The sequence below is a fragment of the Triticum aestivum genome, chromosome 3A (genome assembly GCF_018294505.1).
Source record: "Triticum aestivum cultivar Chinese Spring chromosome 3A, IWGSC CS RefSeq v2.1, whole genome shotgun sequence".
Lineage (NCBI taxonomy): Eukaryota > Viridiplantae > Streptophyta > Magnoliopsida > Poales > Poaceae > Triticum > Triticum aestivum.
Genome location: NC_057800.1, coordinates 464,535,254 through 464,607,342, shown reverse-complemented (window position 1 = coordinate 464,607,342; position 72,089 = coordinate 464,535,254).

The window sequence follows — 72,089 nt, the reverse complement described above, 5'->3', positions numbered from 1 at the left end:
TCTCTTCCATTCTGGTTAAATGAATTTACTAACTCTAACATTAGGATCCCGTGACCACATTCACCCCAAAGTTGGATAAGCCATAGTTCTTAGAATAGTATTCTGAATAGTACACACACTGTCGTGTTGACTACGAAGTGGTATCCATCGTACCTCTTTCGTTATGCATGTTTCATCATGATGATCCTTGTCTTTACAAATGCTCAATGCTGAATTACCCCCTGTTACATGTTAGCAGGATGGTTAGACCTGCTGGTTGTGGCCGTGGTGGCAAGACTCCACCACCGCCCGAATTCTTTGCCGAAATGATGCAACAATTTGAGCTGAACCGCCAGTTCATGGAAGGAATGATGGCTCAGTTTCCTTGTCCGAACATGAATCAACAACCACCCCAGTAACTCTGCAGGACTTCTTGCGCCTCAACCCAACTATCTACCACAGCTCAACTCAACCCCTTGATGCTGACGACTGGCTCCGCGACAGCACGTATGAAATGGAGTCTGCTACTGTGGCCCCTGCTAACTATGTCACCTTTGCATCATTCTTTCTGAAGGGTCCCGCTGCTCAATGGTGGGACAGCCACAGGCGTACCCTACCTACTGGGATGATCATCTCTTGGCCTGATTTCCAAGTTGCCTTCCGTGCCTGCTTCATTCCTTAGGGAATCATGGACAGGAAGAAGCGAGATTTCCACAACCTCACCCAAGGCAACAAGTCTGTAGATGCTTATCAACGGGAATTTCTAGATTTGTCATGTTATGCTGAAGAAGACATTGCAACTGATGCTCTTAAGCAAGATAAGTTTTGTGATGGACTTCACCCTGATATCAAGCTAGCACTACTCGTTCATGACTTTGCCGACTTTGCCACCTTAGTGAACAAGGCTATTCAGGTTGAGGCTGGTCTTCAGGAACACCAGGGATCCCTCAGGCGCAGCCGTGATGCTGGCTCATCTTCGGGCCCATCAGCGTAGAAGCATCGGATATGGATCCCCCACAACATGTACCGCCCAACTGCACCTGCACCAAGACAGTCTTATGCTGCACCTCGTCTTCCCCCTCCACCGCAGAGGCAGCCCCTTCGGGCTGTACCACCCCAAGCTTCTGCTCCCAATCCCAATGATAGTTTGTGCTTCAAGTGTGGCCTTCCGGGTCACTACTCCAGGAACTGTCCTTAGAATCAGAATCAACTGGCTCTTCCTACTGCTAGTCGTGGTAACAATCAACCCCGCAACAACAATGCCCGACCTTATGGTCATGGGCAGGCTAACAACATTGATCTGAATGAAGCTCAAGACCAGCCTGCTACTGTGATGGGTACTCTCCTTGTTAATTTAGTGCCAACTTCTATTTTGTTCGATTCAGGAGCATCGCATTCATTCATGTCAGAAAATTTTGCATACACACATGACATTCAATGCGAGCCCATGAACACTCCGATAGTGGTACGCACCCCTGCGGGTCAATGTCGAACTACCATGATTGGTCGTGAAGTCCCCGTTGAAATTGAAGGGTTGGAATTTCATGTTTCTCCCATTATTCTAGAGTCTTCCAATATTGATCTCATTCTGGGAATGGAATGGTTGAAAGCACATACTGCCTCTATCGTTTGCGCCACCAAAGTCATTCATCTCCTACATCCTTCCGATGAGATAGTAAGCTACCATGCTCAGATTGTTCAAAACGCTAAAGCACGACTTTATGCTTTGAATGCGTTGAACGCAACACCTCTTGAGGGAATTGAAAAGATTCCAGTCATTCGCGACTTCCTAGACATCTCTCAAGAAGAACATCCAGGAATACCTCCTACTCGGGCTGTCGAGTTCATCATCAACTTGAAACCAGGCACCGTTCCTATTGCCAAACGACCCTACAAGATGCCGCCTCATGAACTCCTTGAACTTAAGGAGGAAATCAACAAATCTCTTCGTAGTGGTTTCATTCGTCCAAGTTCCTCTGCTTGGGTAGCACCTTCTCTCTTTGTCAAGAAGAAGGACAGAACAAACCGTTTGGTCCAAGACTATCGTCCTATCAACCAAGCTACAATTCAGAACAAATATCCCCTTTCTCGGATCAATGATCTGTATGATCAACTGGCTGGTTCATCGATATTCTCTAAACTATACTTGAGGTTGGGTTACCACTATATCCGTATTTGTGAAGAGGATATTCCAAAGACCGCATTCGTTACTTGTTATGGTTCTTACGAGTACACCGTTATGTCTTTCGGCTTAACCAATGCTTGAGCTACATTCTCTCGTCTGATGAACTATATATATTCATGGATTACCTCGACAAGTTCGTCGTAGTCTATCTGGATGATATACTGGTATATTCGAAGAATAAAGAAGAATATGCTGAACATCTTCGTCCTGTTCTGGAGAAGTTTCGAGAACATCAACTTTATGCTAAGTATTCCAAGTGTGAATTCTGGTTACCCGAAGTCACCTACCTTGGTCATGTCATCTCCAAGGATGGTATTGCCGTCAACCCAGAGCGCGTTAAGGCTATTCTTGACTGGACCCCTCCGAAGACTATCAAGCAAGTCAGAAGCTTTCTCGGACTTGCCAGCTATTGTCATCACTTTGTCGAGAACTTCTCCAAGATCGCCAAGCCACTGACCAATCTGCTACACAAAGGCATTAAGTTTGATTGGACTGAGAAGTGTCAGGAAAGTTTCCAGGCACTCAAGGACAAGCTGACATCTGCCCCAGTGCTTGCTCCCCCTGATTCTCGCAAGGACTTTGTCATCTATTGCGATGCTTCACGTCAAGGATTAGGTTGTGTCCTAATGCAAGAGCGCAAAGTGATTGCTTATGCCTCCCGCCAAGTGCGTCCTCATGAAGAGAACTACCTAGTTCACTACCTCGAGCTTGCTGCGGTTATCTATGCACTGAAGCTATGGCGACAGTACCTTCTCGATAATCGTTGCGAGATCTTCACTGATCATCAGAGTCTGAAGTATTTGTTTACTCAGCCAGATCTGAACCTCTGTCAGCAGCGATGGATGGAAGCTATTGCTGACTACAACTGCGGTATATCCTATACCTCTGGTAAGGATAATGTAATGGCTGATGCCCTGAGTCGTAAGTCTTATTGCAATAATTACATGGTCTACAAAGCTCAGCCCTGCCTTTATGAAGAGCTATGCAAGCTGAACCTTCAACTAGTTCCACAGGGTTCTTTGAATAACCTTGTCTTGGAACCAACTCTTCTAAAAGCAATTAAGTCTGCACAAGCCAAAGATGCTCATGTTGATTTGATGAAAAAGGATCTTGCCTTAGAGAAATCCAGAGATTTCTCGCTTGGTGAAGATGGAACCTTATACTTCAGACATCGTATTGTAGTATCCCGGTTCGAGTTTATGACAGAGAAGGTGATGAAAGAAGCACATGACACCCCTCTCTCTATTCATCCAGGAAGTACCAAGATGTACTTAGACATTTGTCAGAAGTCTTGGTGGTCCAAGATGAACAAGACATTGCTCGATATATTGAAGAATGTGATGTTTGGCATCGCGTCAAAGCAGAACAGCAGAAACCGGCTGGACTTCTACAACCACTTCCGATTCCTGAATGGAAGTGGGATAAGATCCAAATGGACTTCGTCACTGGCCTTCCCAAGTCTTAGAAAGGTAACGATGCTATCTTCGTCGTTATCGACCAATTCTCGAAGGTTGCTCACTTTCTACCAGTCAAGGAGACAATCACTTCTAGTCAATTAGCAAACTTGTACATCTCCCGAATTGTGTCACTCCACGGCATTCCGAAGGAGATCAGTTCAGACCGTGGCAGTATATTCACTTCAAAGTTCTGGGATAGTTTCCAAGAGGCAATGGGAACTCATATTACCTAGAGCACTGCTTATCATCCCCAATCCAAAGGCCAAGTCGAGCGAGTCAATCAAATTCTTGAAGACATGCTTCGGGCTTGTGTTATTTCTTTCGACAAGAAGTGGGAAGAATCTCTCCCTTATGCGGAGTTCTCTTATAACAACATCTATCAAGCCAGCTTGAAGATGGCACCCTTCGAAGTGCTTTATGGACGTAAGTGTCGAACCCCTCTGAATTGGTCAGAAACTGGGGAACGGCCGCTCATTGGTCCAGACATTATTCAACAAGCTGAAGAGCAGGTTCGCATTGTCCGGGATAATCTCAAGGCGGCCCAGTCCCGCCAGAAGAGCAACTATGACCGGAAACACTGGGGTTCAACTTATCAACCTGGTGAACAAGCTTATCTGCGTGTCACTCCTTTAAGAGGCACTCATCGGTTCAAAGTCAAGGGCAAGCTAGATCCGCGCTACATTGGTCCCTTCCACATCCTCGCCCGTCGTGGACTGGTGGCTTATCAATTGGAGTTGCCACCTCAGTTCTCTAACGTCCATGACGTCTTCCATGTGTCGCAACTTCGTCGATGCTTCAAGGATCCGGAACATGAAGTGGATCCGGAATTGATTGAAGTTCAATATGATCTCACATACAAGGAGCATCCGATCTGCATTCTTGAAGAAGCTGAACGTCGAACATGCCAGAAGGTTACCAAGTTCCTCAAGGTGCAATGGTCGAATCATACTAAAGAGGAAGCCACTTGGGAACGCGAAGATAACCTCCGGGTTGAATACCTCGACCTGTTCCCTCCTACCTCTTAATTCTCGGGATGAGAATTTCTTTTAGAGGAGGAGAGTTGTAACACCCGGTGTAATGATGCTACAATAACCCCTTGGGTTAAGTTAATCATTTTGCTAAACAAGTGTTTGATCATCCTTGGTTCTCTCTCATTTCAAATTCTAGTTGAATTCAATTTCAAATTCTGAGTGAAATTCAAAATTGCTCTAACATGAAAACTAAAATGTTCATCATGTGCCAAATAATCCACATCTGATATTGGTGGTGGACCAACATTTTTGCAAAGGGTTTAAGTGGCCTAAGATGCTTAAAACAGTGACCTAAGCAATATATTAAATGCCTTTTTATTTTATAAAATTGGCATACTTTTTCAAAAAGGTCTGACAATATTTTGTGGTAGTGCACTTTAATTCATTGGAATTGTTTTGGCCACTAGCATATTTTTGAAAAGTCAACTGTGGCTAAAAGAAAAGGCAAAAGCTGCTAGAAAACAGAAAAGAAATTTAAAAAGGAAAGGCAGAGGAAAGAGAGAGAAGTGCCCCAGCCCCCTGGGGCCAAGCCCACCTGGGCCGGCCCAACGCCCCCTCACCCAGGCCGGCCCACCTATCTCTCCCCGGTCCTGTTTCCCCTCCCCCTGTTCAATCGACCAAGGGCGCACCCGCGCGTCGCCGCCGGACCACCTCGCCGGCTCCGGCGAGGGGATAAGGCCCCCCACGCCTCCCTGCCACCTCGGGCGCCTCTCCCACTCACCTCACCACTTGCCCCGCTCCGCCTCTCCCTCTCGCCATCAGATTCCTCCTCGCCTCCCCCTTGCTCCCCGTCCACCTCCGAGCGCAGTCGCCGCCACACTCCGTCGTTGTTGCGGCCACCGGCGGCCCCATGTCCGCTGACCCTGTCGGTGAGCTCCGCCGGGGTCGGCTCCTTCGACTGGTGGCCTCGGCTAGAGTTGGGGAGCACCGAAGCACGGGATCCCTTTCGTCCACGTCTTCGGTCGTCGCCGCCCTTCTTCGTCTCTGGCGCCGTCTCTGCTGCTACTAAACCTCCGAGGGCGACCGTGCGTGCCGTAAGGTGAGCCCCTATTCTTCTCCCATCTCTCTATTCCCTCTGGCGCACCCTCTAGCTCCCCCTACTGCTACGGCCGAACCCACTGCCGCGTGAGCTCGTTGCCGGCATGGCCGCTGTGACCTTTTGGTCCCGTGCGTGCCCCCGTTGCATTCACTGCATGGTGTAGACGCCGTAGACGCCTCATGCTGCTCGTTTAGCGCACTGTAAATCCAAACCCGGCGATGACCGAACTCCGGCGTCCGCCTCGCTGCTCGCCGGCGTCATTGTAGTCCATCTCCGGTCGTGCTCTTGCCACCACTGGATGCGCCGTCTCGTGCGCGTTCGAACGCGGCCATCCGCATCCAAAATGATGGCCTATGGACATTTTCCGGTGGATCATGAGCCGCGCCGCCGTAGGAAATGGCCGCCGGTGTTGCTCGGGCCGCCACGCTAACCTGGCACCGGTGGGTCCCACCCAGTGCCGCTGACAATGGGCCACCTACGCCTCTGTTTGACCGTGTTGACCATGGTCAACACGGGGTACTATTCCCCAGCCACTGACTAATGGGGCCCACACCCCTAATTAGGTTAGTCAAACGTTTTTAAAAATAAACTTAATTAATTAAACCTAATCAGTCACTGACGTGTGGGGCCCAGCTTCTAATTAGCCTCAGTTTAGTTAAATTTAAACTTCTGTTAGTCCACTGTCTATGATAGGTGGGACCCACTGGTCAGTTTGACCTGGTCAGCCGTCCTGCTGACTGCTGACATCACAGTGATGTCATGCTAACATAGTAATTCTTTTCTGATAATTTATTTAATTCCAAAAAATGTTTAAACCTTTAGAAATTCATAGAAATTAAACCGTAGCTCGGATGAAAATGCTTTCTACATGAAAGTTTCTCAGAAAAATCCAACGAATCCGAATGCGTGGTCCATTCATCTGTCACATGCCCCTAGCATGCTGAACATAGAACATTCCCCCTCCGGTCATTTGTCTGACACAGGTCCGGAAACGGGAATTCATTCCCGGCTGAATTCCCCCTTCGCCTTTATCGTGTAGCCATACGTTAGGTCACACCCGGTGCAGCATTTTGCCATGTTATGCTTTGTGATGCTTTTTTTTGCTTTATATTAATTGTTTCTTCCCCCTCTTCTCTTCGGTAGACCCTGAGACCGATGCTGCCCCTGTGATCGACTACGTCGATGATGACCCCTCCTTGCCCGAGAAACCAGGCAAGCAAACCCCCCTTGTGCATTCCGATATCGCCCATTTCTTTCCCTCTCATGCTTGCATTAGAACTGCTACTGCTTTCTGTATGATCCTACTCTGATGCATAGCCTGTCTTTCTTACCTGCTTTCATATGTTACCTGCTTATTCTAAACTGCTTAGTATAGGTTGGTTAGTGATCCATCAGTGACCCCCACCTTGTCCTAGTTGCCTCGCTTTATGTTCGATGACACGATCAATGTGATCGATGTCCAGGCCCCGACACTTCACATCACCCCCTAGTGTACGACTCTGCAGAGTTACCATCGAGTGCCGAGGGTGGAACCTCTTACATCACTCCTGATGAGATCTCTGTAGTGTACCTATTCGGTCGTGGCCATCAAGGGTGATTTCCTCCTTAACCACTTCCGATACGGCTCTGTCGTGCAATCCCTCAAGTGTGAACCTCGAGGGTGGATCCTCTTATGTTTACTTTGATGATTACATTGAGTGGAATTCATCGGGGGTGATTCCTTGTGTTTTCCCCTTGGTGTTAGACACACAGTTACTATGGTTACTATGACTTTACACTGAACCATGATACTAAAGACGGGTCGGCCCTGAGGGGTACCCACGCGAGCTTAATAGTGAGTGATGTGGACTCGGGTTGACCTGGAAGGTGCCCGCGAGATACTTACGAGGCGTGGCCGGGCATTCTTAGCCCTTGCCGCAAGTACTCGAGACGGGGCGACGATGTCACTCGTGAGTCTCTGCTTGTTACCGCGCATTGCTAATCCACTATGATTTGGATATTTGATCTGAGGGGCCTCTGGCCTGATAGCACTAACCATCACGTGGGCATAGTATGGGCGTTCTGCATCGTATACATCAGCCGAAGCTTAATAGACATCAGCGACTAAGCGGCGGGCGCCGGGTTGGACTGCATAAGCACCTACCTTTTTGAAGGAGGTAGCTAGGTCTGCTCATCGGCCACCCACACAACATGCAGGAGATCCTGGGGCGATGACCCATGACCCCTAGGGGCATAGGTTTAGTCCGGTGTGCTGACCTCTCTATTAAGCCCAGGTCGGGTTGCGGAGTATTGTTTGGCCGAGGCCGGGCATGACCTAGTAAAGTATTTTCGGCCGGAGTTAATAGAGCGTGGTGGGTAAGTTGGTGCACCCCTGCAGGGAAGAAAACATCTATCAATAGCCTGTCCTACGGTAACAGACACTTGGAGTTGTATCCCGATCGATACAACTCGAACTGGATACTTGAGATAAGAAATGGTTATGAGAAATGCATAGTATGGCTGTGGGATTGCTTTCTCGCAGGGAGTTGAGAAAGGATCTCTGACCGAGGTTGATAACACTATTACTACTTCACATTATGTTGATCTGTACCCTTCTATATGCTACAAGATGCTTGAAGATGCTAGTCTTTGATAGGCTAGGCTTTCCCCTTCTCTTCTGGCATTCTGCAGTTTAGTCCACATATACAAACCATTCATTTGATACAGATGCATACTTAGTTTAGATCTGATGTAAGTATTGCGAGTACTTTGGATGAGTACTGACGGTTGCTTTGCTACCTCTTTTTCCCCCATACCCGATTGTTGCGACCAGATGACGGATCCCAGGAGCCAGACGACACCACTGATGATTACTACTACCCCGAGGGTGCCTACTACTACGTGACGGCCGCTGACGACTTGGAGTAATTAGGAGGCTCCCAGGCAGGAGGCCTTGCCTTTTCGATCGTTGTTGTTTTTGTGCTAGCCTTCTTAAGGAAAACTTGTTTAACTCATGTCTGTACTCAGATAATGTTTCTTCCGCTGACTCTTTTGTTTTTGAGCTTATGTATTCGACCCCTCGAGGCCCCTGGCTTGTAATATAAAGCTTGTATTATTTTAATTTGTGTCTAGAGTTGTGTTGTGATGTCTTCCCGTGAGTCCTTGATCTTGATCGTACACATTTGCGTGTATGATTAGTGTACAATTGAATCGGGGGCGTCACAGTATTAATATGCATAAAGGATCTGAACATATGATCTTCCACCGAATAAACCAGCTAGCATCAAGTACAAAGAGTAATCAACACTACTAGCAACCCACAAGTACCAATCTGAGGTTTTGGGACAAAGATTGGATACAAGAGATGAACTAGGGTTTGAGATGAGATTGTGATGGTGAAGATATTGATGGATATTGACCCCCTCTCGATGAGAGGATCGACGGTGATGAAGGTGGTGATGATTTCCCCCTCCTGGAGGGAAGTTTCCCCGGCAGAACAGCTCCACCGGAGCCCTATATTGGTTCCGCCTCATGGCGGCGGAGCTTCGTCCCGTGAGCTAGCTTATGATTTTTTCCAGGGCAAAAGACCTCATATAGCAGAAGATGGCACTGGAGGCCTGTCGGTGTCAAAACCGGTGGATCTCGGGTAGGGGGTCCCGAACTGTGCGTCTAGGCGGATGGTAACAGGACGCAGGGGACACGAAGTTTTACCCAGGTTCGGGCCCTCTTGATGGAGGTAAAACCCTACGTCCTGCTTGACTAATATTGATGATATGGGTAGTACAAGAGTAGATCTACCACGAGATCAGAGAGGCTAAACCCTAGAAGCTAGCCTATGGTATGATTGTATGTTGTCCTACGGACTAAAACCCTCCGGTTTATATAGACACCGGAAAGGGCTAGGGTTACACAAGGTCGGTTACAAAGGAGGAGATATACATATCCGTATTGCCTAGCTTGCCTTCCATGCCAAGTAGAGTCCCATCCGGACACGAGACAAAGTCTTCAATCTTGTATCTTCATAGTCTAACAGTCCGGCCAAAGGATATAGTCCGGCTATCCGGAGACCCCCCAATCCAGGACTCCCTCAGTAGCCCCTGAACCAGGCTTCAATGACGATGAGTCCGGCGTGCAGTATTGTCTTCAGCATTGCAAGGCGGGTTCCTCCTCCGAATACACCACGGAAGAATTTGAATACAAGGATAGTGTCCGACCCTGCAAAATAAGTTCCACATACCACCGCAAAGAGAATAATATTTTCGCAAATCTAATTTGCTGACTTGTTTTGGCAACATGACATTATGTCATGGCCCGACGATTATTCGAACCATTTCCTCTAACTAGCCCCGCACATAACGCGAGGCAGTTTTTTGACATGTCTCGTCAAAGCAGAGATCATGTCCCCTTATCACGGGATTCTCATCAATACGGGTGTGGGTAACCCAACCGCGCCATCGACTACGGCGCTTGGGGGATAAGCGAGTTTTACCAGGCTAGTGGGGACGCATAGTTTCGTCCGCCCATATAAAGGGATAAGGATTTACCTTTTCATCCACGCCTTCTTCCTCCTTTGCTCATCCATTTTCGCACCCTCGAGCTCCAGCGCCCAAGTCCGCATTTTCCACCTCAACCCTCTTCAACCATGTCCGGAGCGGGAGGCAGGTGGATGGTCTCCTCCGTCACGGAGGGACACATCAAGAAGCTGAGAAGAGCCGGATACCTGCCCGATGACATCGCACACCGGCTCCTAGAAGAGGGGCAGCTCATCCCCACCCCCAGGCCCCATGAGAGGGTAGAGTTCCTTACCCATTTCCTCTGCGGACTGGGATTACCTCTCCACCCATTCGTCCGGGGGCTCATGTTCTACTATGGCCTGGATTTCCACGATCTGGCCCCGAACTTGATCCTCAACATCTCGGCGTTTATCGTCGTGTGCGAGGCCTTCCTCCGCATCAAGCCCCACTCCGGCTTATGGCTGAAGACCTTCAATGTCAAGCCGAAGGTAGTGAGCGGCCGCTAGGTAGAGTGCGGAGGCGCCATGGTGGGCAAGATGCCCAACGTCACATGGCTCGAGGGCTCCTTCGTGGAGACCATAAATGGGTGGCAATCGGGGTGGTTCTACATCACCGAGCCACGTGACCCTAAATGGGCAGCGGCCCCCGAGTTCTGATCTGGCATCCCCACGCGGCTCACCTCCTGGCAAGAGAAGGGCCGGTCCTGGGGTAGTTCGGGAGAGCTGACCGGACTCCAAACATGTATTCAAAACATGGTGAACAAGAAGCTCAAACTTGTCAACGTAGTCCAGGTCATGCTCATCCGCCGGATCCTCCCGTACCAACAACGGGCTTTCAACTTGTGGGAGTTCGACCCGGCCCAGCACCGAACTCTGAACAGGCTCTTCGACACAACTCACGAAGATGCCTGGTAGGTGCTATTTAAGAGCGCCGAGGTTCCCCCTCCCACTACCGAGGACCGCGGATTCTGCGCGAAGCGCCAAGCCAGCGCGGTAAGCTATTTTACCTCTCATAGGATACTTGTTTTCCATAGTTTGATTCTATACGGGATCTAAGCTCCTGTACCTTTGACAGGACTGGCAAGAGACGGCCGGACAGATCGACTGTCCGGCTCCTTTGCCCGAAGGCCCATCAGACGCTCTCCTGGCGAAGATGCTGAGTCCGGCTCCTTATACAGTGTCGGAGAAGACCAAGACGGCCAAGGGAACCCGAAAGAGTTCCCGACGCCAGGCGTCATCGGACTCACCGTCTGATGACTCTACGACACACTCCTCCCCCGAAGACGAGGAGGCAGAAGAAGATGCTCCCCCTCCAGATGGGGGAGACAAGAAGAGGAAGGCCGCCCCAACTGGGGAGGCCGAAGGGTCCAAGAAGGGAAGGACTCTCCTTCCAAACAGTTCTACCACCACCGCCGACTGCGAAGACGAGTGGCTGCCCAGGGCCAAGCCCCTGGGGAAGTCGTAAGTATTCGGATACTAGAGTGACTCATAGCATTCCTCTGTTGCACTGCTTCCCCTAACGCCGAGTATGATTATGCAGGCCGCCACGAGCCCGTATCGATGTATCGTCGGATGGCTCCCTGGGCTCGTCGGATATGGATAGCGACCCACTTCCGACTGCCACCTCCCCTTACCCTGCGGACGACGCCGAGGTATTGTCTCACGAGGCATCGGGTCGAGGGGAGACAATTCTGGAGGAGCCTCAAGGCGACCTTCCGGACTCCGGGAGCAGAGGGGACAGGGCCCCCGAGGGCTCCGAGTTCAGCCCTCAGCCGAACACCGCACCGGAACCTCTAGTGGTTTCGGACTCGGGCAGGCGTCCTTCTTCCAAGAGGGGCAAGATGCCTGTACTGGTGACCTTTGCCCATCCAGAGGCGCCAGACAATCTACTGGAAGCGCTTCGCAGCGCTTCCATTAACGAGGAGCACCGTACTATTATGAGTGCGGTGGTCTAGAAGGTTCAGTCTGCCAAGAGCAGACTGACTGAAGCCTGTGCCAGCCTTCTAATAGGCTTTGAGGTAAGTGTTTAAAATATAGGAAAAATATTACCGCATAGACAGTAGCCCCTGATGCTTTGTTCGGTGTTCACAAAGAAAAGCTGAATAGAGGATCAAACAATATCGCAGGAGTCTAATATAAGTATGTCAATATGCGTATGCAGGCTTCGCTGCTGGCATCTGCCGCACTGACTGCGGAGGTCACCATACTGAAGCAGGACCTTAAAGGGTCCTAGGATGAGCCCAGCCTTGCCAAGAGGCAGCTCGAGGAGAACAAAGGTAAGTAATACCTAGTTTATGGATATGTATAAAAAGAATGCGATTGCAAAATGAAAGGATCATCATGAATTTGCCAGGGGCCACGACCGAAGTGGCGACCCTAAGGCAAGCGATGTCTGAGGCTGAAGATAAAGCGGCCAAGGAGCACGCCGAGCGGGAAAGGCAAGAGGCTCGGGTGGGCGAGGTGCAGCAAGAGCTCCAGAATCTCGTGACGAAGCACGAGGCGTTGGAGCTTGACTCAAAGACGCGAGAGTCCGAGCTTGCTGCGGCCCTCAAGAGCGCGAAAAGTGCCAATGCCGAAGCCCAAAAGGCCCTCCAGGAGATTGATGCGATGAAGAAAATAGCGGCAGGTAAGGCATTCTATATGCAAAGCAAGCGTGTGAAAGTAAATTACCTATTACTTACCCGAATCCAGAGCTCTCCAGGAGCATTCGCAGATTTGCCCCACAGCGTGTCGGATGCTGCACAGTTTTACCAGGCCGAGGAGGGAAGCTCAACGGAGAAGCTGTTCTGGTCTCAGTATACTGGGACCGAACACCCGGTGCCTATGAGCGACCAGCTGAAGCAGCTGGTCAAGCTACACAAAGTGGCCAAACAGGCCATGAAGGGCTTTATAGTCCGGTTGTGGCCTGGCGACGCCCTTCCGAACAGCTACTTCGGCCTGGTGAGGTGGCTTGTGGACGCCTGCCCACGGCTGGAGGTCGTCAAGCGGTCTGTCTGCATCGAAGGTGCACGCCGGGCTTTCGCCCACGTGAAGGTGCAATGGGCCAAGCTAGACGCCGTGAAGCTGATCAAGGAGGGACCGCCGCAGGGCAAGGAGCATCGCACCCCCAAAATTTATTATGAGGGTGTCCTGAAGGGTGCCCGTCTTGTAGCAGATGAATGTTCAAAGGATGTAATATTTGAGTAAACTTGCTCGTGTGATCCTGTATGATGAAAACTTGTTTCATATGCGCTATGCAACACTTGTTTGAATTTAAAATATTACCTTCTGTTTGGCTATTTATCCAATCTGAGAGATGGCTAGTCCTCGACTTCTGCCCCCATGCCGCGAGTGCTAGGGTGTTCGGGATAAACCTGAGCACTCTTGTTCCCATTTTTGGGTCCTTCGAGGGAGGTGCTCAGCACAGCGAACAAGGCAACCAGACTAATAATGCTTTATCACTCTCACTTAGCCATAGAATTCTATAATTTTAAATTTCGGCGAAGCCCCTGGTATTCGGAAGGCCGAATTCGGGGCGCGATACACGCCTTTAAGCCGGACAGGACCGGCTCCTCACTCTAAGCGGCAAAAGTCTTTCGGGACTCGAAACCTCGCCGAACAGCGACCAGTCTCTCGCCTTATCATGACAGTCCGTTTTAGCTTTCTCTACTGAGGTGCTTAGCCCAGTAGAACCGGGGCACAATCGCAGTAGTTCTCCTAGTGCTACCTTAGCCAATAGAGCGGAACGTAAGGTACCAAAACATAGGAGCCAGGCAAACCCAACATTTGACCAAAGACATGATTCGGAGCTGATGCATATAATGCTATAAGTTTGGGGTGCCGCACTTGTGAAAGTGTTCGGACTTATCACACCATATTGTGGGGTACTTAAGCCCCTAGTGTGTTGGCCGTACCAAAGTGTACGGTTGCAAGGTGTCATTAATGAACACATATATAAAAACAAGAATGCAATAATAGTCGTAATGTTATGCGTTGTTTAATCAAAGAGGTGTGTTAAAGCAGAATGATACAGATAGTGCGATAAGCAAAAGTAGGACTATGTCCCTTCCAAGGGCAAGCTGAGGAATAGTATTAAAGCAAATATTTCACTCGTTATCATAATCCACCTGGGAGTTCCGTGGTGTGACCTAGCTTCCTGCTTCTCTTGCTTGCTGCATCATGTGTTCGGCAATCATGCTGCTAGACAAGGTTTCCAGAGATTAAAGTCCTGAAAGAGAAAAACAACAAAGCGGGAAGCCCCTAGTGCGGTTTTGGCCGCGTCTTGGAGCGTGCCGTAGTTGTGCCCCCCTCCCCACCTGTGCCCATGGTATTTTTAATGCATAATTATGTACGCGTGGCACGGATTTCGCCGTTTGGCTGGGACTGGGGTGGGGGCCGCATTGCTACGCGCGCTCAGATCGTGCCAGGTGGTCTAGTTGCCGATTACTCCGAGCGCGCTTGAAGGTGTCCGGGTCTTGAAACGCCGAACTGGTGGATTGCCTTGAGAGGCTGCTTTGCGCTTCTGCTGCGAGGGCCGCAGTATGCTCGTCCGTTTAGAGAGAGCGCTCTGTGTTTCCATTAACTGTAATAACCCCACGAGGTCCTGGCATCTTGAGCTTGAGGTATTCATAATGCGGTACCGCATTGAATCTCGCAAATGCGGTTCGCCCGAGCAGTGCATGATAACCACTGCGGAACGGGACTATATCGAAGATTAATTCTTCGCTTTGGAAGTTATCCGGGGATCCGAAGACCACTTCCAGTGTAATTGAGCCTGTGCAATGGGCCTCTACACCTGGAATGACGCCTTTAAAGGTCGTTTTGTGGGTTTGATCCTTGAGGGGTCTATACCCATTTTGTGCACTATGTCATGATAAAGCAGGTTCAGGCTGCTGCCGCCGTCCATAAGAACTCGAGTGAGGTGAAATCCGTAAATGATTGGGTCTAGGACCAGTGCGGTGAATTCGCCATGATGGATACTAGTGGGGTGGTCCCTGTGATCGAAGTTGATCGGACAGGAGGACCATGGGTTGAACTTTGGGGCGACTGGCTCCAACGCATATACGTCCCTGAGCGCATGCTTCCGCTCCCTCTTGGGGATGTGGGTTGCGTATATCATGTTCACCGTCCGCACTTGTGGGGGCAACCTCTTCTGTCCTTCGGTGTTCGGCTGCCCGGGCTCTTCCTCGTCATTGCTATGTGGGCCCTTATCTTTGTCTTCGACAATTAACTTGCCGGCCTGCTTGAACACCCAACAATCCCTGTTGGTGTGGTTGGCTGGCTTGTCGAGGGTGCCGTATATTTGACACGAGCGATCGAGTATACGGTCCAAACTGGACGGGCCTGGAGTGCTTCTTTTGAATGGCTTTTTCTGCTGACCGGGTTTAGAGCCTTTAAATCCGGCATTGGCTGCCGTATCTTCAGTGTTATCGTTGTTAATGCGGCGCTTATGTTTGTTGCGACGTGACCTGCTATTGCCGTCCTGGGTATCCGAAGTACCATGGTTCTTTGACATATTGTTACTGCGAGCCAGCCAGCTGTCTTCTCCCGCACAAAAGTGGGTCATGAGTGTCATGAGGGCTGCCATAGATTTCGGCTTTTCCTGACCAAGGTGCCAGGCTAGCCACTCATCGCGGATGTTGTGTTTGAAAGCTGCTAGGGCCTCTGCATCCGGACAGTCGACGATTTGATTTTTCTTTGTTAGGAACCGAGTCCAGAATTGCCTGGATGATTCTTCTGGCTGCTGAATTATGTGGCTCAAGTCATCGACATCTGGTGGTCCCACATAAGTGCCTTGAAAGTTGTCGAGGAATGCGGCTTCCAGATCTTCCCAACAGCTAATGGACTCTGCTGGCAGGCTGTTAAGCCAATGCCGCGCTGGTCCTTTGAGCTTTAGTGGGAGGTATTTGATGGCGTGTAACTCATCACCGCGGGCCATGTGGATGTGGAGGTGGCAATCCTCGATCCATACCGCAGGATCTGTTGTGCCGTCGTATGATTCAATATTTACAGGTTTGAAACCTTATGGGATTTGAGGATCCATTACTTCGTCTGTGAAGCATAAGGGGTGTGCGGCGCCTTTGTATTGGGCTATATCGCGACGCAACTCGAATGGGTCTTGCCCACTGTGTTTGTCCCGGCAGGATTTACTTTTACTGTATCCGGCGTGACGTTTGTCATCTCGCATAGTGGCGTGCCCTTGTGATCCATAGATCAATCTTGCATGTTTTGCTTTGTCCCCCAATACGTCTCACAGGTCTGGTGTGTTTCCCCATGCTTTTTTATTTGAATGGGGTCGGGGTGCCGTCTGAGCTTTTGGCTAGAATGCCTCTCTATCACGGCCACGAGGTGGCCGATCAGCCGCGTCATACGCTTCTTCCTCCAGTCGAGGTAGCAACCTGCATTTTGGGTAACTCTTGGAGGGGGGCTCGAGTTTATATTCCTCGGCCGCGAGGACTTCAGTCCATCTGTTAGCTAGCAGATCTTGATCAGCTTGAAGCTATTGCTGCTTTTTCTTAAGGCTATTTGCCGTGGCCATAAGCCGGTGCTTGAAGCGCTCTTGTTCGACGAGATCCTCTGGCACGGCGAATTCGTCATCGCCAAGACTTGCCTCGTCTTCGGAGGGGGGCATGTAATTATCATCCTCTGCTTCTCCATCTGCCGCTCTCTCAGGAGGGCTGGCTCCTCCATCCTCCTGCTCTAACTCTTGCTGGAGGGGGTTATTGTTGTCTTCGGCACTATCCGGAGTGTTATTACCTCCTGTGCCGGTATCACCACTTTTGCTTTGGCGGGACTTAGAGCGGCACCGCTGGCGTCAGCGCTTGGGTTGCTTCTTGGAGGGGTCATCCTCCGCTGTCTCGTCGCCATTGCCTTCTTTGGGTGTATCCACCATGTATATATCGTATGATGAGGTGGCTGTCCAGTGCTCTGTGGGTAGTGGTTCCTCTTCGTCTCCCGCATCGTCGTCCATACCGTCGATGTCTTCGGAGTTGAAGTCGAGCATGTCGGTTAAGTCATCAACAGTGGCTACTAAGTGGGTGGTGGGTGGGCCGCGAATTTCTTCGTCGTCCGCATCCCAGTCCTGCCGGACATAGTTTGGCCAGGATCCTCCTAACAAGGAGAGAGACCTTAATGAGTTCAGTATATCACCGAAGGGCGAGTGCTGAAAGATATCCGCGGAGGTAAACTCCATGATCGGCGCCCAATCGGATTCGATAGGAACAGGCGCAGACGGTTCGGAGTCCGTGGCCGGAGAAAGATCCGACAGTTTAACGATATGGCTCTCGTGCAAGGTAAGGTCAATGTTCGCTTGATCGCCGCTGAGAGTAAGGCCTCCGTGGCGGGGTCCATCCACCCGTCCATGGACGGCGCAACTGGCTCCAAATTGAGGGTCGGAGCGGCTGCCAGCGTGATCTCCTGAACACGGTCTGATGGTAGAGCTAAATCGTACTCATCGTGACCACGTGACGCACAAGGCAGAGGCTCGAATCCATCGAAGATCAAGTCTCCGCGGACATCGGCCGTGTAGTTTAAGCTTCCAATCCTGACCTGGTGGCGAGGGGCGTAGCTTTCAATCTGCTCCAGATGGCCAAGCGAATTGGACCGCAGTGCAAAGCCGCCGAACACAAAGATCTGTCCGGGGTGGAAAGTCTCACCCTAGACTGCATCGCTATCGATGATAGTAGGAGTCATCAAGCCTAACAGCGATGACATAGAGGAACTCTCAATGAAAGCACCAATGTCGGTGTCAAAACCGGCGGATCTCGGGTAGGGGGTCCCGAACTGTGCGTCTAGGCGGATGGTAACAGGAGGCAGGGGACACGAAGTTTTACCCAGGTTCGGGCCCTCTTGATGGAGGTAAAACCCTACGTCCTTCTTGATTAATATTGATGATATGGGTAGTACAAGAGTAGATCTACCACGAGATCACAGAGGCTAAACCCTAGAAGCTAGCCTATGGTATGATTGTATGTTGTCCTACGGACTAAAACCCTCCGGTTTATATAGACACCGGAAAGGGCTAGGGTTACACAAGGTCGGTTACAAAGGAGGAGATATACATATCCGTATTGCCTAGCTTGCCTTCCACGCCAAGTAGAGTCCCATCCGGACACGAGACGAAGTCTTCAATCTTGTATTTTCATAGTCTAACAGTCCGGCCAAAGGATATAGTCCGGTTGTTCGGAGACCCCCAATCCAGGACTCCCTCAGGGCCCACGAGGCAGGGGGCGCGCCCAGGGGGTAGGGCGTGCCCCACCCTTGTGGATGGTGGGTACCCCCCTCTGGTACTTCCTTCACCCAATATTTTTTATATATTCTTAAACATGCTCCCGTGAAGTTTCAGGACTTTTAGAGTTGTGCATAATAGGTCTCTAATATTCGCTCCCTTTCCAGCCCAGAATTCCAGTTGCCGGCATTCCCCCTCTTCATGTAAACCTTGTAAAACAAGAGAGAATAGGCATAAGTATTGGTACATAACGTGTAATAACAGTCCATAATGCAATAAATATCGATATAAGAACATGATGCAAACATGATGGTGGGTGGGGCGCGCCCTACCACCTGGGCGCGCCCCCCTGCCTCGTGGGCCCCCTGCTGGCCCTCCGGTGCCCATCTTCTGCCATATGATGTCTTTCGTCTAAGAAAAAAATTAGAAGCAAGCTTTCGGGACGAGACTCCGCTGCCACGAGGCGGAACCTTGGCGAAACCAATCTAGGGCTCTAGCGGAGCTGTTCTACCGAGGACACTTCCCTCCGGGAGGGGGAAATCATCGCCATCATCATCACCAACGGTCCTCTCATCGGGAGGGGGTCAATGTCCATCAACATCTTCACGAGCACCATCTCATCTCAAACCCTAGTTCATCTCTTGTATCCAATCTTCGTATCCAAAACTCAGATTGGTACCTGCGGGTTGCTAGTAGTGTTGATTACTCCTTGTAGTTGATGATAGTTGGTTTACTTGGTGGAAGATCATATGTTCAGATCCATTATGCATATTAATACCCCTCTGATTATGAACATGAATATGCTTTGTGAGTAGTTACATTCGTTCCTGAGGACATGGGAGAAGTCTTCCTATTAGTAGTCATGTGAATTTGGTATTCGTTCGATATTTTGATGAGATGTATGTTGTCATCCCTCTAGTGGTGTCATGTGAACGTCCACTACATGACACTTCACCATTGCTTGGACCTAGAGGGAGGCATTGGGAAGTAATAAGTAGATGATGGGTTGCTAGAGTGACAGAAGCTTAAACCCTAGTTTATGCGTTGCTTCGTAAGGGGCTGATTTGGATCCATATGTTTCATGCTATGGTTAGGTTTACCTTAATACTTCTGTTGTAGTTGCGGATGCTTGCAATAGGGGTTAATCATAAGTGGGATGCTTGTCCAAGTAAGGGCAGTACCCAAGCACCGGTCCACCCACATATCAAATTATCAAAGTACCAAACACGAATCATATGATCGTGATGAAAACTAGCTTGACGATAATTCCCATGTGTCCCCGGGAGCACTTTCTCTATATAAGAGTTTGTCCAGGCTTGTTCTTTGCTACAAAAAGGATTGGGCCATCTTGATGCACTTTATTTACTTTTATTACTTGCTACCCGTTACAAATTACCTTATCACAAAACTATATGTTACCGATAATTTCAGTGCTTGCAGAGAATACCTTGCTGAAAACAGCTTATCATTTCCTTCTGCTCCTCGTTGGGTTCGACACTCTTACTTATCGAAAGGACTACGATAGATCCCCTATACTTGTGGGTCATCAAGACTCTATTCTGGCGCCGTTTCTGGGGAGTGAAGTGCCTTTGGTAAGGAAAAATTTATATAGTGTGCTAAAATTTACTGCCACTTGTTACTATGGAAAGTAATCCTTTGAGAGGCTTGTTCGGGGTATCTTCACCCCGACCGGTAGAGCAAATAGTTGCTCCTCAACCTATTGAACCTACTGAAAATTTTTACTTTGAAATTCCTTCAGGTATGATAGAGAAACTGCTAGCTAATCCTTTTGTAGGAGATGGAACATTACATCCCGATTTACACTTAATCTATGTGGATGAAGTTTGTGGATTATTTAAGCTTGTAGGTATGCCCGATGATGTTATCAAGAAGAAGGTCTTCCCTTTATCTTTGAAGGGAGATGCATTGACATGGTATAGGCTATGTGATGATATGGGATCATGGGACTACAAACGGTTGAAATTGGAATTCCATCAGAAGTTTTATCCTATGCATCTTGTTCATCGTGATCGGAATTATATATATAAATTTTGGCCTCATGAAGGAGAAAGCATCTCTCAAGCTTGGGGGAGGCTTAAGTCAATGTTATATTCATGCCCCAATCATGAGCTCTCAAGAGAAATGATTATTCAAAATTTTTATGCTCGGCTTTCTGAAAACAATCGCTCCATGCTCGATACTTCTTGTACTGGTTCCTTTATGATGAAGACTATTGAATTCAAATGGAATTTATTGGAGAGAATTAAATGCAACTCTGAAGATTGGGATCTCGACGAAGGTAAGGAGTCAGGTATAACACCTAAGTTCGATTGTGTTAAATCTTTTATGGATACCGATGTTTTCCGTAAATTTAGCACTAAATATGGACTTAACTCTGAGATAGTAGCTTCTTTCTGTGAATCCTTTGCTACTCATGTTGATCTCCTTAAGGATAAGTGGTTTAAATATAATCCTCCCATTGACGTAAAAGTAGTTGCACCTATTAAAGTTGAAGAAAAAACTATCACTTATGATGATCCTGTTGTTCCCACTTCTTATGTTGAGAAACCACCTTTCCCTGTTAGAATTAAGTATCATGCTAAATCTTCAACTGTAGTCAACAAGAGCAAATTAAAGTTGAACCTAATATTGCTATGGTTAAAGATCAATTGGCCAATAATATTGATGGGCATGTTATTTACTTCTGTGATGAGACTGCTAGAATTGCTAAACCTGGTGCTAAAGATAAACATAGACCTATGGTAGGCATGCCTGTTATTTCTGTTAAAATAGGAGATCATTGTTATCATGGCTTGTGTGATAAGGGTGCTAGTGCTAGTGAATACCTATTTCCTTATACAAAGAAATTATGCATGACATTGCACCAGCTGAGATAGAAGGTATCGATGTTACCATTAAGCTTGCTAATAGAGATACTATTTCACCAATTGGGATTGTTAGAGACGTTGAAGTCTTGTGTGGGAAGGCTATCCAGCTGATTTCCTTGTTCTTGGTTCCCCACAAGATAGCTTTTGTCCCATTATATTTGGTAGACCCTTCTTGAATATTGTTAATGCTAAGATAGATTGCAAGAAGGATGTTGTTACTATTGGTTTGGATGATATGTCTCACGAGTTTAATTTTTCTAAATTTTGTAGACAACCCCGTGATGAAGAATTGCCTAGTAAATATGAAATTATTGGTCTTGCTTCTATTGCCGTGCCTCCTAATGATCCTTTAGAACAATATTTGCTAGACCATGAGAATGATATGTTTATGAATGAAAGAAGGGAAATAGATGAAGTATTCTTTAAAGAAGGACCCATTCTGAAACACAATTTGCCTGTTGAAATCCTAGGGGATCCTCCTCCACCGAAGGGTGATCCCGTGTTTGAGCTTAAACCATTGCCTGATACTCTTAAATATGCTTATCTTGATGAAAAGAAGATATATCATGTTATTATTAGTGCTAACCTTTCAGAGAAGGAGGAAGAAAAATTATTGAAAACTCTGAAGAAGCACCGTGCTGCTATTGGATATACTCTTGATGATCTTAAGGACATTAGTCCCACTCTATGTCAACACAAAATAAACTTAGAGAAAGATGCCAAACCAGTTATTGATCACCAACGACGGCTGAATCCTAAGAAGAAAGAAGTGGTAAGAAAAGAAATACTAAAGCTCCTTGAGGCAGATATAATTTATCCCGTTGCAGATAGTCAGTGGGTAAATCCTGTCCATTGTGTCCCTAAGAAGGGAGGTATCATTGTCGTTCCTAATGATAAAGATGAATTGATTCCGCAAAGAATTATTATAGGTTATAGGATGGTAATTTATTTCCGCAAATTAAATAAGGCTACTAAAAAAGATCATTACCCCTTACCTTTTATTGATCAAATGCTAGAAAGATTATCCAAACATACTCATTTTTGCTTTCTAGATGGTTACTATGGTTTCTCTCAAATACCTGTGTCAACTTATGATCAAGCAAAGACCATTTTACTTGCCCTTTCGATACTTTAGCTTATAGACGTATGCCTTTTGGTTTATGCAATGCACCTGCTACCTTTCAAAGATGCATGCTAGCTATATTTTCTAACTTTTGTGAAAAGATATGTGAGGTTTTCATGGACGATTTCTCCATTTATGGATCCTTTTTTGATGATTGCTTGAGCAACCTTGATCGAGTTTTGCAGAGATGTGAAGAAACTAATCTTGTCTTGAATTGGGAGAAGTGCCACTTTATGGTTAATGAAGGAATTGTCTTGGGGCATAAAATTTCTGAAAGAGGTATTGAAGTGGATAAAGCTAAAGTTGATGCTATCGAAAAGATGTCGTGTCCCAAGGACATCAAAGGTATAAGAAGTTTCCTGGTCATGCCGGTTTTAATAGGAGGTTCATTAAGGACTTCTCAAAAATTTCTCGGCCTCTGACTAATCTATTACAAAAAGATATCCTTTTGTCTTTGATGATGATTGTGTAGAAGCATTTGAAATACTTAAGAAAGCATTGATTTCTGCACCTATTGTTCAGCCACCTGATCGGAATTTACCCTTTGAAATTATGTGTGATGCTAGCGATTATGCTGTAGGTGTTGTTCTAGGGCAAAGAGTTGATAAGAAATTAAATGTTATTCAATATGCTAGTAAAACTCTAGACAATGCCCAGAGAAATTATGCTACCACTGAAAAAGAATTTTTAGCAGTTGTTTTTGCTTGTGATAAGTTCAGAACTTATATTGTTGATTCTAAAGTAACTATTCGCACTGATCATGCTGCTATTAAATACCTTATGGAAAAGAAAGATGCTAAACCTAGACTTATTAGATGGATTCTCTTGCTACAAGAATTTGATTTGCATATTATTGATAGAAAGTGTCGGGGAAAACTGATCCACGCACACCTATGGGGCCGGCGGACCGGGCCCCTTTCGGTTCGGCGAGGGGCGGAGGTCGCACGAAGAGCAGATCGAGGCGAGGCACACGAGCAATTTACCCAGCTTCAGAGCTCTCCGGAGAGATAACACTCCTACTGCTACTTGTCTGGTTGTATTATCTGGTATTCTTGCTCTCGAGTGAGAGAGTGTGATGTTTTCTGGGCTACGAATGAATCGAAGCAAACTGTCCGAACCTCCCGAACCCCCCCTACGTTGCGCATGGGCCTCTTTTTATACGCTAAAGGGGTCACCGACAGGTGGCAACACAGAGGAGGGTAAAAACGTAAAAAGCGAGGTAGTTGATACAGTTGCTTGTATAGTGCACCCTACCTAACCCTGACGGCAGGGGACAAGGGCATTAAATGCCCGTCTGAGTCGCCCGAACAGTGCAGAAAAGGACCGTTAGGGGCGCCACCGTTCGCCACGATGGCGATCTTGTCAGCTTCGCATGCCACTGCGCACCGCTGGCTGCACAGCCTCCCGCCACGCGCGCCCGGAGAGGCCCCCAGAGCGACACGTTGGTGGATGCGTTGGAGCATGGGCGCAGAGTGGCCGCCTGCCGTGGCAAGCGCCTTGCCGCTGTTGTTATCTCGCCGGGTCCAGAAGCTCGTCGCTCACCGGGCCTCGGGGTACCTTATTTAGTCTTCCCGGCAAGCTCCTCTTGCCGGGGCCTTGTTGCCTGGCCGGAGCGCGTGGCGCGTCGCGGCAAGTTCCTTGGAGCGCCTTGGCTGGCCTTCCCGGCAAGCTCCTCTTGCCGGGGTCTTGTCTCCTTAGCTTAAATACTTTGTTCTTGGATGGCTCCAAGGGAACCTTGGGGGATCTTGGCGTTCGCCCGGCAAGCCTTTGCCGCGGGGTGCTGCAACTGCCCGTGCACAAGTTCGGGGTAGTAGGGTACCCCTATTCTAGTACACCGACAGGAGCCCCCGGGCCTGGGCCAGACACGGTGCCGAACGCTGTTGGGCCAGGCCCAAGACAGGGCACGGGCACACGCGGGCTGGGCCACGCCAAATCTTGCTCCGTATCCACCGCGCTCTCCCATAACGGCACGCGTTGAATGCGGCATCATGGGAGAGATCGTGGGTGGTTGTTTATTTGGAAGGCCGAAATGTCCGCCCCGTCCCTCTTTATAAGCAGAGGAAACAGAGGCAGTTCGTTCCCCCTCGCTGGTTGCTGCTACTCCTTCTTCACAAACTCCGCCGCTCCCCCCTCTTCTCGTAGCCGAGAGAGCTGCGCTCTGCCCCCCCATTGCCATCAGCATCACCATGCTGTCGACCTTCCCCACCACCTCCGCCATGGCCCCGACAGCCGACAAGGGAAAGGGCGTGAAGTCGGCCGAGGCGCAGCGGCTCGCGGCGCTGCGGAAGGAGCGGGCGATCTTCACCCCCCAGCTCGGCGTGCAGGAGCTGAGGGAGTACTTCTACCTCTTTTGGGCGACGGAGATGCGTGCGCATCCGCGCACGAGGGTACTCCCAGCCACTGCCTCAGAGTTGGCTCCAAACGGGTACCCGTTCTTCCCGCTATTCTTCTATTGTGCGCTCTGCCCGCCCTTCTCGGAGTTCTTCTGTGATATTACGAACACATATGGCTTCCGCCTCCTTGACTTCACCCCCAACGCTGTCCTGACCATGGCAGTTTTTGCACACTTGTGCGAAAACTTTGTCGGAGTCCACCCTAATGTTGCCCTTTTCCGCCACTTCTTCATACCTCGGGTAGAGAGAGGAGAGCCACTTGCCGGAGGGATTGCCTGGGTCTCGAGAGTCGGCAAGAAAGAGGCGTACTTGGAGGGTGAGCTCCGCAGCAAGTGGGAGGAGTGGAGAGCGGAGTGGTGCTGGATCGTTGAGGAGGATCCACAGCCCTTCACCGCCGTGTGCCAAACTCCAATAGTGCACGGCAATGACTGGAGCAACGTGGCCCCGGAAGACGAGAGGCTGAAGATCGCCATCACTAGGATTCTTCGCCTCAGGCTTGCCGGGCTCACCGTAAGTGCTGTCGGGGCAGATTTCCTCCGCCGCCGCATTACCCCCCTGCAGGAGAGGGGGAGGCCCGCTTGGGAATTCAAGAATTCGGCGAACATCATGAGGCTGCGGCCGGGCCTCAACTACAACTTCACCGTCTTGGAGTTGGACGCAATGCTCTTGGAATTATTCAAACACGACCCTCAGCACCCATTCACACTGCCGAGGGGCGTAGTTCCTTTGTGCAATAACTCTTCGCTTGACCGGATCCGCGCCATGATGCCGTTCTGCGATTCACACGGCATCGTCCCAACTTGGCAAGAGCCTGCGGACGACGTTGTGCGAGCGTTCTTCGACACCTTGGAGGAAGTGCCGGTCCGCGCTGACGAGCAGAAGAGCCTCACCCGTGACACCACCGACGAGGAGCTGCAGCTCATCGCTACTAGGGCGGAAGAGGCTGCGGCTGCAGCTGCTGCGGGTGTGTTTGGGTTTACTGTGGAGGAGGCGGAGGCTGCAGAGGCGGCAAACCTTGCCAAACGCGCGGAGTTCATGGGCGAGGAGGAGCCTGCCGGTTCCGAAGCCGAGTCGAGCGAGGCCGGCGAGGAGGAGGTTGAGCCTTCAAAGAACTTGCCGCAGGCGGAGCCCCCAGCCCCGCCAAGGAGGCACCTTCGTAGGGCCGGGGACGCAGTGGGGCGGCAGCCGGCTCCACAGCGACCGAGCCGCGCGACGCGCTCTACCGCGGCAAGCAATGTTGCCGCGGGAGTGCCTCACGCAACAGCGGCAACTGGAGCGGGATCTTCCCGGGCCACTGCCACTGCCCCCGCCAAGCGGGCAAGGGATCCTACTCCTCCACCTCGCTGCACCGGAGGAGGGCCGGACTTCGATCTTTCCGCGCTCAGCTCCGAGGAGGAGGAAGAAGAGTGAGTTTCTTTGGTGCTCTTATAATCCTTCAATCTTGCTGTTTATATCTTGTATCTGACTTGCTCCAATCTGGACTCCTTTCTTTTCAGAACACTGGCCCAGAGAGCGGCGAAGAGGGCCAAGGCCACGGTGATCGTCATCGAGGATGACCCCATCGTGTCGGCAGGAGGTGGGCCCGAGACCACCTTGACGGACCCGGCAATCACCCCTCAGAGCAGCCCCCAGCGCAGCCCCCAGCGTAAGTTCATAGTTTAGCCTTCTGCTGCCGAGCACGCTTGAGTGCTTTTTCCTTTGTTGATATCTTGCTTATTGACTTGTGCAGGAGCAGAGCAGCCTCATTAGGAGCGCCCGGAGGCCGGTCCCGAAGTGCCACCTGCTTCGACTGCGCCGCCAAGGGAGGAGGCCCCGGCAAGGGAGCGCTCTCCGGCAAGGGGGGACTCTCCGGCAAGGGACGGCACTGCTGATCCTGCGGCGACCGAGGCCGCAACTGAAGATCTTGGCGCAGGTAATCCACTTGCCCAAAAACTTTCCCTTGGGTTCTGCTTCTTCCGTTTTTCCTTTCTTGGATTTTTTATTGATTTTCTTCCCTTCTTCGTTCTTCAGACCCATCTTCGGCTGAGCCAATGGAGACAGAGGGCGCCGGCGAGGAAGGTGCCGGTGCTAATGAGACCGCCGGCGAGGAGGCCGCCGGGGCTGCTGCTGCGGAAGCCGGCGAGGGTTCGGGCGATCGCACTGACGACCCTGAGGCCGCAGGAGCGCCGGGCGCTGCGCCGACCGCCGAACCCTCTGCCGCTTCTGCGGAGCCGGGCTCCGAGGAGCCCCAGCCCGGCGCCTACTTGAAGGCCGGTGACAATATCTTCATCAAGCTACCCTGGGCGTCGATCGAGGGGGAGACTTTTGACGGGGAGGTGCTTGCCTCTGCTGGACTGTCATTGGTTGACGCGCCCGGCAGCAGCAGCGGCGAGCCTGAGGAAGAGCAGCTGCTGCGGAAGCTGCTGTCACTCTACCGCACGCGGCAAGCCAAGCTGGCTTCCCGGGAAGCGCTTGTCGCGAAGGTGGGAGTTGACATGGAAAAGCGCGCGGAGGAGCTCCGGGGCCAAAATCAAGAAGCTCTCCGGTCCCTGGCGCAGGAGCGGGATCAAGTCGACGAGGAGCGCACGGCCTTTCTTCTCGAGAGGGCCGAGGCTGAGGAGGAACAAAGGCTAGCTGCCGAGAAGCAGTCCGCGCGGGAAGGTGAACTAGTGCAGCGGAAGGCCAACCTCGACAGCTACGAGGAAGAGCTCGCCGAGCGTGAGCGAGCACTTGGCGGGGCGCTCAAGGAGGCAAAGGACGCCGCGACAACTACAGAGGCCGCCAAGAAAGAGCTAGAGGAGAAGGTGGCGCAGCTGGAGGCCGATATTGGGAAGAGCGGCGAGGAGCTTGCCGCGCTCAAGCGTGAGCGCGAGAAGGATGCTGCCGCCCACGGTGAGCTGCAAGGCCTTCTCGCTGAGAGGGGCAAGGAGCTCAGCGCCGCCAAGGATTCCAAAGCAGACCTGGAGCTGAAGCTGGCCACGCTGACGCAGACGCTGGAGGCCGCCAAGGAGCGGGAGAAGACCTTGTCGGAGAAGGTCAAGGCCGACGCGGCGCTGCTGGAGAGCATTGCAGTTACCCAGAACTCGTTCAGAGACACTGTGGAGCACTGGACCGAGGGTCTGGTGAACATTGCCGCAGTCATCAACGAGGAGCTGGTGCAGCTGGGGATGGAGGACTTTGGGTATCCTTCCGACGAGAGTCTTCAACCTAGCGCCAAGCTCAGCCTATTCTTCAAGGGCGTGGCGACGGCACTCCAGCGGCTCCGGGAGAGGATCCCGAAGCAGCTGGCCGACGAGTCGCGCAAAATCTGCGCCGGGGTTCTCCAGAAGGTGCTCATGAAGGTAGCCTTCCGCAATCCAGGCCTCAGCTTCACCAACGTCCTCAGGTCCTTGCCGCCTGACGCCGATCTGGATGCACACAAGGCCCTTATCGCACCCATTGTGGACAAGGTGAGCGAGATCAAGAGAGTCGAGGGCGGACGCATAGATTAGGCCGCCCATTTCTTCTTTTCCCTTGTCGCTGCTAATCATGTTATGAAAACAGTCTGTTAGAGCTGCGACAAGTTATCTTGTAATATAACTTTATTTCTGTTATCAATTGCAATGTTATTTCCTCTACTAGATTCCTTCCTTTGTATGTTTTTACCCTACGCTTCTAGGGAACTTGTCGGCGCAGGCGCCCGAGCCGCGAGCGCTGAGTGCGGAACTTCAGCAGCCTGCTGGCGGCGCTGCTTCCGACAAGAAACCTTGTCGTGACTAGATGCAGCACGCTTAAGCTGTTGAGCGGACTCGAAACAAAGTAAGGGCGCAACTAGCCACGAGTTGGTTCCTCCACGCACAGGTTTTCCATACAAAGCAGGGTCGTTCGAGGAAGATAACTCAAAAATTTAAAAAGTGATTGCTCAAACTTTGGCAACTTAGCTTTTTTGTCATTTGCTTCCCGGTAAGGCAAGTCTTTGCTTGAACGACGCCTGGCCCATACCACAATCTTCTCCTTCCCCCCCGGCAAACTTGTGTGCGAGAGAACCTTCTTTTCCTTTAAAAGAAAAAGAAAGAAGAGAAAATAATAATATGGAGCTCTTCGGCTCGTTACTGCTTACCGGATGTAGGTGCTGCACAAAGTGTCAGATAATCACATGCAAGAAAGGAACTAATGCATGAAATGGACAAGCTGTGCGGAGCACATGGGGTTTTACTTATGCACGGGATCTGCGCCCGGCTTTGTACAAAGGATTACATGCAACAGCGGCAAGACTTGTACAAAAGGTGGTTGCCGGAACGGGTTCCGGCAACCGCGCCTTATGGGAAAAACTTACGAAGATGTTCTATGTTCCAGGAGTTGCTCACCGGAATGCCATCTTCGGTCTCAAGGCGGACAGCGCCAGGCCTTGTGACTCGTCTCACCCGATAAGGGCCTTCCCACTTCGGCGTCAACTTGTTGGAATTCTTGGCGGACTAAACGCGCCGAAGAACAAGGTCGCCTTCCTCGAAGCTTCTGGCTTTAACTTTGCGGCTATGATAGCGGCGCAAAGCTTGCTGGTATCGACCAGCTCGTACAGCAGCCTGAAGACGATCTTCCTCAAGGAGCAGCGCGTCATCTTGCCGCAGCTGTTCTTGCTCAAGCTCATCATAAGCGAGCACTCGAGGTGATCCGTATACGAGTTCCGTGGGGAGAACTGCCTCTGCTCCATAGACTAGAGCGAAAGGTGTCTGGCCAGTGGCTCGATTTGGTGCCATTCTGATCGACCAAAGAACCACCGGCAGCTCCTCGATCCAGTTCCTTCCGCACCTGTGCAGCCTGTCGAAAGTTCTGGTCTTGAGCCCGTGCAGCACTTCAGCATTTGCCCTCTCTGCTTGACCGTTGCTTCTTGGATGAGCAACATAAGCGAAGCAGACCTTGGCGCCAAGGTCTTGGACGTACTGCATGAAGGTGCGGCTCGTGAATTGCGTGCCGTTGTCGGTGATGATCCTGTTAGGGACCCCGAAACGGCAAACAATTGACCTGAAGAACTTGACTGCTGACTGTGCTGTCACCTTCCTCACTGGCTGCACTTCCGGCCACTTTGTGAACTTGTCGATTGCGATGTACAAGTACTCAAAGCCCCCGACAACTCGGGGGAAAGGGTCGAGGATATCGAGCCCCCAGATCGAAAACGGCCAGGATAAAGGGATTGTCTGGAGAGCTTGAGCTGGCTGGTGTATCTGTTTGGAGTGGAACTGGCACGCTTCACACTTGGTTACTTGTGCAGTTGCATCCTGGAGGGCTATCGGCCAAAAGAAACCTTGCCGGAAAGCTTTGCCGGCAAGTGCTCTTGCGCCAATGTGGTGGCCACATATGCCTCCATGTATCTCCGCCAACAGCTTTTGTCCATCTTCCCGGCGAATACACTTCAATTTCACACCGTTGAGTCTTCTTCTGTACAGTATGCTATCGACAAACTGGTACATACTTGACTGCCGGGCTACTCTTTCCGCTTCTTCTTGTTCTTCGGGAAGTTCTCTTGTCTGAAGGAAGTGGACAATCTGTTGTGCCCATGCTGGAGCTTGTGGCTCGACAACAAGGACTAAAGGCGCATCTGCTGCTGCGGGAACATCCGCTTCCACGGCAAGGACTTGTGGTCCTGCCGGAGCTTGATGTTCCCCGGCAAGCTTGCCGGAGCAAAACTTGTCGGGAGCGTCTGCTTCAACGGAACCAACCATAAGGCTTGCCGGAGCAGACTGCCCCTCAGCTTCCTTGGTGTTGATCTTGGGGACTTTCTTGGCGGCGGCTTCGGGGAGCTCTGCCGGAAAGTAGTCGCCAGAAACCAACTTCCTATTCTTGCTTTGTCGAGTTGATGGTGTTACGGATGGTTGAGTCAACTTAAGAACAAAGATCCCTGGTTCCACAGGTAACTTTAGTGCGGCGCACTTTGACAGGCCATCAACAATATCGTTCTGAGCTCTTGGGATATGCTCCATTTGTAGGCCGTCAAAGTGCTCTTCTAGCTTCCTCACTTCATCAACATACGCTTCCATCAATGGACTCTGGTAGTTCTTGTTCACTTGTCGGACGACAAGCTGTGAGTCACCCCTGACAATGAGTTTCTTGATCCCAAGGTCTGCTACGATTCTGAGACCGGCAAGCAATCCTTCATACTCTGCAGTATTGTTGGTTGCTTGCTCTTTGGGAAAGTGCATCTGGACTACGTACTTGAGGTGCTCTCCGGTGGGTGCGACAAGCAGCACGCCTGCACCGGCGCCTTGCAGCGACAAGGCACCATCAAAGTACATCAGCCACTCTTTGTTTCCCTCTTTGACAGGGATGCTTGTTTCTGAAATTTCTTCATCTGGGGTTGGCGTCCACTCTGCTATGAACTCTGCCAATGCTCTGCTTTGGATAGTTGAAGTGCTCTCAAACTTGAGGCCAAAGCTTGACAGTTCCAGCGCCCACTCGACAATCCTGCCCGTTGCTTCTGGATTTTGTAGTATCCTCTTCAGCGGAAAGCGAGTGACGACTGTGATCTCATGTGCTTGGAAGTAATGGCGCAGCTTTCTCGAGGCCATGAGGAGGCCGAAAAGCAACTTCTGCACACCAGAGTACCTTGATCTAGCCCCCTGCAGAAGAGAACTGACAAAGTAAACTGGGCGCTGCACCATTCTCCTTGGCATCTTATCATGTTCCTGCGCAAACCCATGTTTGTCGGGACCAGAGCTTGTCGGCGAAGCCCCCTGCTTGTCGCTGGATGGATCTGCCGTGGTTGCTGGCTCATCATCCGCCTCCCTCTCTGCCACTAACGCAGCACTAACCACTTGATTGGTTGCTGCTATATACAGCAGCAACTTCTCTTGCGGCTTAGGTGCGACAAGCGTTGGAGTGGAGGACAGGTATCTCTTCAAGTCTTGCAGCGCAGCCTCCGCTTCCGGAGTCCATTTCATTGGACCTGCCTTTTTCAAAATTTTGAAAAATGGCAGGGCGCGCTCAGCAGATCTAGAGATAAACCTGCTGAGAGCAGCCACGCAACCGGCAAGCCTTCGTACATCCTTGACGCGCTTTGGTGCATCGATCTGCTCAATGGCTTTGATCTTGTCGGGATTGGCTTCAATTCCCCGCTGAGACACGAAGAACCCGAGAAGCTTGCCGGAAGGGACTCCAAACACGCACTTCTCGGGGTTAAGCTTGAGGTTGATCTTGCGCAGGTTTGCAAATGTCTCGTCTAAATCTTGAATCAGGGTCGCCTTGTTCTTGCTCTTGACCACTATGTCATCCATGTAAGCTTCCACATTTCTGTGCATTTGCGGCTCAAAAGCATGGTGGACTACCCTTGCGAATGTTGAACCAGCATTCTTCAAACCGAAAGGCATCCGTACGAAGCAGTACGTGCCACACGGGGTGATAAATGCGGTTTTCTCTTCATCTTCTTCTGCCATGAAGATCTGATGGTATCCTGAGTATGCATCAAGAAATGAAAGCAAATCACATCCGGCTGTGGAGTCAACAATCTGGTCAATACGCGGCAAGGGAAATGGGTCTTTGGGACAAGCTTTATTAACATCAGTGAAGTCAATACAAAGTCTCCATTTCCCGTTAGCCTTGCGCACAACAACAGGATTGGCCAACCACGTGGGATGGAGTACTCCTCTGACAAGGCCTGCTGCTTCCAACTTCTTGATTTCTTCTGCGATGAATTCTTGGCGCTCTACTGCCTGCTTCCTGACTCTCTGCTTGACGGGCCGCGCATGAGGACAGACGGCAAGGTGGTGCTCAATTACTTTCCTGGGAACACCGGGGATATCAGACGGTTGCCACGCAAACACGTCGACATTCGCCCGCAGGAAAGCAACGAGCGCGCTTTCCTATTTGGGGTCAAGAGTGGCGTTGATGGTGAAGGTACCACCAGCGCCATCCTCCTTGGTGGACACCTTCTTGGTCTCAGGTGGAGCTGCCATTGCCTTCTTACACTTGCCAGTGGAGCTCGATGGTGCGTCCTCGACGGTAGCGCAGCACTCCGAAGAAGTGCGCTTGCCGGAGTGGGCATCAGAGCTCTTGCCGGACTTGGTCTTCTTCTTCCCCCGGGAGCTTCAGCGGTAAGTGTCCTGCGTTCTGCTGCGGCTGCTGCTTCCCGGTAGATCTTGTCGGCACAGATAAGAGCATCCTTCTTGTCGCCAGGGACAGAGATGACACTTATTGGGCCTGGCATTTTCAGTACGTTGTACGCATAATGAGAGGCTGCCATGAACTTGGCGAGTGCTGGTCGGCCAAGGATTCCATTGTAAGGCAATGGAAAGTCGGCAACGTCAAACGTGACCCTCTCGGTCCTGAAGTTCAGCTCGCTGCCAAATGTTACCGGCAACGTGATCTTTCCCTTTGGCTTGCTCCTTTCCGGGTTAATTCCTTGAAATGTGCCGGTCTCTTCGAGCTCGCTGTCAGGGATCTGGAGTTTCTGGAGCACCGCGGAGGAGATCAGGTTCAAGCCGGCCCCGCCGTCAACTAGCATCTTAGTGACCTTGAGGTTGCAGATTGTTGGTGAAACCAACATCGGCAAGCACCCGACCGCAGTTATGCGATCCGGGTGGTCCTCAATATCAAAGATGATAGGCGTGCCGGACCATTTCAGAGGCTTGCGTGACTCGACGGGTGGTTCTGCTACATTAACTTCCCGCACCCACTACTTGATCTGGCGGTGCGAGGCATGCAGAGAAGCACCACCGTCGACGCACAGGACCTCTGTGGCTTTCTGGAACTCCTGCTCATCAGTCTCCTCATCATCCATATCTTCGTCTTCGTTATCATCTTCATCCTTGTCACGACCACGGGGAGGTCTGTCTCCTTGCCGCTGCTTGGCCTTGCCGCGGCGTCCTCCTTGGCCGAGACGTTTCTTGCCGGACCCACCAGCTCCTTCCTGGGCCTTCTCTTTGTCGCGCCGCTCGTATTCAGCTTTCTGTTGCTCAACAAGCTGCTCGACCCTCTTACAGTTCTGAAGATCATGGCCCTTGGTGCGGTGAATCTTGCAATACTGCTTGTTGGTGCCGTCCTGCTTGTCGGTGACCGCCACCTCCGCGGCAACCTCCTTGCCGGAGTCACCAGCTTTGGCTTCCTTGGCGCTACCACCGTTGCCGGACTGCTCAACAACTAGCACTTCTTTGCCTTTCCTCCTTCTGTTGTTCCGCCGCCAGTTTTTCCTTGTCGGGGCAGCATCTTCGCTGTTAGATCCTCCCGCTCCTATATTTTCTCCGGGGAGTCTCCTCCCTTCCTTCAGCACGCGCACACTTGTCGGCCAGTGCATATAACTCACTGACGTCCCTGATCTTGCACATCGCCATTTCCTCCCGCATCCTGCGGTTCCGCACGTTCTGATGGAACGCGCTGATCACCGCGGCAGGGTGGACGTCTGGGATGTTGTGCTGCACACTACTAAATCTCTGAATGTACTTGCGCAGGGGCTCTCCTTCCTTCTGGGCGAGCAGATGAAGATCACTCTCCTGGCCATGAGGCTTGTGTCCGCCTGTAAAGGCGCCGACAAACTGATGGCACAGATCAGCCCAAGAGGATATGGAGTTGTCCGGCAAGTGCATGAGCCAGGATCTGACGTTGGGCTTGAGCGCCAGCGGGAAGTAGTTGGCAAGGATCTTGTCATCTCGTCCCCCGGCAGCTTGTACCGCAATGGTGTAGATGCTGAGGAACTCTAACGGATGTGTCTTGCCGTCGTACTTCTCCGGTACGTCTGGCTTGAAGTTCTTTGTACTGGGCCACTGGACTTGCCGCAGCTCACGAGTGAACGCAGGACAACCTACCGCGTACGGCAGATCGCCTGGTTCCCTTGGCGCATGCATGTCAACAGAGGGCCCAGCGCGCTTGTCGGATTGACGTCGCGCTTCTCTTTGGCGCTCGATGCGGGTTCGAGCATCTTCTTGTTGTCGATCATGAAGAACTTGGCGCTGATCGCGACGAGCTCGTGGATCCAACGATGTAGTGGAGTCGCTGTCGAGGTGAATATGGCGAGTCGGCGATCTTGGCCTTCGGGGCAGTGATTGCATGGTAGTTGCACCTCCGCCCGTTTCGTCGCCACCGGCTCGCGTCCGGCGGTCCTGCCGCGACGGCGACGCGCTCGGCCGCCATGGAGTGTCGCCGTTGGCGTAGCCGATGAGACTCTGAATGGTGGCTCTCCATTCGTCGATCTTGTCCGACGTCGGAGGGTAATCTAGGAGAAGTTGAGCTCGTGCCAAAGCTTCTGCTGGAGTGGTGGGTAGCAGTGGCGGACGGCGCGAGGAGCGGGACGTGCTCGAACTTCTAACTATGTTAGAAGGAGCAGTATCCCGTCCAGGCGACCGTGCCCCGCTCGTGCCAGCACGCTGGCGTGCATGCTGGTCTTGAGCGCCCCGAGATCCACCAGCTTGGTCTTGGGCTATCATGCGTATGGCACTGCTAGTGCCATGACGCTGTTGATCTTGCGCCTCCTGAGAGTGGCGTGGAACATGTACAGTCGCCGAGGTTTGTGCAGCCTTGTTCTTGGACCTGGCGGCATCATGAGCTTCCTCGTCGACGTCCTTTCTTCCGCCGGCGTCCATCCCACCACTCGTTTGCTCCAACGGTGGCGGAAGTGACGTGGATGGAGCGGCTGCCGCCGAAGTCTTCTTCTTCGGTGGCATGTTGATGAAGGGAATAAAGATCTAGCTCGTGTGAACGCCGGATCTGGTTCACACAATCTCAACACCCCCTACCTGGCGCGCCAAAGATGTCGGGGAAAACTGATCCACGAACACCTATGGGGCCGACGGACCGGGCCCCTTTCGGTTCGGCGAGGGGCGGAGGTCGCACGAAGAGCAGATCGAGGTGAGGCACACGAGCAGTTTACCCAGCTTCGGAGCTCTCCGGAGAGATAACACTCCTACTGCTGCTTGTCTGGTTGTATTATCTGGTGTTCTTGCTCTCGAGCGAGAGAGTGTGATGTTTTCTGGGCTACGAATGAATCGAAGCAAACTGTCCGAACCTCCTGAACCCCCCCTACGTTGCGCATGGGCCTCCTTTTATACGCTAAAGGGGTCACCGACAAGTGGCAACGCAGAGGAGGGTAAAAACGTAAAAAGCGAGGTAGTTGATACAGTTGCTTGTACAGTGCACCCTACCTAACCCTGACGGCAGGGGACAAGGGCATTAAATGCCCGTCTGAGTCGCCCGAACAGTGCAGAAAAGGACCGTTAGGGGCGCCACCGTTCGCCACGATGGCGATCTTGTCAGCTTCGCATGCCACTGCGCACCGCTGGCTGCACAGCCTCCCGCCACGCGCGCCCGGAGAGGCCCCCAGAGCGACACGTTGGTGGATGCGCTGGAGCGTGGGTGCAGAGTGGCCGCCTGCCGCGGCAAGCGCCTTGCCGCTGTTGTTATCTCGCCGGGTCCAGAAGCTCGTCGCTCACCGGGCCTCGGGGTACCTTATTTAGTCTTCCCGGCAAGCTCCTCTTGCCGGGGCCTTGTTGCCTTGCCGGAGCGCGTGGCGCGTCGCGGCAAGTTCCTTGGAGCGCCTTGGCTGGCCTTCCCGGCAAGCTCCTCTTGCCGGGGTCTTGTCTCCTTAGCTTAAATACTTTGTTCTTGGATGGCTCCAAGGGAACCTTGGGGGATCTTGGCGTTCGCCCAGCAAGCCTTTGCTGCGGGGTGCTGCAACTGCCCGTGCACAAATTCGGGGTACTAGGGTACCCCTATTCTAGTATACCGACAGAAAGGGAGGTGAGAACCCCGCTGCAGACAACTTGTCTAGGTTAGAGAATGTTCTTGATGACCCACTACCTATTGATGATAGCTTTCCTGATGAACAATTAAATGTCATAAATGCTTCTCATACAGCTCCATGGTATGCTGATTATGGTAATTATATTGTTGCTAAGTTTATACCACTTAGTTTCACATACCAGCAAAAGAAAAAAGTTCTTCTATGATTTAAGGCAATACTTCTGGGATGACCCACATCTTTATAAAGAAGGAGTAGATGGTGTTATTAGACGTTGTGTACCTGAGCATGAACAGGAATAGATCCTACGCAAGTGTCACTCCGAAGCCTATGGAGGACAGCATGCTGGAGATAGAACTGCACATAAGGTATTGCAATCCGGTTTTATTGGCCTACTCTCTTCAAGGATGCCCGTAAGTTTGTCATGTCTTATGATGAATGTCAAAGAATTGGTCATATTAGTAGACGTCAAGAAATGCCTATGAATTATCCACTTTTTATTGAGCCATTTGACATTTGAGGCTTTGATTATATGGGACCTTTTCCTTCCTCTAATGTGTATACACATATTTTAGTTGTTGTTCATTACGTTACTAAGTGGGTATGTAACACCCTTGATGCGACTATATCTCCCACGTGTTGAGGCACAACTTAGAGGCATAATCACATTGAAGGCATATGTCGCAGGTTAGGCAATCTTCACAACATCCCATGTAATATATATATAATAAAAAAAGGGAGATAACATAGTTGGCTTACACTCGCCACGTCAATCAAGTACAGAAATAACATTACATCATCCAAACACTCATGGCCCGACTACAGCGCCAAAATAAAAGATAACCCAACATGCGACACGGTCCCAATCACCCCCAACTGGGCACCACTACTGATCATCAGGAAAGGAAACATAGTAACGTTGAGAGTCTTCGTCGAACTCCCACTTGAGCTCAAGCGCGTCTCCTGGAGCAGAATCATCAGGCCCTGCATTTGGTGTAATAGTAATCTGTGAGCCACAGGGACTCAGCAATCTCGCACCCTCGTGATCAAGACTATTTAAGCTAAAAGGTAAGGCAAGGTAAATATGTGGAGCTGCAGCAAGCGACTAGCAAAAATATGGTGGCTATCCTATTCGCAAAAGAGAGTGAGAAGAGGAGGCAAAGCACGAGCGAGAAACTAGAGAGCAACCTGCGCAAACATTACTCCAACACCATGTCCACTTCCCGGACATTAACAAATTCCCATCTGCCCATAACCACGGGCACGGCTTTCAAAAGTTCAAATCCCTGCAGGGGAGTCCCAACTTAGCCCATGACAAGCTCTCACGGTCAACGAAGGAATAGACCTCCTCCCAAGACGTTCCGATCAGACTCGGTATCTCGGTTACTCAAACAACTCCAACAATGGTAAAACAAGTCCAGCAACACCGCCCGCTGTGCCGACAAATCCCGATAGGAGCTGCACATATCTCGTTCTCAGGGCATTCCGGATAAGCTAAGCGTACGGGAGCCAACATAACCCGAGTTGCCAAGGGACGGCCCCGCACGGTGCTCTAGGTTGGACCAACACTTAGAGGAGCACTGGCCCGGGGGGGGGGGGGGGTTTAAAATAAGATGACCCTTGAGTCCGTGAAACCCAAGGGAAAAGGCTGGGTGGCAAATGGTAGAACCAAGGTTGGGCATTGCTGGAGGAGTTTTATTCAAGGCGGACTGTCAAGGGGTTCCCATTATAACCCAACCGTGTAAGGAACGCAAAATCCGGGAACATAACACCGATATGACGGAAACTAGGGCAGCAAGAGTGGAACAAAACACTAGACGAGAGGCCGAGCCTTCCACCCTTTACCAAATGTATAGATGCATTAAGATAACAAGATAATATAATGATATCCCGACAAGAAAATAAATGTTCCAACAAGGAACAACCTCCAATCTTCACCTGCAACTAGCAACGCTATAAGAGGGGCTGAGCAAAGCGGTAACATAGCCAATCAACGGTTTGCTAGGACATGGTGGGTTAGAGGTTTGATATGGCAATTTGGGAGGCTTGAAAGCAAGTGGTAGGCATCATAGCATTGGCATATCAAAAGAGCGAGCAAACTAGCATAGCAAAGATAGTAGTGATATCGAGGGTATGATCATCTTGCCTGCACAGTTGTCAAAGTTGACTGGATCCTCAAGAGCAAACTCAACGGGCTCCTCGTTAGCGAACTCGTCTCCCAGCTCTACCCAAACAAGACAAACAAGCAACAAGGACACAATCAACCACGTGCAACTCAAACAACATGATGCAAAGATGATACGCTATGCGGGATGCGATGCGGGATGCAAAATGCAAGATATGACAGGAAATGCATGAACCTGGCCTCAACATGGAATTCCAAGTGTGCCACTGGAAAGATGAGATGAAATCGCTTGAAAACGATATAAAGATCATCGGAATTGGAGTTACGGTTTGGAAATGGCAAGCGATTCAAATATGGCACCGGTCTGCGATTTACAGCAAGTAGCCAACTAAATGCAATGAGATGAACATGCTACGGCACCCCAACATGACAACAAAATACATGGCAGGGATGCATTCAAGATGCTTAACAAAATTCTAGCACTGAGCTACGGCCAATTCATCCATTAACAGGTTCAAACAAGCATGGCAAAAATGCATATGGCAAACAGATTTTAGACTTAGTGAAATTAACACTTGTCTGGAATTTCAGACCAGGTAGCACTCCTCGGAGCAACAAAACTACATGCTACATGACCTGAACATGGCAAAGTAAAGCATGGCATGGAGCTACTCAAAGAGCTTAACAAAAGTCCCTTAGTGACCTTGAGCCAAAAGGGATCAGAAAATACAATTGCTAGCATGTGAACATAGCAAAAACATAATCAGTTTTCAGACAGTGAAAACTGGCACATGCTGAAACATAACTCAAGTAGCCATGTTTACGAGCTCGATGCACTCACTACAGAGCAAGTCATGATAAACTAAGCACGCACCCATCAAGAATACACAAAATGCAAGATAGACATGGCAAGAACAATATCATAGCATGCACGGATCAACTACAACATCATCGGCAAAATTGCAAACAAGTTGACAATCTGCCCAGATTCACAAAGTAGCAAAAGTAGAGCTCGATTGACTCAAGCTAGGGTGCTCCATAATTGCAAACAAAGACATGGATGGATAGAGCACTACAAGATAAACAAAACATCCTTACTGATCATCCTCAAAAGAGGCACGGATCACTAGGAAACAACATGAACATATGGCATCATGAGATAAACAGATCAAGGACTTAGTGGAATTGCTAAGTCCCTGAAAACAGAATTAACAAGTGCACCACTTTGCAAGCTTGTGCTAGTCACCACACACATCACAAAAATACATGGGTTGCACCTCTGGAAAGATGACAAAACCCTTAACAAAACATATGTAGAGCATCAGGGCATATCATGCACACATTAATCATGGCAAAAATGACAAAAAGCTAAATGGAGTAGCAGATCTGACAATTAACTCAAGTAGCCTCCTTCTAACAGCATTTTGGGCATCAAGGTGAACTCAAATGAAAATGATTCAATGGAATGAAATGATGTACTCTCTGAGATGAACATTTTGATATGCTATATGCCAAAATCGGAGTTACGGATGCGGAGATACGACACGATGAACAGGAGCACTTGGATCTGTGAATTAGGGACTTAGAAAAAAAACAACCTAGGGTTACTGTTCACCGGATCGGGATCCGGCGAAAACACTGTAGCGGCGGCGGATCCGACGCTCGCCGGTGACGAGGGCTCGCCGGAGTAGGAGGGAGGGCCGGCCGGAGCACGGGACCCGAGGGCAGCGAGGGGCGCGGGCCCGGGCGGCGATGGTGGCGCGGTCGAGGCGGGAGGAGCCGGGCGGAGCGGCGTCCGATGGTGGCGCGGCTCGCCGGCGGCGCGCCGACGCGGTGGACGGGCGGCGGAGGCACGAAGGAAGCGGGGCGGCGCTCAAGTGGGCGAGGCGGCGCGGCCGAGCGGGCGAGGCGGCGCGGCCGAGCGGGCGAGGCGGCGCGGCTCGATGGGCCTCTGGGGCCTGCCCCGGGCCGCGCGGGCTTCGGCGGCGGGGACAGCGGCTGTGGCCACGTGGCGGTGCAGGAGAGGCTGGGAGCGGGGGCGGGATTTGTCCGGCGTCGCCCGGACGTGTCTGGTGACGGCGGGGGCAATTTTAGGGTTTCGGGGGGAGAAGGTGATCCGAAATTCGGGGGGTCTTTATATAGGCATAGAGGGAGCTAGGAGAGTCCAAATGAGGTGCGGTTTTCGGCCACGCGATCGTGATCGAACGCTCTAGATGATGGACAAGGATTAGGTGGGTTTTGGGCCAAATTGGAGGGGTGTTGGGCTGCAACACACACGAGGCCTTTTCGGTCCCTCGGTTAACCGTTGGAGTATCAAACGAAGTCCAAACGATACGAAACTTGACAGGCGGTCTACCGGTAGTAAACCAAGGCCGCTTGGCAAGTCTCGGTCCAATCCGGAAATGTTTAATCCCCACACACGGAAGAAAGCTAGAAATGACCACCGGAGGATAACGAAGCGCCGGAATGTAAAACGGACAACGGGGAAAAAGCTCAAATGCATGAGACGAACACGTATGCAAATGCAATGCACATGATGACATGATATGAGATGCATGACAATGATAACAACACATGGAGATAAAGACCCGAACCCAAGAAAATAAATAACTTAACACTGGAAATGGCCAGAGTTGGAGTACAAATTGGGAAAGTTACATCCGGGGTGTTACAGGGTAGAAGCTATTCCAACTAGTAGTGTTGATCATAACACCTCTATTAAGATGCTTAAAGAAGTTATTTTTCCGAGGTTTGGAGTCCCTAGATACTTAATGACTGATGGCGGTTCACATTTTATTCATGGTGCTTTTCGTAAAATGCTTGCTAAGTATGATGTTAATCATAGAATTGTATCTCCTTATCACCTGCAATCTAGTGGTCAAGTAGAATTGAGTAATAGAGAGCTCAAATTAATTTTGCAAAAGACTGTTAATAGATCTAGAAAGAATTGGTCAAAGAAACTTGATGATGCATTATAGGCTTATAGAACTGCATATAAAAATCCAATGGCATGTCTCCGTATAAAATGGTTTATGGAAAAGCATGTCACTTACCTCTCGGACTAGAACATAAGGCATATTGGGCTATTAAAGAGCTCAATTATGATTTTAAACTTGCCGGTGAGAAGAGGTTATTTGACATTAGCTCACTTGATGAATGGAGAACCCAAGCCTATGAGAATGCCAAACTGTTTAAAGAAAAAGTTAAAAGATGGCATGACAAAAGGATACAAAAGCGTGAGTTTAATGTAGGTGATTATGTATTACTATACAACTCCCATTTAAGATCTTTTGCAGGCAAAATTCTCTCTAAATGGGAAGGTCCTTACGTTATCGAGGAGGTCTATCATTCTGGTGCCATAAAAAACAACAACTTCGAAGGCACACATCCGAGGGTGGTGAACGGCCAAAGAATCAAACATTATATCTCAGATAATCCTATAAATGTTGAAACTAATATTACCGAAACTGTAACCCCAGAGGAATACATAAGGGACACTTTACGGAATGTTTCAGACTCCGAAAAGGAATAGGTATGTGGTACGGTAAGTAAACCGACTCCAAAAACAGTTCTAATGGCAATTTTTCTCTGTTTTGGAATATTTAGAAAAATAGGAAAATAAGAAGCAGTCCGGGAAGGACACGAGGCTTCCACGAGGGTGGGAGGCGCGCCCTACCCCCCTGGGCGTGCCCCCTACCTCATGGGCACCTCGTGCGCTCTCCGGACTCTGTTTTCTTGCACGATACATATTTTGATCGTTAAAAATTCATTATATAATCTCCCGAAGGTTTTGACCACCGTATCATGCAAATATCTCCTGCCTTTGTTTCAAGCTATTTTTCTGACAGATCTAGATCGCCATGGCGTCTCCAAGTGCCCCCAAGGACAAGTGCTTCGAGAAGGTCATCAACCCCTACCTCGCGGAGGTGCTGCAACACCCTCAAACCATTGAGATGCGTGAGGGGTTGCTGCACATCCGCAATGCTGAGGGACCAAAGAAGACCGGAAGCGTGGAGGCAAGACTCGAAGCAATGGAGCAACAAGTTTTCATGTGCTGGGAGATGGTGGAACGTGGACTCAACACCAACCACCTAATGATCACGAAGTACACCAATACCACCAAGCTAGAAGCCAAGAACATTGGGGAGGCCATCTTCAAGCTTCACGAGAAAATCGAGCGCCTCCAAGTCAAGATCTATGACCTGCAAAACCAAAACTGTGAGTATGAATATAGATTCAAGAGGATGAGTTTGGCTACAGATTTGAGGATCTTGGAGACTCGATCATCCTTCTATGATGGTGAGCCTATGCCTTGGAAGATGGACGACAAGCCTACATCATCAACAAAACCATCATCTTCTTCGCCAACAAAGGACACATAAACACATGGGTATGGGCACTCCCCTTGGCAACTGCCAAGCTTGGGGGAGTGCCCCAGTATCGTATCACCATCACTTTTACCTTTACCATTTTTCTTAGTTCGATCCTTTTGATAATATCTTTATCTAGTAGAATAAAGTTTTAGTATGATCTAGTTGTGAGTTTTGCTCCAAGATCCTTCTATGTAATCGAGTCCGTGAGCTATATATAATAAAGATTAGTGTTGATTCAAGGGCTTGATTATCTTACTATGATCTGGAGGGAATAAAATAAAAGATAAAAAAAGAAAGAATAAAAAGAAATAAAGAGATCATATGGATATTATGGAGAGTAATGAGCTCACATATAAAGAGTATGATGAATAAAAGTTGTTGAGAGTTGACAAACATAGTTTTGGTCATCGTTGCAATTAATAGGAAGTAATAAAGAAAGAGAGGTTTTCACATATAAATACACTATCTTGGACATCTTTTATGATTGTGAGCACTCATTAAAATATGACATGCTAAAGAGTTGAGTTGGACAAGGAAGACAACGTAATGGGTTGTGTTTTCTTACATATGAGATTAATTATATTGTCATGGATCATCCAACATGTTGAGCTTGCCTTTCCCTCGCATGCTAGACAATTCTTTGCACCAAGTAGAAATACTACTTGTGCTTCCAAATACCCTTAAAACCAGTTTTGCCATGTGAGTCCACCATATCTACCTATGGATTGAGTAAGATCCTTCAAGTAAGTTGTCATCGGTGCAAGCAATAAAAAATGCTCTCTAAATATGTATGACTTATTAGTGTGGGAGAAAATAAGCTTTATACGATCTTGTGATGTGGAAGAAATAAAAGCGAAGGACTGAATAATAAAGGTCCATATCACAAGTGGCAATATAAAGTGGCGTTCTTTCGCATTAAGATTTTGTCCATCCAACCCTGAAAGTGCATGACAACCTCTGCTTCCCTCTGCGAAGGGCCTATATTTTACCTTTATCTTCTACCTTATGCAAGAGTCATGGTGATATTCACCTTTCCTTTTTACATTTTATCCTTTGGCAAGCACAATGTGTTGGAAAGATCCTGATATATATGGCTAATTGGATGTGGGTTTGCATGAACTATTATTGTTGACATTACCCCTGAGGTAAAACATTGGGAGGCAAAACTATAAACCCCTTTCTTTCTCTGTGTCCGGTAAAACTTCATAACCATACATATCGCGTGAGTGTTAGCAATTGTGAAAGACTAAATGATAGTTGAGTATGTGGACTTGCTGAAAAGCTCTTATATTGACTTTTTCCTATGTTATGATAAATTGCAATTGCTCCAATGACTGATATTATAGTTTGTTAGTTTTCAATGAAGTTTTTGATTCATACTTGAAATTGTGATTGAATTGTTACTTTAGCATAAGAGATCATATGACAATAAATATATAAGTTGTTGTTCTAAGAATGATCATGATGCCCTCATGTCCATATTTTATTTTTATCGACACCTATCTCTCTAAACATGTGGACATATTTTTTGATTTCGGCTTTCGCTTGAGGACAAGCGAGGTCTAAGCTTGGGGGAGTTGATATGTCCATTTTGCATCATGTTTTATATCGATATTTATTGCATTATGGACTGTTATTACACATTATGTCCCAATACTTATGCCTATTCTCTCTTATTTTACAAGGTTTACATGAAGAGGGGGAATGCCAGCAGCTGGAATTCTGGGCTGGAAAGGGAGCAAATATTAGAGACCTATTCTACACAACTCCAAAAGTCCTGAAACTCCACGGAAGTTATTTTTGGAAATAATAAAAAATACTGAGCAAAGAAAATACCAGAGGGGGCCCACACCCTGGCCATGAGGGTGGGGGGCGCGCCCCATGTCTCGTGGGCCCCCTGGTGGCCCTCCGGTGCCCATGTTCTGCTATATGAAGTCTTTCGTCCGAGAAAAAAAGCAGAAGCAAGCTTTCGGGACGAGACTCCGCCGCCACGAGGCAGAACCTTGGCGGTACCAATCTAGGGCTCTGGCGGAGCTGTTCTGCGGGGACACTTCCCTCCGGGAGGGGGAAATCGTCGCCATCATCATCACCAACGCTCCTCTCACCGGGAGGGGGTCAATCTCCATCAACATCTTTACCAGCACCATCTCATCTCAAACCATAGTTCATCTCTTGTATCCAAACCTCAGATTGGTACCTGTGGGTTGCTAGTAGTGTTGATTACTCCTTGTAGTTGATGCTAGTTGGACTACTTGGTGGAAGTGTTGGGGAACGTAGTAATTTCAAACAAATTCCTACGCACACACATGATCAAGGTGATGCATAGCAACGAGAGGGGAGAGTATGTCCACGTACCCTCATAGACCGAATGTGTTAGCCTTAGCACAACGCGGTTGATGTAGTCGTACGTCTTCATGATCCGACCGATCCAAGTAACGAACGCACGGCACCTCTGAGTTCTGCATACGTTCAACTCGATGACGTCCCACGAGCTCTGATCTAGCAAAGCTTCATAGGAGAGTTTCGTCAGCACGACGGTGTGGTGATGGTGATGATGATGCTACCGACGCAAGGCTTCACCTAAGCACCGCTACGATATAACCGAGGTGGAATATGGCGGAGGGGGCACCACACACGGCTGGAATAGATCAACTGATCAACTTGTGTGTCTAGAGGTGCCCCTACCCCCATATATAAAGGAGCAAGGGGGAGGCCGGCCGGCACCCTATGGCGCTCCAGGAGGAGGAGTCCTCCTCCTAATAGGAGTAGGACTCCCCTCTTTCCTACTCCTACTAGGAGGGGGAAAGGAATGGGGGGAAGGAGAAGGAAAGGGGGGCGCTGCCCCCCTCTCCTAGTCCAATTCGAACCAGAGGGGGAGGGGCGCGTGGCCTGCCCTATGCCAGACCTCTCTCTCTCTCCACTAAGGCCCATAAGGCCCATTATTTCTCCCAGGGGGGGGGGATTCGGTAACCCTCCAGTACTTCGGTTTTCTCCGAAATCACCCAGAACACTTCCAGTGTCCAAATATAGTCATCCAATATATCGATTTTTATGTCTCGACCATTTCGAGACTCCTCGTCATGTCCGTGATCATATCCGGGACTCCGAACTACCTTCGGTACATCAAAACACAAAAACTCATAATACCGATCGTCGCTGAACTTTAAGCGTGCGGACCCTACGGGTTCGAGAACTATGTAGACATGACCGAGACATGTCTCCGGTCAATAACCAATAGCGGAACCTGGATGTTCATATTGGCTCCCACATATTCTATGGAGATCTTTATCGGTCAAACCGCATAACACTATACGTTGTCCCCTTTGTCATCGGTATGTTACTTGCCCGAGATTTGATTGTCAGTATCTCAATACCTAGTTCAATCTCATTACTGGCAAGTCTCTTTACTCATTCTGTAATACATCATCCCGCAACTAACTCATTAGTTACAATGCTTGCAAGGCTTATAGTGATGTGCATTACCGAGTGGGCCCAGAGATACCTCTCCGACAATCAGAGTGACAAATCCTAATCTCGAAATACGCCAACTCAACAAGTACCTTTGGAGACACTTGTAGAGCACCTTTATAATCACCCAGTTACGTTGTGACATTTAGTAGAACACAAAGTGTTCCTTCGGTAAACGGGAGTTTCATAATCTCATAGTCATATGAACATGTATAAGTCATGAAGAAAGCAATAGCAACATACTAAACGATCAAGTGCTAAGCTAACGGAATGGGTCAAGTCAATCACATCATTCTCCTAATGATTTGATCCCGTTAATCAAATGACAACTCATGTCTATGGTTAGGAAACATAACCATCTTTGATCAACGAGCTAGTCAAGTAGAGGCATACTAGTGACACTCTGTTTGTCTATGTATTCACACATGTATCATGTTTCCGGTTAATACAATTCTAGCATGAATAATAGACATTTATCATGATATAAGGAAATAAATAATAACTTTATTATTGCCTCTAGGGCATATTTTCTTTAGTCTCCCACTTGCACTAGAGTCAATAATCTAGTTCACATCATCATGTGATTTAACATCAATAGTTCACATCTTTATGTGATTTGTTCACATCTTCATGTGACTAACACCCAAAGGGTTTACTAGAGTCAATAATCTAGTTCACATCGCTATGTGATTTACACCAAAAGAGTGATCATGTTTTTCTTATGAGAAATTTAGTCAATGGGTTTGCCATATTCAGAGTCGTATGTATTTTGCAAATTTTCTATGTCTACAATGCTTTGCACAGAGCTACTCTAGCTAATTGCTCCCGCTTTCAATATGTATCTAGATCGAGACTTAGAGTCATCTAGATCGGTGTCAAAAGCTTGTATCGACATAACTCTTTACGATGAACTCTTTTATCACCTCCATAACCGAGAAATATTTCCTTAGTCCTCTAAGGATAATTTTGATGGCTGTCCAGTGATCTAGTCCTAGATCACTATCATACTCCTTTGCCAAACTCAGGGCATGGTATAAAATACGTCTGGTACATAGCATGACATACTTTATAGAACCTATGACTGAGACATAGCGAATGACTTTTCATTCTCTTTCTATTTTCTGCCATGGTCAGGTTTTGAGTCTTTACTCAACTTCACACCTTGCAACACAGGCAAGAACTCCTTCTTCGACTGTTCCATTTTGAACTACTTCAAAATCCTGTCAAGGTATGTACTCATTGAAAATATATCAAGCGTCTTGATCTATATCTATAGATCTTGATGCTCAATATGTAAGTAGCTTCACCGAGGTCTTTCTTTGAAAAACTCCTTTCAAACACTCCTTTATGCTTTCCAAAAAATTCTACATTATTTCCGATCAACAATATGTCATTTACATATACTTATCAGGAATTTTGTAGTGCTCCCACTCACTTTCTTGTAAATACAGGCTTCACCGCAAGTCTGTATAAAACCATATGCTTTGATCACTTTATCAAAGTATATATTCCAACTCCGAGATGCTTGCACCAGTCCATAGATGGATCGCTGGAGCTTGCACACTTTGTTAGCACCTTTAGGATTGACAAAACCTTCTGGTTGCATCATATACAACTCTTCTTTAAGAAATCCATTAAGGAATACAATTTTGACATCCATTTGCCAGATTTCATAAAATGCAGCAATTGCTAACATGATTCGGACAGACTTTTAAGCTTCAATACGAGTGAGAAAATCTCATCGTAGTCAACACCTTGAACTTGTCGAAAACATTTTGCAACAATTCGAGCTTCGTATATAGTAACACTACTATCAGCGTCCGTCTTCCTCTTGAAGATCCATTTATTCTTAATGACTCACCGATCATCTGGCAAGTCAATCAAAGTCCACACTTTGTTTCTCATACATGGATCCCATCTCATATTTCATGGTCTCAAGCCATTTTGCGGAATCTGGGCTCATCATCGCTTCCTCATAGTTCACAGGTTTGTCATGGTCAAGTAACATGACTTCTAGAAAGGATTACCATACCACTCTGGTGCGACCATACTCTGGTTGTCCTACGAGGTTCGGTAGTAACTTGATCTGAAGTTTCATGATCATCATCATTAGCTTCCTCACTACTTGGTGTAGGTGTCACATGAACCGGTTTTTGTGACAAACTACTTTCCAATAAGGGAGCAGGTATAGTTACCTCATCAAGTTCTACATCCCTCCCACTCACTTCTTTCGAGAGAAACTTCTTCTCTAGAAAGGATCCACTTTTAGCAACAAATGTCTTGCCTTTAGATCTGTAAAAGAAGGTGTACCCAATAGTTTATTTTTGGGTATCCTATGAAGACGCACTTTTCCAATTTAGGTTTGTGCTTATCTGGCTGAAACTTTTTCACATAAGCATCACAACCCCAAACTTTAAGAAATGACAGCTTTGGTTTCTTGCCAAACCATAGTTCATTCGGTGTCATCTCAACGGATTTAGATGGTGCCCTATTTAATGTGAATGCAGCTATCTCTAATGCATAACCCCAAAACGTTAGCGGTAAATCAGTAAGAGACGTCATAGATCGCACCGTATCTAGTAAAGTGTGATTACGACGTTCGTACACACCATTACGCTGTGGTGTTCCAGGTGGCGTGAGTTTCGAAACTATTCCGCATTGTTTCAAATGAAGACCAAAGTCGTATCTCAAATATTCTCCTCCACGATCAGATCGTAGAAACTTTATTTTCTTGTTACGATGATTTTCCACTTCAGTCTAAAATTCTTTGAACTTTTCAAATGTTTCAGACTTATGTTTCATCAAGTAGATATACCCATATCTTACTCAAATCATCTGTGAAGGTCAGAAAATAACGATACCCGCCGCGAGTCTCAACACTCATCAGACCTCATACATCTGTATGTATTATTTCCAATAAGTCAGTTGCTCGCTCCATTGTTCCAGAGAACGGAGTCTTAGTCATCTTGCCTATGAGGCATGGTTCACAAGCATCAATTGATTCATAATCAAGTGATTCCAAAAGCCCATCAGCATGGATTTTCTTCATGCGCTTTGCACCAATATGACCTAAGCGGCAGTGTCACAAATAAGTTGCACTATCATTATTAACTTTGCATATTTTGGTTTCAATATTATGAATATGTGTATCACTACGATCGAGATTCAATAAACCATTCACCTTGGGTGTATGACCATTGAAGGTTTTATTCATGCAGATAGAACAACAATTATTCTGACTTTAAATGAATAATTGTATTGCAATAAACATGATGAAATCATACTCATGCTTAACGCAAACACCAAATAACATTTATTTAGGTTCAACACTAATCCCGAAAGTATAGGGAGTGTGCGATGATGATCATATCAATTTTGGAACCACTTCCAACACACATCATCACTTCACCCTTAACTAGTCTCTGTTCATTCTGCAACTCCCGTTTCGAGTTACTAATCTTAACAACTGAACTAGTATCAAATACTGAGGGGTTGCTATAAACACTAGTAAAGTGCACATCAATAACATGTATATCAAATATACCTTTGTTCACTTTGCCATCCTTCTTATCTGCCAAATACTTGGGGCAGTTCTGCTTCCAGTGTCCAGTCCCTTTGCAGTAGAAGCACTTAGTCTCAGGCTTAGGTCTAGACTTGGGCTTCTTCACTTGAGCAGCAACTTGCTTGCCATTCTTCTTGAAGTTCCCCTTCTTCCCTTTGCCCTTTTCTTGAAACTAGTGGTCTTATCAACCATCAACACTTGATGCTTTTCTTGATTTCTACCTTCGTCGATTTCTAGATCACGAAGAGCTTGGGAATCGTTCCCGTTATCCTTTGCATATTATAGTTCATCACTAAGTTCTAGTAACTTAGTGATAGTGACTAGAGAACTTTGTCAATTACTATCTTATCTGGAAGATTAACTCCCACTTGATTCAAGCAATTGCAGTACCCAGACAATCTGAGCACATGCTCACTGGCTGAGATATTCTCCTCCATCTTTGTAGGCAAAGTACTGTCAGAGGTCTCCTACCTCTCGACATGGGCATGAGTATGAAATACTAATTTCAACTCTTGGAACATCTTATATGCTCTGTGGCGTTCAAAACATTTTTGAAGTCCCGGTTCTAAGCTGTAAAGCATGGTGCACTAAACTATCAAGTAGTCATCATACCAAGCTTTGCCAAACATTCATAACGTCTGCATATGCTCCTGCAATAGGTCCGTCACCTAGCGGTGCATCAAGGAGATAATTCTTCTATGCAGCAATGAGGATAATCCTCAGATCACGGATCCAATCTGCATCATTGCTGCTAACATCTTTCAATTTATTTTTCTCTAGGAACATATCAAAAATAAACGGGGAAGCTATGTGCGAGCTATTAATCTACAACATAGATATGCAAATACTATCAGGACTAAGTTCATCAAAAATTTAAGTTCAATTAATCATATTACTTAAGAACCCCCACTTAGTTAGACATCCCTCTAGTCATCTAAATGATCACGTGATCCAAATCAACTAAACCATGTCCGATCATCACGTGAGATGGAGCAGTTTTCAATGGTGAACATCATTATGTTGATCATATCTACTATATGATTCACGCTCGACCTTTCAGTTTCCAGTGTTCTGAGGCCATATCTGTATATGCTAGGCTCATCAAGTTTAACCCGAGTATTTCTGTGTGTGCAAAACTGTCTTACACCTGTTGTAGATGAGCGTTGAGCTTATCACACCCAATTATCACGTGGTGTCTCGGCACGACGAACTTTGGCAACGGTGCATACTCAGGGAGAACACTTTTACCTTGAAATTTAGTGAGAGATCATCTTATAAAGCTACCGCCGAACTAAGCAAAATAATATGTATAAAAGATAAACATCACATGCAATCAAAAATATGTGACATGATATGGCCATGATCATCTTGCGCCTTTGATCTCCATCTCCAAAGTACCATCATGATCTCTATCATCACCGGCATGACACCATGATCTCCATCATCTTGATCTCTATCAATGTGTCATCATATGGTCGTCTCGCCAACTATTGCTCTTGCAACTATTGCTATTGCATAGCGATAAAGTAAAGCAATTGTATGGTGCTTTCATTTTATGTAATAAAGAGACAACTATAAGGCTTTTGCCAGTTGCCGATAACTTCAACAAAACATGATCATCTCATACAACAACTTATATCTCATCACGTCTTGACCATATCACATCACAACATGCCCTGCAAAAACAAGTTAGACGTCCTCTACTTTATTGTTGCAAGTTTTATGTGGCTGCTACGGGCTGAGCAAGAACCGTTCTTACTACGCATCAAAACCACAACGATAGTTCGTCAAGTTAGTTCTGTTTTAACCTTCACAAGGACCGGGCGTAGCCACACTCGGTTCAACTAAAGTTGAAGAAACTAACACCCGCCAGCCACCTGTGTGCAAAGCACGTCGGTAAAACCAGTCTCGCGTAAGCGTACGCGTAATGTCGGTCCGGGCCGCTTCATCCAACAATACCGCCAAACCAAAGTAAGACATGCTGGTAAGCAGTATGACTTGTATGACCCACAACTCACTTGTGTTCTACTCGTGCATATAACATCCACGGATAAACCTGGCTCGGATGCCACTGTTGGGGAACGTAGTAATTTCAAAAAAAATCATACGCACACACAGGATCAAGGTGATGCATAGCAACAAGAGGGGAGAGTACCCTCGTAGACCGAATGCGGAAGCGTTAGCCCAACACGGTTGATGTAGTCGTACGTCTTCATGATCCGACCGATCCAAGTACCGAACACATGACACCTTTGAGTTCTGCACACGTTCAACTCGATGACGTCCCGCGAGCTCCGATCCAGCAAAGCTTCACAGGAGAGTTTCATCAGCACGATGGCGTGGTGACGGTGATGATGATGCTACCGACGCAGGGCTTCGCCTAAGCACCAATACGATATAACCGATGTGGAATATGGTCGAGGGGGCACCACACACGGCTGGAATAGATCAACTGATCAACTTGTGTGTCTAGAGGTGCCCCCATGCCCCCATATATAAAGGAGCAATGGGGGAGGCCGGCCGGCCCTCTATGGCGCGCCAGGAGGAGGAGTCCTCCTCCTAGTAGGAGTAGGACTCCCCTCTTTCCTACTCCTACTAGGAGGGGGAAAGGAAGGGGGAGAGGAAAAAGGAAAGGGGGGCGCCGCCCCCCTCTCGTATTCCAATTCAGACCAGAGGGGGAGGGGCGCGCGGCCTGCCCTAGGCCAGCCCTCTCTCCCTCTCCATTAAGGCCCATTATTTCTCTGGGGGGGGGGGTCCGGTAACCCTCCGGCACTCCGGTTTTCTCCGAAATCACCCGGAACACTTCCGGTGTCCAAATATAGTCGTCCAATATATCGATTTTTATGTCTCGACCATTTTGAGACTCCTCAAAATGTCCGTGATCATATTCGGGACTCCGAACTAACTTCGGTACATCAAAACACAAAAACTCATAATACCGATCGTCACCGAACTTTTAAGCGTGCGGACCCTATGGGTTCGAGAACTATGTAGACATGATTGAGACATGTCTCCGGTCAATAACCAATAGCGGAACCTGGATGTTCATATTGGCTCCCACATATTCTACGAAGATCTTTATCGGTCAAACCGCATAACACTATACGTTGTTCCCTTTGTCATTGGTATGTTACTTGCCCGAGATTCGATTGTCGATATCTCAATACCTAGTTCAATCTCGTTATTGGCAAGTCTCTTTACTCGTTCCGTAATACATCATCCCACAACTAACTCATTAGTTACAATGCTTGCAAGGCTTATAGTGATGTGCATTACTGAGTGGGCCCAGAGATACCTCTCCGACAATCGGAGGGACAAATCCTAATCTCGAAATACGCCAACTCAACAAGTACCTTTGGAGACACCTGTAGAGCACCTTTATAATCACCCAGTTACGTTGTGACATTTGGTAGCATACAAAGTGTTCCTCCGGTAAACGGGAGTTGCATAATCTCATAGTCATAGGAACATGTATAAGTCATGAAGAAAGCAATAGCAACATACTAAACGATCAAGTGCTAAGCTAACGGAATGGGTCAAGTCAATCACATCATTCTCCTAATGATGTGATCCCATTAATCAAATGACAACTCATGTCTACGCTTAGGAAACATAACCATCTTTGATCAACGAGCTAGTCAAGAAGAGGCATAATAGTGACACTCTGTTTGTCTATGTATTCACACATGTATCATGTTTCCGGTTAATACAATTCTAGCATGAATAATAGAAATTTATCATGATATAAGGAAATAAATAATAACTTTATTATTGCCTCTAGGGCATATTTTCTTCAGGAAGATCATATGTTCAGATCCATTATGCATATTAGTACCCCTCTGATTATGAACATGAATATGCTTTGTGAGTAGTTACGTTTGTTCCCGAGGACATGGGAGAAGTCTTGCTATTAGTAGTCATGTGAATTTGGTATTCGTTTGATATTTTGATGAGATGTATGTTGTCATCCCTCTAGTGGTGTCATGTGAACATCGACTACATGATACTTCACCATTGTTTGGGCCTAGAGGGAGGCATTGGGAAGTAATAAGTAGATGATGGGTTGCTAGAGTGACAGAAGCTTAAACCCTAGTTTATGCGTTGCTTCGTAAGGGGCTGATTTGGATCCATATGTTTCATGCTATGGTTAGGTTTACCTTAATACTTCTGTTGTAGTTGCGGATGCTTGTCCAAGTAAGGGAAGTACCCAAGCACCGGTCCACCCACATATACGGAAAAATCATCCATGAAAGCCTCAATAATCTTTTCACAAAAGTCTGAGAATATAGCTGTCATATATCTTTGAAAGGTAGTAGGTGCATTGCATAAACCAAAAGGCATACGTCTATAAGCAAAAGTACCGAAAGGGCAAGTAAAAGTTGTCTTTTTCTTGATCCTCTTTTGACACAGGTATTTGGGAGAAACCAGAATAACCATCTAGAAAGCAAAAATGTGTATGTTTTGATAATCTTTCTGGCATTTGATCAATAAAAGGTAACGGGTAATGGTCCTTTTTAGTAGCTATTTAATTTGCGGAAATCAATTACCATTCTATTACATGTAACAATTCTTTATGGGATTAATTCATCTTTATCATTAGAACAACAATAATACCTCCCTTCTTAGGGAAACAATGGACAGGACGTACCCATTGACTATCAGCAACGGGATAAATTATACCTGCCTCTAGAAGCTTTAGTATTTATTTTCTTACCAGTTCTTTCATCTTAGGATTTAACCGTCGTTGGTGATCAACAACTTGTTTCACGTCTTTCTCCAATTTTATTTTGTGCTAGCATAGAGTGGGACTAATGCCCTTAAGATCATCAAGAGTATATCCAATAGCAGCACGGTGCTTCTTCAGAGTTTGCAATAATTTCTTCTCTTCATGCTCTGAAAGGTTAGCACTAATAATAACAGGATATATCTCTTTCTCATCAAGATAAGCATATTTAAGAGTATCAGGTAAAGGTTTAAGCTTAAACACAGGATCACCCTTGGGTGGAGGAGGATCCCCTAAGATTTCAACATGCAAGTTGTGTTTCAAAATAGGCCCCTGTTTAAAGAATACTTCATCTATTTCCCTTCTTTCATTCATAAACATATCATTTTCTTGGTCTAGCAAATATTATTCTAAAGGATCACTAGGAGGCACGACAATAGAAGCAGGACCAATAATTTCATCTTTACTAGGCTATTCCTTATCATGGGGTTGTCTAGGAAATTTAGTGAAATTAAACTCATCAGACATATCCCCCAAACCAATAGTAACAACATCCTTTTTGCAATCTATCCTAGCATTAACAGTATTCAAGAAGGGTCTACCAAATATAATGGGACAATAGTTATCTTATGGGGAACCAATAACAAGAAAATCAGCAGGATATTTGACTTTCCCACACAAGACTTCAACATCTCTAACAATCCCAACTGGTGAAATAGTGTCTCTATTGGCAAGCTCAATTGTGACATCAATTTCCTCTATCTCAGCAGGTGCAATATCATGCATAATTTCATTATATAAGGAATGAGGTATTGCACTTGCACTAGCACCCATATCACATAAGCCATGATAGCAATGATCTCCTATTTTAACAGAAATAACACGCATGCCTAAAACAAGTCTATGTTTATTTTTAGTATCGGGTCTAGCAATTCTAGCAGCTTCATCGCAGAAGTAAATAAAATGCCCATCAATATTATCAGCTAAGAGATCTTTAACCATAGAAACACTAGGTTCAACTTTAATTTTCTTAGAGGGTGTAGGCGTTCTATTATTACTCTTACAAACCACAGTTGAAGCTTTAGCATGATCCTTTATTCTAGTAAGGAAAGGTGGTTTCTCAATATAAGCAGTAGGAACAACAGAATCATTATAAGTGATAGTCTTTTCTTCAACTTTAATAGGTGAAACTACTTTTACTTCAATGGGATGATTATATTTAAACCACTTCTCCTTAGGGAGATCAACATGAGTAGCAAAGGATTCACAGAAAGAAGCTACTATCTCAGAGTCAAGTCCATATTTAGTGCTAAAGTCACGGAAAGCATTGGTGTCCATAAAAGATTTAACACAATCAAACTTAGGTGTTATACCTAACTCCTTACCTTCGTCAAGATCCCAATCTTCAGAGTTGCATTTAATTCTTTCCAATAAATCCCATTTGAATTCAATAGTCTTCATCATAAAAGAGCCAGCACAAGAAGTATCGAGCATGGAGTGATTATCGAGAGAAAGCCGAGCATAAAAATTTTGAATAATAATTTTGCTTGAGAGCTCATGATTGGGGCATGAATATAACATTGGCTTAAGCCTCCCCCAAGCTTGAGCGATGCTTTCTCCTTCGCGAGGCCAAAAATTATATATATAATTACGATCACGATGAACAAGATGCATAGGATAAAACTTCTGATGAAATTCCAATTTCAATCGGTTGTAGTTACATGATCCCATATCATCACATAGCCTAAACCATGTCAATGCCTTTCCCTTCAAAGATAAAGGGAAGAACTTCTTCTTGATAACATCATTGGGCATACCTGCAAGCTTAAATAATGCACAAACTTCATCCACATAGATTAGGTGCAAATCGGGATGTAATGTTCCATCTCCTGTAAAAGGATTAGCTAGCAGTTTCTCTACCATACCGAAGGAATTTCAAAGTAAACATTTACAGTAGGTTCAGTAGGTTGAGGAGAAACTCTTTTCTCTATTGGTCGGGGTGAAGATACCCCGAACAAGCCCCTCAAAGGATTATGTTCCATAGTAACAAGTGACACTAAATTTGAGCACACTATATAAATTTTTCCTTACCAAATTCCACCTACCAAAGGCGCTTCACTCCCCGGCAACGACGCCAGAAAAGAGTCTTGATGACCCACAAGTATAGGGGATCTATCTAGTCTTTTTGATAAGTAAGAATGTCGAACCCAACGAGGAGTAGAAGGAAGTGATAAGCACTTTTCAGTAAGGTATTCTCTGCAAGCACTAAAATTATCGGTAACGGATAGTTTTGTGATAAGGTAATTTGTAACGGGTAACAAGTATGAAAGTAAATAAGGTGCAGCAAGATGGTCCAATCCTTTTTGTAGCAAAGGACAAGCTTGGACAAACTCTTATATAAAGGAAAGCGCTCCCGAGGACACATGAGAATTATCGTCAAGCTAGTTTTCATCACGTTCATATGATTCGCGTTCGGTACTTTGATAATTTGATATGCGGGTGGACCGGTGCTTGGGTACTGCCCTTCCTTGGACAAGCATCCCACTTACGATTAACCCCTCTTGCAAGCATTAGCAACTACAAAAGAAGTATTAAGGTAAACCTAACCATAGCATGAAACATATGGATCCAAATTAGCCCCTTACGAAGCAACTCATAAACTAGGGTTTAAGATTCTGTCACTCTAGCAACCCATCATCTACTTATTACTTCCCAATGCCTTCCTCTAGGCCCAAACAATGGTGAAGTGTCATGTAGTCGACGTTCACATGACACCACTAGAGGAGAGACAACATACATCTCATCAAAATATCGAACGAATACCAAATTCACATGACTACTAATAGCAAGACTTCTCCCATGTCCTCAGGAACAAACGTAACTACTCACAAATCATATTCATGTTGATAATCAGAGGGGTATTAATATGCACAAAGGATCTGAACATATGATCTTCCATCGAATAAACCAACTAGCATCAACTACAAAGAGTAATCAACACTACTAGCAACCCACAGGTACCAATCTAAGGTTTTGGGACAAAGATTGGATACAAGGGTTTGAGATGAGATGATGTTTGTGAAGATGTTGATGGAGATTGACCCCCTCCCGATGAGAGGATCGATGATGATGACGATGGTGATAATTTCCCCCTCCCGGAGGGAAGTTTCCCTGGCAGAACAGCTCCGCCGGAGCCCTAGAATGGTTTCGCCAAGGTTCCGCCTCGTGGCGGTGGAGTTTCGTCCCGTGAGCTAGCTTATGATTTTTTCCAGGGCAAAAGACCTGATATAGAAGAAGATGGGCACCGGAGGCCTGCCAGGGGGCCCACGAGGCAGGGGACGCGCCCAGGGGGGTAGGGCGCGCCCCCACCCTCGTGGATGGTGGGTGGCCCCCCTCTGGTACTTCCTTCGCCCAATATTTTTTATATATTGTGAAACATGCTCCGTGAAGTTTCAGGACTTTTGGAGTTGTGCAGAATAGGTCTCTAATATTTGCTCCTTTTCTAGCCCAGAATTCCAGTTGCCGGCATTCCCCCTCTTCATGTAAACCTTGTAAAATAAGAGAGAATAGGCATAAGTATTGTGACATAATGTGTAACAACAGCCCATAATGCAATAAATATCGATATAAAAGCATGATGCAAAATGGACGTATCAACTCTCCCAAGCTTAGACCTCGCTTGTCCTCAAGCAGAAGCCGATATTGAAAAATATGTCCACATGTTTAGAGATAGAGGTGTCGATAAAAATAAAATACGGACATGAGAGCATCATGATCATTCTTAGAACAACAATATATATATATTATCATATGATCTCTTATGCTAAAGTAACAATTCATTCACAGTTTCAAGTATGAATCATAAACTTCATTGAAAACTAACAAACTATAATCTCAGTCATTGAATCAATTGCAATTTATCATAACATCGAAAAGAGTCAATATAAGAGCTTTTCAGCAAGTCCACATACTCAACTATCATTTAGTCTTTCACAATTGCTAACACTCATGCAATACTTATGGGTATTTAGTTTTAATCGGACATAGAGAAAGATATGGGCTTATAGTATTGCCTCCAAACCTTTTACCTCAAGGGTAATGTCAACAATAATAGTTCATGAAAACTCACATCCAATTAGCTATATATATATCAGGATCTTTCCATCACATTGTGCTTGCCAAAGGATAAAATGTAAAAAGGAAAGGTGAAGATCACCATGGCTTTTGTATGAAGTATAAGACAAGAATAAAAGATAGGCCCTTCGCAGAGGGAAGCAGAGGTTTTCATGTGCTTTTATGGTTGGATGCACGAAATCTTAATGCAAACTAATGTCACTTTATATTGCCACTTGTGATATGGACCTTTATTATGCAGTCCATCGCTTTTATTTCTTCCACATCACAAGATCATATAAAGCTTATTTTCTCCGCACTAATAAATCATACATATTTAGAGAGAAATTTGTATTGCTTGCAACAATGACAACTTACTTGAAGGATCTTACTCAATCCATAGGTAGATATGGTGGACTCTCATGGCAAAAATGGGTTTAAGGATATTTGGAAGCACAAGTAGTATCTCTACTTGGTGCAAAGAATTTTGCTAGCATAAGAGGGAAAGGTAGGCTCAACATGTTGGATGATCCATGATAATATATTTATTTCGGATGTAAGAAAACATAACCCATTACATTGTCTTCCTTGTCCAACATCAACTTTTTAGCATGTCATATTTTAATGAGTGCTCACAATCATAAAAGATATCCAAGATAGTATATTTATATGTGAAGACCTCTCTTTCTTATTACTTCCTATTAATTGCAACGATGACCAAAACTATGTTTGTCAACTCTCAACAACTTTTATTCATCATACTCTTTATATGTGAAGTCATTACTCTACATAAGATCCATATGATCTCTTTATTTCTTTTTATTCTTTCTCTTCTCTTTTATTTTTATTCCCTCAAGATCATAGCAAGATGTCAAAGCCCTTGACTCAACACTAACCTTTATTATATAACTCACGGACTCGATTACATAGAAGGATCATAAAGCAAAACTCAAAACTAGATCATACTAAAACTTTATTCTACTAGATCAAGATATTACCAAAAGGATCAAACTAAGAAAAATGGTAAAGATAAAAGTGTGATGATGATACGATACCGGGGCACTCCTCCAAGCTTGGCAGTTGCCAAGGGGAGTGCCCATACCCATGTGTTTATGCCTCCTTCCTTGGAGGTTGTGATGATGGAGTTGTTGATGATGTGGGCTTGTCGTCCATCTTCCAAGGCATAGGCTCACCATCATAGAAGGATGACCGAGTCCCTGGAATCCTCAAATCTGTAGCCAAACTCATCCTCTTGAATCTATATTCATACTCACAGTTTTGGTTTTGCAGGTCATAGATCTGGGCTTGGAGATGCACGATTTTCTCGTGAAGCTTGAAGATGGTCTCCCCGATGTTCCTGGCATCTTGCTTGGTGTTGTTGGTGAACACCGTGATCTTTATGTGGTTGGCGTCGAGTCCATGCTCCACCATCTCCTGGCACTTGAAAACTTGTTGCTCCATTGCCTCGAGTATTGTCTCCACGCTTCCGGTCCTCCTTGGTCCCTCAACATCACGGATGTGCAGCAACCCCTCACGCATCTCAATGGTTTGAGGGTGTTGCAGCACCTCCGCGAGGTAGGGGTTGATGACCTTCTCGAAGAACTTCTCCTTGGAGGCACTTGGAGACGTCATGGCGATCTAGATCTCTCAGAAAAACAGCTCAAAACAAAGACAGAAGATATTTGCGTGATACGGTGGTCAAAACCTTCGTGCGATTATATAATGAATTTTTACCGACCAAAAGAAGTATCGTGCAAGAAAATGGAGTCCGGAGAGCACACGAGGTGCCCGCGAGGCAGGGGGGCGCGCCAAGGGGGTAGCGCGTGCCCTCCACCCTCGTGGACGCCTCATGTCTTTCCCAGACTGCTTCTTATTTCCCTATTTTCTTAAATATTCCAAAACGGAGAAAAAAATTCTATTAGAACTGTTTTGGAGTCGGTTTACTTACCGTACCTCATACATCTTCCTTTTCAGAGTCTGAAACGTTCTGGAAAGTGTCCCTTATGTATTCCTCCGGGGTTACGGTTTCAATAACATTAGTTTCAACATTTATAGGATTACCTGAGATATAATGTTTGATTCTTTGACCGTTCAACACCCTCGAATTTGTGCCTTTGAAGTTGTTGATTTTTATGGCACCGGAACGATAGACCTCCTCGATGACGTAAGGACCTTCCCATTTTGAGAGGAGTTTGCCTGCAAAAAATCTTAAACGAGAGTTGTATAGCAAAACATAATCACCTACATTGAACTCACGCTTTTGTATCCTTTTGTCATTCCATCTTTTAACATTTTCTTTAAATAGCTTGGCATTCTCATAAGCCTGGGTTCTCCATTCATCAAGTGAGCTAATGTCAAAAAGCCTCTTCTCACCGGCAAGATTGAAATCATAATTTAGCTCTTTAATGGCCCAATATGCCTTATGTTCTAGTTTGAGAGGTAAGTGATAAGCTTTTCCATAAACCATTTTATACGGAGACATACCCATAGGATTTTTATATGCAGTTCTATAAGCCCATAATGCATCATCAAGTTTCTTTGACCAATTCTTTCTAGATCTATTAACAGTCTTTTGCAAAATTAATTTAAGCTCTCTATTACTTAATTCTACTTGACCAATATACTGTGGATGATATGGAGATGCAATTCTATGATTAACATCATACTTAGCAAGCATTTTACGAAAAGCACCATGAATAAAATGTGAACCACCATCAGTCATTAAGTATCTAGGGACTCCAAACCTTGGAAAAATAACTTCTTTAAGCATCTTGATATAGGTGTTATGATCAACACTACTAGTTGGAATAACTTCTACCCACTTAGTAGCGTAATCAACAACAACTAAAATATGTGTATACCCATTAGAGGAAGGAAACGGTCCCATATAATCAAAGCCCCAAACATCAAATGGTTCAATAACAAGTGAATAATTCATAGGCATTTCTTGACGTCTTCTAATATTACCTATTCTTTGACATTCATCACAGGACAAGACAAACTTACAGGCATCCTTGAAGAGAGTAGGCCAATAAAAACCGGATTGCAATACCTTATGTGCAGTGCTATCTCCAGCGTGGTGTCCTCCTTATGCCTCGGAATGACACTTGCGTAGGATCTATTCATGTTCATGCTCAGGTACAGAATGTCTAATCACACCATCTACTACTTCTTTATAAAGGTGTGGGTCATCCCAGAAGTAATGCGTTAAATCATAGAAAAACTTTTTCTTTTACTGGTATGTGAAACTAGGTGGTATAAATTTAGCAACAATGTAATTAGCATAATCAGCATACCATGGAGCAGTACGAGAAGCATTTATGATGGCTAATTGTTCACCAGGAAAACTATCATCAATAGGTAGTGGGTCATCAAGAACATTCTCTAACCTAGACAAGTTGCCTGAAACGGGGTTCTCAGCTCCCTTTCTATCGATAATATGCAAATCAAATTCTTGTAGCAAGAGAACCCATCTAATAAGTCTAGGTTTAGCATCTTTCTTTTCCATAAGATATTTAATAGCAGCATGATCAGTGTGAACAGTTACTTTAGAATCAACAATATAAGGTCTGAACTTATCACAAGCAAATACAACTGCTAAAAATTCTTTTTCAGTAGTAGCATAATTTCTCCGGACACTGTCCAGATTATTACTAGCATATTGGATACCATTTAATTTCTTATCAACTCTTTGCCCTAGAACAGCCCCTACAGCATAATCACTAGCATCACACATAATTTCAAAGGGTAAATTCCAATCAGGTGGCTGAACAATAGGTGCAGAAATCAAGGCTTTCTTAAGTATTTCAAATGCTTCTACACAATCATCATCAAAGACAAATGGAACATCTTTTTGTAAGAGATTAGTCAGAGGCCTAGAAATTTTAGAGAAGTCCTTAATGAACCTCCTATAAAAACCAGCATTACCAAGGAAACTTCTTATACCTTTAATGTCCTTAGGACATGACATCTTTTCAATAGCGTCAACTTTAGCTTTATCAACTTCAATACCTCTTTCAGAAATTTTATGCCCCAAGACAATACCTTCATTAACCATAAAGTGGCACTTCTCCCAATTCAAGACAAGATTAGTTTCTTCACATCTCTGCAAAACTCGATCAAGGTTTCTTAAGAAATCATCAAAAGAAGTTCCATATACGGAGAAATCATCCATGAAAACATCAACAATCTTTTCACAAAAGTCAGAGAATATAGCAGTCATACATCTTTGAAAGGTAGCAGGTGCATTGCATAAACCAAAAGGCATACGTCTATAAGCAAAGGTACCGAAAGGGCAAGTAAAAGTTGTCTTTTCTTGATCCTCTTTTGACACAGGTATTTGAGAGAAACCAGAATAACCATCTAGAAAGCAAAAATGTGTATGTTTGGATAATCTTTCTAGCATTTGATCAATAAAAGGTAAAGGGTAATGATCCTTTTTAGTAGCTTTATTTAATTTGCGGAAATCAATTACCATTCTATAACTTGTAACAATTCATTGTGGGATCAATTCATCTTTATCATTAGGAACAACAGTAATACCTCCCTTCTTAGGGACACAATGGACAGGACTTACCCACTGACTATCAGCAACGGGATAAATTATACCTGCCTCCAGAAGCTTTAGTATTTCTTTTCTTACCACTTCTTTCATCTTAGGATTTAACCGTCGTTGGTGATCAACAACCGGTTTCGCGTCTTTCTCCAATTTTATTTTGTGCTGGCATAGAGTGGGACTAATGCCCTTAAGATCATCAAGAGTATATCCAATAGCAGCACGGTGCTTCTTCAGAGTTTTCAATAATTTCTTTTCTTCATGCTCTGAAAGGTTAGCACTAATAATAACATGATATATCTCTTTCTCATCAAGATAAGCATATTTAAGAGTATCAGGTAAAGGTTTAAGCTCAAACACGGGATCACCCTTGGGTGGAGGAGGATCCCCTAGGATTTCAACAGGCAAGTTGTGTTTCAAAATAGGTCCCTATTTAAAGAATACTTCATCTATTTCCCTTCTTTCATTCATAAACATATCATTTTCATGGTCTAGCAAATATTGTTCTAAAGGATCATTAGGAGGCACGACAATAGAAGCAAGACCAATAATTTCATCTTTACTAGGCAATTCTTTATCATGGGGTTGTCTACGAAATTTAGCAAAATTAAACTCATGAGACATATCCCCCAAACCAATAGTAACAACATCCTTTTTGCAATCTATCCTAGCATTAACAGTATTCAAGAAGGGTCTACCAAATATAATGGGACAAAAGTTATCTTGTGGGGAACCAAGAACAAGAAAATCAGCAGGATATTTAACTTTCCCACACAAGACTTCAACATCTCTAACAATCCCAACTGGTGAAATAGTGTCTCTATTGGCAAGCTTAATTGTAACATCAATTTCCTCTATCTCAGCAGGTGCAATATCATGCATAATTTCTTTATATAAGGAATGAGGTATTGCACTTGCACTAGCACCCATATCACATAAGCCATGATAGCAATGATCTCCTATTTTAACAGAAATAACAGGCATGCCTACAACAGGTCTATGTTTATTTTTAGTATCGGGTCTAGCAATTCTAGCAGCTTCATCACAGAAGTAAATAAAATGCCCATCAATATTATCAGCCAAGAGATCTTTAACCATAGCAACACTAGGTTCAACTTTAATTTGCTCAAAGGGTGTAGGTGTTCTAGTATTACTCTTACGAACCACAATTGAAGCTTTAGCATGATCCTTTATTGTAGCAGGAAAAGGTGGTTTCTCAATATAAGTAGTAGGAACAACAGAATTGTTATAAGTGATAGTCTTTTCGTCAACTTTAATAGGTGCAACTACTTTTACTTCAATGGGAGGATTATATTTAAACCACTTCTCCTTAGGGAGATCAACATGAGTAGCAAAGGATTCACAGAAAGAAGCTACTATCTCAGAGTCAAGTCCATATTTAGTGCTAAATTCATAGAAAGCATCGGTGTCCATAAAAGATTTAACACAATCAAACCTAGGTGTTATACCTGACTCCTTACCTTTGTCGAGATCCCAATCTTCAGAGTTGCATTTAATTCTTTCCAATAAATCCCATTTGAATTCAATAGTCTTCATCATAAAAGAGCCAGTACAAGAAGTATCGAGCATGGAGCGATTATCGAGAGAAAGCCGAGCATGAATTTTTTGAATAATAATTTCTCTTGAGAGCTCATGATTGGGGCATCAATTATAACATTGACTTAAACCTCCCCCAAGCTTGAGTGATGCTTTCTCCATCGCGAGGCCAAAAATTATATATATAATTATGATCACGATGAACAAGATGCATAGGGTAAAACTTCTGATGAAATTCCAATTTCAATCGGTTGTAGTTACATGATCCCATATCATCACATAGCCTAAACCATGTCAATGCCTTTCCCTTCAAATTTAAAGGGAAGACCTTCTTCTTGATAACATCCTTGGGCATACCTGCAAGCTTAAATAATGCACAAACTTCATCCACATAGATTAGGTGCAAATTGGGATGTAATGTTCCATCTCCTGTAAAAGGATTAGCTAGCAGTTTCTCTATCATACCCGAAGGAATTTGAAAGTAAACATTTTTAGTAGGTTCAGTAGGTTGAGGAGCCACTCTTTGCTCTACTGGTCGGGGTGAAGATATCCCGAACAAGCCCCTCAAAGGATTATGTTCCATAGTAACAAGTGACAGTAAATTTCAGCACACTATACAAATTTTTCCTTAGCAAATTCCACCTACCAAAGGCTCTTCACTCCCCGGCAACGACGCCAAGAAAGAGTCTTGATGACCCACAAGTATAGGCGATATATCGTATTCCTTTCGATAAGTAAGAGTGTCGAACCCAGCGAGGAGCAGAAGGAAGTGATAAGCAGTTTTCAGTAAGGTATTCTCTGCAAGCACTGAAATTATCGACAACAGATAGTTTTGTGATAAGGTAATTTGTAATGGGTAACAAGTATTGAAGTAAATAAGGTGCAGCAAGATGGACCAATCCTTTTTGTAGCAAAGGACAAGCCTGGACAAACTCTTATATAAATGAAAGCGTTCCCGAGGACACATGGGAATTATCGTCAAGCTAGTTTTCATCACGTTCATATGATTCGCGTTCGGTACTTTGATAATTTGATATGTGGGTGGACCAGTGCTTGGGTACCGCCCTTCCTTGGACAATCATCCCACTTATGATTAACCCCTCTTGCAAGCATCCGCAACTACAAAAGAAGTATTAATGTAAACCTAACCATAGCATGAAACATATGGATCCAAATCAACCCCTTACGAAGCAACTCATAAACTAGGGTTTAAGCTTCTGTCACTCTAGCAACCCATCATCTACTTATTACTTCCCAATGCCTTCCTCTAGGCCCAAACAATGGTGAAGTGTCATGTAGTCGACGTTCACATGACACCACTAGAGGAAAGACAACATACACCTCATCAAAATATCGAACGAATACCAAATTCACATGACTACTTATAGCAAGACTTCTCCCATGTCCTCCGGAACAAACGTAACTACTCACAAATCATATTCATGTTCATAATCACAGGGGTATTAATATGCATAAAGGATCTGAACATATGATCTTCCACCGAATAAACCAACTAGCATCAACTACAAAGAGTAATCAACACTACTAGCAACCACAGGTACCAATCTGAGGTTTTGGGACAAAGATTGGACACAAGAGATGAACTAGGGTTTGAGATGAGATGGTGTTGGTGGATGTCAATGGAGATTGACCCCCTCCCGATGATAGGATCGATGATGATGGCGGTGGTGATGATTTCCCCCTCCCGGAGGGAAGTTTCCCCGGCAGAACAGCTCCGCCGGAGCCCTAGATTGGTTCCACCAAGGTTCCGCCTCGTGGTGGCGGACTTTCGTCCTGTGAGCTAGCTTATAATTTTTTCCAGGGAAAAAGACCTCATATAGCAGAATATGGGCACCGTAGGCCTACAAGGGGCCCACGAGTTAGGGGCGCGCCCAGGGGGTAGGGCGCGCCCCCACCCTCGTGGATGGTGGGTGCCCCCCCTCTGGTACTTCCTTCGCCCAGTATTTTTTATATATTGTGAAATGTGCTCCCGTGAAGTTTCAGGACTTTTGGAGTTGTGCATAATAGGTCTCTAATATTTGCTCCTTTTCTAGCCCAGAATTCTAGTTGTCGGCATTTCCCCTCTTCGTGTAAACCTTGTAAAATAAGAGAGAATAGGCATAAGTATTGCAACATAATGTGTAATAACAAACCATAATGCAACAAATATCGATATAAAAGCATGATGCAGAATGGACGTATCAATGGGTGCCTTGGCCGCCGCCCCAAGCGCAACGACCGTGGCTACGGCCGTGGAGGAGGCCGCGGTGGAGCCTGCTGGGACAACCACGATACCTGCCAGGACTGGCGTGATCAGCCCTGTGAGGACCGCTGGCAAGTCCAGCCTCGCGATGGCCCCAAGAGAGACCAGCCTCATGAGGATCGTGCTCTGGGCAACGCTGGCCTCCCTCCGCTGCGCTGTCGCCAAGGTGGAATGACTACCACTGCCCAGACGATGGGGCTGGGGGCTTCCAAGAGCCTCATGCCATTGCCTGCATCTTGGGTGGCGCTTAGGCTCCCGCCTCTCATCGCATCTTCAAGCAGTTCACTCACGAGGTGAATGCGGCCCTCCCCAAGCTTGAGGCTCCGCGTCCCCTCAGGTGGTCCAAGTATGCCATCACCTTCTACTCTATGGACCAAGTCAAGTGCTCAGCCGCCACTGGCACACTCCCGGTGCTCTGCACGCTGACCATCAGCAACATCCTCGTCACCAAAATAGTCATCGACGGTGGCGTGAGGCTCAACGTTCTCTCCGTCGAGACATTCGAATTTCTCTAGGTGCCCTATGACCAGCTCCTTCCCACCAAGCCCTTCGCATGAGTGACCGACGGCTCCACCATTCCCCTGGGGAAGATTCGCCTCCTTGTCACCTTCGACAAGCACGACAACTACCACACCGAGCTCATCAACTTCGACGTCACCCACATTCGCCTCCTGTACAATGCCATCCTCGGGTATCCGGCCCTCACCAAGTTCATGGCGGCAAGTCACCATGGCTACAATGTCCCCAAGTGCCAGGAAGTGGCGGCATCATCACAGTCACTTCCGGCGAGAAGGATGCGGTGTGCTCCCTCGAGCGCGCCTACCAAGCTGCGGCGGTCGAGAACTCTGATGACGAGGGTGCCGTCCGGCCTCATGAGGCCGTCCCCAAGAAGAAGAAGCACCTCCTCCTCAAGGGCTGTCAAGAGGTTGGGACGCCTGATGATCTTGCCTCAGGCCCCGCGCCCATTGTTGAGGCGCCCCTCCCTCTTGCATAGGAAGGCGCGCCTGGCGCCCCTCTTAGGATGGGCTCGAGGGCTCTCGTCTGGAGGGCCTCTGACCTGACCAGCGTCACGAGGGAGGCATTCAGGCACCACGTGGGTGCGTGCTTCGATGCGTGCCTCCGTGATCAAGGCACAAGGTGCGAGGCACCAGGCGCTCGGGGGTTCATCACCAAGGCAATCGATGAGCTTCAGGAGGCGCGGGCCATCCGTGGCGAGCATCACCCCACACCGTCTAGTGCAGCTGTCGCCCAAAACATGGGGGGCGAGCTGTGCGTCTGCATTAACATCCTGAGCCCCAACAGGGCTGCTTCTTAGGAGCTCTTCTGGTTGTTCTGCGTTGGACGAAGTGGGGGCTACCCCTGCAGCTACGTCCGCATGCCGTTCGGCTTGATGAACATGGCTGCCTCGCACTAGCGCTATGTGCAGGCCGTCCTAGCAGCTGACGAGGCCAGGCACCGGGTGGTCTTGACGGAGGAGATGTCGGGCCCTTGTGAGCTTCTTAGACCTCCGGATCCTTCTAGGACTCGAGAGCCTGCTGGCACATGAGGAGCGACCTCTGCAGCGCGCGTCTTCAGCTACTCCAACACTTCTACAATGATGGTGCCAGGTGACTTTTTGGTTTGTTCATTTGAGGGCGCCCCTCAGGTTGCATTATCATCAAGCTGTCAGGGTACGCCCTCGCAGTCTGTATCGTTTTGCGCATGTATCATAACTGGCTTCACCTTTTATGAATTGCTTAATATTGCAACATGCACGCCTGGTGGTTTGCCACTACGAATGTCGTGCACCCTCACAAACCCGCCCGCAACCGCCTCATGATAAGGACTGGCACGGCGTCTGTGCCCGGGTCCGTTCTGGCAGCGTTGCTGTGGCACCCCGATCCTCATGGAGCAGGGGGCCTTCGCACGTCAGCCCAGGATAACACCTGACGCACAACAGGTCCATAATACAACATTCCAGATACAAGAATATTCATCAAATACATGTATAGAAGATTACATTATTGATTAATACAATTATCTGGCATAGCCCTAAGGCTATTTAAATGGCAGCGGAAATCTATATAAATGGCGGTGGAAGTCTTGGTTTAGCAGCATAACAACTCTGGCTGGGCTCCACAGCTCACAGGACTGGCAAGGTTACGGCTAGCACGACGGGTCGAGCGAACACTTCGAGAATGACCTACAAAACTGGCATGACATGCTAGGTCAGTACTTGCAAGCCAACCAAATACATAGCATCCAAACAAGCAGAAGACAACGCAAGAACCAAGCACATGCAACAACCTATCTCATATCAATTACTGAACATGACATGTTAAAGATAATTAAGCCTGAACAACATCATAGCATCTACTAACATAATACTATCATGGCGTATCAAACATGTTCCTAATATGGCAATAGCAAATCATAGCATATCATCAATCATGGCATAATCAATCCAAGCATGGCATGTCATCATGAAACTATGCTGAAAATAAACTACCGATCATATTCAATGCAGACATAACATGCTAACTCTATGCAACCATCTTCTATTCTGACATGGTTCTTTAAATGCAAATAACAACATATTACTCATGCAATGCAACCAGACTTGTGCACTGAGTCCCTCGAACTCTCTTACCAACAGGTTGCCTCGCAACCAAACGGTGATATTTTCGACGAACACAACCAGTCAAACAATGATCTTTCCGGCGATCACAACCACGACCAACACATGGTCTCAAACAATGATCTTTCCGGCGATCACGACCATGACCAACACTTGGTCTCCAACACTCACCGAGACCTCGTCTCGTGATGATATCAAAACATCGCCATGACTTCTCACAACTATCTCATAGTCCAAGTCACCACATTCTTTTTATCACATTGATTTACTTAATTATTTGAGGTTTATCCTCCATTTCGACCAAGACCTGATAGTGTGACCTACTACGAACTGTGTTGCTATTGATAGACTTTATATACACTCTGCAGAGGTAGCGCACTGTACCCACACCACGGAACCCATGGCCTCGTCATCCCATTCGGGTGGACCAACGGCATTTCGACGAAACCGACCTACTGCCATGACACTCTCCCGGCCACTCCGACTCACTCCCCACTGGGCTAGTCCTGGGTGGCCCCATGTCTACCAAAGACACAACAACCACCATCGTGGTCAAAACGTTCCTCATGGGGACCATCCCACACGGGGACCGGTACCAAAAATCTCAACAACGAGCACACAAGGTTATGTCCGCCTACCTGATCAGGGTAGCGTGCGCCCATAACCTTCCCTCTTTGGAGGCACCGACGAGAGGCACGACAATAGATCGTATTAAGTCGTTCCCATAAAGGCAAAATGTGGTTGCACTGAAAAAGTTCACTTTGGTGGCACTATGACTCGATCCCATTGATGATGGAGGAGGTTTGCTATTATTAAGTCAATTTATTAGCTTCTCCATCATCATGAACATGGATGCAACAATGAACATGCCTCATACAAATGCTTTGATAAAATCCCAAACTACTCGAGTGAACAACTACAACATAAAGAACATGACAATACCAAGTACTAGCATATCCAAGGTGCATTACAATCATCATAGCTAACATAATAGCCACTAAGAATCCAAAGGCACATGATATCCAAAGTAATACTCCAAAGCATACTACCATCATGAACATAATCACAATAGCCACTAAGAATCCAGAGGCAACATGTCATCCACATAATCATCAAAATATAAATCCTAGAACTCCAAGCAATATCGATAATAACACTCTAAGTAGCATGGTAAAAGATATCATGAGAACATAAGCATGCATGATAATCCTAAAAGAATAATTGCAGATGAAATCGATAAGGAACAACTGTAACTACACATCACGAGGTGCAAAAAAAGTCAACATGCAAGTTTAGGGCTCATGATAAGAGGTTGGCTTGCCTGGGGTCGACAAATGCTCTGGGAAGAAGTGCGGAACGATCGCGGAAAGATTTGCCAAAAACTATTCTCTCTTGGAGGGGCTGTTTACGTGAAAGGGAAAAAGGTCATTTTCAGAATGTCAAAACATCATGAAAATGTTACCAACAGAACGGGATCGATGAAATGAAGAAGTGGGCTTTGGAATCACCTCATTTGGAGTTGGGAGCAAAAAGTTATGAGTGTTTTTCTGCCAGGGACCTTTCTGTAAAGAAAACATCACAAACATGCCCCTGAGTGAGAAAAACAGAAAGCGCCTTCTGCAAAAATACGTTTTCCAGATAGGAAAACACATTTAGGTCCAAAGAAGACCAGAGTGCGCTTTCGTGTGCGGGAGACGTATTCACGGGAATACGCCTCCACTTATCCACGTTAGCGGAGGCATGGGGTCAACGCTAGGATGCTGACGGGTGGGGGCCACGGGTCCCACCGCCCAGCTGGCGGGGAGAGGCCGTCGTCTTCATCTCCTGCCCGAGCCCACCTGCAGAGCAAAGGACTGGGTTCGGCGCCAGCGAGGCCAACCAGCGACTCCGGCCACCTAAGGCGGCGCCCGACCCACCGTTGGACTCAGGGGGGCGGGGATATCCCGTCCAGCTACGAGGCAACCGCAGGGAAGAGCTTGGCGGAGCAGGACGTCAGCCGCGGCGGATGGCGGCCTCGGGCAAAGGTGGAACTCGGGGATACGGCGCTCCGGCGACGAGGCAAAGGGTTGGGGAGGTGCTACGGTGGTGTTGTGGTCTTCCGGTGGTGGCGGAAGAAGGAGAGTGGCTCGGCCTCGCTCGGATTCGAGCAGAGGCCGTCAGCGGGGCTTCGGGCATGGGAGGGGCAGGAGAGCTCCTAGAGCTCGAGGGGCTGGCTAGTCCGGTCTCTGGAGTGAGGGAGGGCTGGTGGTGTGCTCGGAGGCCG